The following is a 72089-nucleotide window of genomic DNA, read 5'->3' as shown; positions in this document are numbered from 1 at the left end:
TCACAAACCGCAGACCAGCCTCAGAAGCACTTGTGGTCCCCCAGAGCAGGGGCGATTCTGTTAGAACATGTACCTGGCCAGGGAAGCCTCCACGAGATTGAAACTCCCTTTTGCACTGGAAATACAAGAGGGGGTGTGTAGAACCAGCAGGAGGGACTCAACCATACAGGCAGAGCACATGGAAAATCTTTGTTTTCAAGCACCTAAAAGTTCCTGCCTCTGTCCACAAACACTGAGCAGCTAGGAGGCACTAGGAGGGGAGATCCTGCACCAACAAGTCTGGCCCAAGAAGCCCCTTTTTCCCTAAATACCCTGAACTGCCTTGTTTCATCTAGAGAAACCCAATGGCCTAGACTGGGGAAACCCATTTTTCTTCCTCAGACACATCCAAGCAGCATTAGATTAGTTAAACGAATCAAAATAACATGGCAAAGGCTTAAAAAAAAAAAAAAGTTTATAGAAACAGACCCCTCAAACTAAGTCTGGAAAGCCACAATAAACCTAAACAGGATGACTTTCTGATAAAACAAGATTTAAATAGGATCCCAGATTCATCTAATATAGGACAAAATATCAAAGCAAAAACTGAAAGTGACTTGTCATATCAAGAATCAAGAAACTGAAAACTGGACTGAGAAAAGACAACCAACCAACATCAACACTGAAATTAATCAGATATAATTATCTGATAAAAGTCTTAAAGCAGTTATCATTAATACACACAAGATAAATTACAAATTCTCTTCAAATAATGAGAAAAAATCTTATCAAAGAAACAGAAGTTATATAAAAGAATCAAATGAAAATTACATACATAAAAGTTACAATATTGGACTTTGTGGGAGAGGGAGTGGGGGACGATTTGGAAGAATGGCACTGAAACATGTATACTATCATGTAAGAAACTAATTGCTAGTCTAGGTTCGATACAGGATACAGGATGCTTGAGGCTGGTGCACTGGGATGACCCAGAGAGATGATATGGGGAGGGTGGTGGGAGGGGGGTTCAGGGTTGGGAACTCATGTACATCTGTGGTGGATTCATGTCAATGTATGGCAAAACCAATACAGTATTGTAAAGTAAAAAAAATAAAATTTAAATTAAAAAAAATAAATTCCATATACATGTGTTAAAAAAAAAATTTGCAGAATGGGGATGACAAAAGGTAAGAATCACTGAATTTCAGGATAGATTAATAGAATTCATATAATCTGAATAATAAATAGAATACAGATTGAAAAAAAAAAAAGAATAGAACCCTAGTGACCTGTCAGTTCAGTCACTCAGTCGTGTCCGACTCTTTGTGAGCCCATGGACAGCAGCATGCCAGGCCTCCCTGTCCATCACCAACTCCTGGAGTTTACTCAAACTCATATCCATTGAGTCGGTGATGCCATCCAACCATCTCATCCTCTGTCGTCCCCTTCTCCTCCTGCCCTTAATCTTTCCCAACATCAGGGTCTTTTCCAATGAGGCAGCAATGAGGCAGCTCTTCCCATCAGGTGGCCAAAGTATTGGAGTTGCATTTCAACATCAGTCCTTCCAATAAATATTCAGGACTCATTTCCTTTAGGATAGACTGGTTAGATCTCCTTGCAGTCCAAGGACTCTCAAGAGTCCTCAATTCTTCAGCGCTCAGCTTTCTTTATAGTCCAACGCTCACATCCATACGTGACTACCGGAAAAACTACACCTTGACTAGATGGACTTTGGTTGGCAAAGTAATGTCTCTGCTTTTTAATATGCTGACTAGGTTGGTCATAACTTTCCTTCCAAGGAGTAAGCATCTTTAAAATAGTGATCTGTCAGATAACAATAAAAAATCCAAAACTCATCTCATAACATTCCCAGAATAAAAAAAAAATTGAAAGAAAGCAGGTCTGAAGATTACAAAAAGAAATAATGGCTGAAAACATTCTTAATGTGGAAAAGATACAAACATGCAGATTTAAAAAGCACAGCAACTCAAAATAGGATAAACCCAAAGGAACCCACACCAAGGCACATCCTAATTATATTTCAGAAAATCAAAGACAAAGGAAAAATCTTGAAAGCAGCCAGGGAGAAATTATGTATTACCTGTAGGGAAACATCAACTCCTATATCAGTGAATGTCTCTTATGAACTCTGGATGCCTTATGAAAGTCATGTCCTTAAAGAAAAGAACTGTCCATTACAAGTTCTTTACATGGCTAAATTATCCATTAGGAATGAAGGAGAAATAAAAGCATTCTCAAATAAAGGAAAAAACTAAAAGAATTTGTCACTAGTATCTCTACCCTTAAAAGTGGCTAAAGAAAGTATTCACAGAGAAAGGGAAAAGCAAAAGAAAGACTCTCAGAACACTGGGAGAAGAGAACAATGGAAAGAACTGAGTATATACAATAGACTGCCCTTTTCCTCATATTTGTTAATCATACTTAAGGACTGCAGCAAAAATCATATCATCTGTAACTCACAAGAATGGTATTTAAAAGTAAGGAAGGCCCTAAATGGAAGGAAGTCTCCATTCCTCATCAAGGAATGTAAAATACTGATACCAACAGGCTATGATAAATCATAGATATGACTGAAAGATTGACAGACAAATAGACCTGTAGAACAGAGAGACACTCAAAAGCACAGAAATAAATTAAAATCTTAAAAAGGGTTCAAGTAACACAAAAACTGAATAAAATATAAACAGAGAAACAAGAACCAGAAGAACAAACAAAACCAAATAATAAAATGTCAGACTTAAGCAATAATATATCATTAATCACCTAACATATGAATGGTCTAAACATACTGATCAAAAGATAGAGTTGGCAGAGTGAACAAAAGAAGAACATGAGGCCCTGCATACTGTTTCAAAGAAACTCACTAATGACATGGATATGCTGAAAATAAAAGGATAAAAAGGATAGATTAATATCAGATAAAGTAGACTTCAAAGCAAAGACAATTCCTAGAGACAAAGAGGAACACAAAGGAATTACGTAAGGATAAAAGACTCAATCCAACAGGCATACATAATAATCCTATGTATGCATCAAACAACACAGTCTTAAAATAAATGAGCAAATATGGATAGAACTCCAGAGAGAAATAAGTAAATCTGTAATTATAACTCAGAACATCAACATTCCTCTCAGAAACTAAGAGAATAGAGAACTACTAAACAGAAAATCAGCAAAGATATTGAAGATCTGAAGGTCACAAGGAAACAGGACCTAAATGACACATACATGTATATATAAACATGAACACACACACATACATACAATGCTCTCCCCAACATTGGCAAATACATGCTTTTACTCAAGAAACATTCGCCAAGATAGACCATATTCTGAGCCACAAAACAAAGCTCAACAGATTTAAAAGTGTTGAAATAAAACAATGCATTCTAAGTATGATATGGGAAAAAATCAATAATGTAAGGACAATAAGAAAATCTCTAAACGTGTAAATTAAACAACAGATTTCTAAAAATCCACTGGTCAAAAAGAAAATATCAATAGAATTCAGGAATACACAGAGCTTTAATGAAAACAAAAACACAACATATCAACATATGTGAAATGTAGCTAAAGCAGCACTGAGAAATTTTTTTGCACTAAATGGTTACATCCATAAGAAATCGGGGTTTGAAATTAATAATAAAATTTCACACCTCAAGAAACTAAAAAAGAAGAGTTAAATAAACCCAACACAATCGCAAAGAGTTGGACATGACTGAGCGACTGAACTGAACTGAACTGAACACAATCACGAAGAAGGAAATAACAAAAAGTGAAAATTAACGAAACTGAAAACAGGAAAACAAAAAAAAAAAGTCAATAAAACAAAAAGCTGCTTCTTTGAAAAAACGAAATTAATAAAATTCTAGCACAACTGACAAAAAGAAAGACTACATGAACAGCTAATATTAGGAATGAAATAGGGGATATCATATAGATCTTACAAATATTAAGAATTTTAGCAAGAGAATATTATAAATAATTTTATATTCATGGGGGTGACAACTTAGAAGAAATGAACAGTTCCTCAAAATTCATAAATTATCACAACCCATCCAAGTAGATCATCTGAATAGTCCTATAACCTTTAATGACATTGAAACTGTAATATAAAAAATTTCAAAAAAGAAATCTTTAATCCAAGATGGTTTTACTGGAGAATTCTAACAAGCATTTTAAAAATTAAGACCAAGCTGACATAATCTGTTAGAGAAAACAAAAGGGAGGAAACCCTTCTAAAATAATTCCGTGGGGCCAGTATTGCCCTGCACCAAAACAAGACAAAGGCAGCATGAAAACAGAAAATTACAGATCAGTAACTCACAAACTTGGACTTAAAAGTCCTCACTCTCACACATGTAAGTTAGCCAAATGAAGCCAACAGTGTATAAAAACACATCTTGATAGCTTCTAGTCCCTTCCTAAGTCAGGTTACACTACCTATTTTTTCAAAGGGTTTAAGTAAATCAGCATTACAGTCAGTTGGGGTCCCAGTAACAGCGTTATGTTAACAGCACTATAGTGGCAAATGTCCAAATCTAGGTCAGATCAGAAACTGACTGTTAAAGTTAACAGTTGAGTTAACCCTTAAAGTTAACGGTTATTAACCCTTAAGTTAATAATGCCAAGAGCCATTCTAAATGTCTATGAAGAATAACTACAACTACATTTATAGGATAAAGAAAACATTTATACCATGTAGAAATGATGGGTACATTGGATACTCGTTATATGCCCCTCTAGAACCACCCTTGATCCTTTTCATTCATGTTATGAACCTTTGGAGATTGACCAGACCAGACTGCATCCCTCTGGCTTTCCTGGGCTCTGACTTCACCTTGAGTTTGGCCAAGGAGAGACACTAGCAAGAGACTGGAGGATCAGTGGAGAAAGAGATTAGTTATTTGATTGTTTCCTCTGATTCCTTTTCTGCTGGGAGGTGACCAAGTTTCTTCACCGAAGCCCAGAGCTCTGGTCAGAGGCTCTCGCCTTCCGCTGCAGCTATATACAAGTCTCTCTAGAGGTTGCAAGGTCCACTCTCTTCCTTTGCCCTGTGGGCATAAATGTGTTTATCGCTCCCTGTTCTTGCGAGTTTTTGCTATTCCTTTTCAGTTATCCTTAACTCTGATACAACTTCCAATAACTGCTTAAGTTCACTAAGCTCTCTTTATTTTCCTTACCTGTGTAAATCATCTTGTTTTCAGACAATGATACAAGTGATTATGGAGTTGCTAGATAAAGATGGTTCCTTAAGGACCTATCACTAAAGTGTTTACAACAGCAAGGGGATATCCTTTTTCCTGAATTCAAAACCATAAACACAAGAATATGTCTCAGATCACATAAAAATAAATGCTAAAAAATCAATGAGAAAGGAAAGAATTTAGTAAAAGAGTACAAACTTTAACCTCTAAGATGAAAAAGGTCTGAGGATCTAGTGTATAACATAGTGACTATGGTTTGTAATATATTATTGACATTTGTTAAGAGAGTAAAGGGCTTTCCAGGTTGTGCTATGGGTAAAGAACCCATCTGCCAATGCAGGACACATAAAAGAAATGTGTTTGATCCATGAGTTTGGAAGATCCCCTGGAGGAGGGCATGGCAACCCACTCCAGTATTCTTGCCTGGAGAATTTCCATGGACAGAGGTGACTTAGCAGGCATGCAAGAAAGTAAAAGTTTAATGTTCTCACCAAGAAAGATCTCAAAAAGGTAAATATGTGAGGTGATATTAATAGATGTGTAATTAACCTGATGGGGAAATTCTTTAATAATATATACATGCTTAAATCATCATGTATACTTTAAATATCCTGCAAGTTTGTTCATTATATTTCAATGAAACTGAAAAAAGAAAAAAAAAAATCAATGATTTCAATACTTTTTTATGTAATTTCTTTTTTTAGCTACATCAGTCATTACTCTTGGCAGGTAAAAGGAGCTTTTATTCCAGATAATTGCCCAGTGGGATTAACTGGATATTCAGAAAACGAAAAACCTTGGAAATCAACTAGACAATCCTCCCATTTTAGAGATATATAAATAAAGCCAAGAATGATTAAGTCACTTTTCTAAACTCATAAAACTCAATGGCAAAAGCAGAAACCAAGTTGCCTAAGTTTAACTGAATCTCTACCAAATTCCCAGACAAATGGAATATCTCCTATGCTCTGAAAAATTTCATTCTTATCTCTTTCACAGCACTGACCATATTCCACCTTGTATTCGTTGTCTAGTTATCCTAAGTTTTACCAAGTAGACTAAATTACTTGAAGGTTCAATTCTCATGTGTCTTTTCTTCTCACTCTATATTTTCACATATGGCTAAAGCTCTTTATAAATACCCTTTCCTCTACTTGGAAGACCCTCTGTCTTTGACCTGACTACTTCCCCGACATCTTTCAGATCTCAGTAAAAACCACTTCTACAAAGCAGCCTTTCCTTTCCTGACTCCAACACAGCTCAGGTCTCCTAGTTATGTGAACATATGGCATTCTGTGTTTCTCCCAATTGCGGTGCAACATTGAACTTTGAAGTTTATCTCATGTCTGCTTTTCTATTAAAATTTAAGTCCTGAGTTACAGTGCCCACATGTGTACTCTTCACTGCTGTCCATTCTTCGCATGCAGCAGACCTTCATTAGACGCTTGTTGAATGAATCCATTTTATTCCTTCGGAGTAAAATTTCCATGAATTTTTAGATGCTGCCTCCCATACCTTACAGTTAACCAAAATCATTGAGTTTTTTTTTTTTTTTCCCCACCCAAACCATTAAGCCTGATCATTTGGACATAATTACAGAACTGTGGATGCACTTGTTTTTTTAATTGTCACCTTATTAAATGGAAACCATTGGATTTGCAGTCTCTTATTCCACATACCTGGTGGCTCTGATGGTAAAGGATTTGCCTGCATGAAGGAGACCTGGGATCAAATCCCTGGGACAGGAAGATTCCCTGGAAAAGGGAATGGCTACTCACTCTGGTACTCTTGCCTGGAGAATCCCATGGACAGAGGAACCTGGCGGACTACAGTCCATGGGGTCGCAAAGAGTCGGACATGACTGAGCAACTAACACTCTCACTTTCACATTTCATATTCACTAGATTTCCCACTTCCACATCCTAAGATAATGTGATAATCGAGTCACTGTCAAAAAGGCTGAATAGGACAGAATAGAGACAGTGCTCTGCACCTGCCACTTGAATCTACTTTTTACCATAGGATTCTTATACTTTACCACAGGACTTCAATTTCTTAGCTGTACTCTCAGATCATGACTGATAAAAATACTTTAATGAGAGCCTACAAATCAAATATTCCTACACTGCACACAAACACCTAACCTCTCTTCCACGGTCCAAAAGAAATTCACCTCCTTGATGAACTGTTATCTGCTTTTCCTAGATGAAAAGTACCATCCCTCCTTATGGCTTCCTAATTCCATTCTCATCATTTTTATCTCACTGACCACATTCTGGCTTATATCACAGTTAATGATCTGAACAACACCTATTCCCACTACTTTAGTTCAGTTCCCTTAGGGCTACAAAGGCCACACCAGCTGTACTGAAATTACTATTTACTGAGTATCTCAACCATGCCAGAAACTGGTATTTTTCACAGACCAGCTTATTTAGTTCTTTCTGAAGTAAATATTATAACTAAAAGCACTTCAGAGATGAGGAATCTGAATCTCAAAGAAGTCATAATTCTTTATATTCCTCTGTAACATGAGCATTTCAATGGAGCATGTATCAAATGAATGATGGCCAAACTGATGTTAGGGAAAATTTATGTGGGAATTTCACCTTCCTAGGGATGATGGTCCCACAGTGAGATTTATATTTTGGATTAGATGACAACTGGACAAAATCTTAACTACTATTCCAGATAAAAGTTCCTTTTTTAATCAATTTTCCCTTTCAAAAAGCATATGTACTCTATATAACTTCAGGCAAATAAGAAAAGGACAGATATGTTATTTGGGGAAAAGAACACTGTTGCAAGAAACAAAACTATGCAAATCATACCTCTTCTGTATACACCAAGACCCATTTTTAAACTAGTAAACTTCAAGTTGACATGCTGACATTTTCAACCAATTTCTCTCACTGCTGCTGCTGCTGCTGCTAAGTCGCTTCAGTCGTGTCCAACTCTGTGCGACCCCAGAGACGGCAGCCCACTAGGCTCCCTCGTCCCTGGAATTCTCCAGGCAAGAACACTGGACTGGGCTGGCATTTCCTTCTCCAATGCATGAAAGTGAAAGTGAAGTCGCTCAGTCGTGTCCGACCCTCAGCAACCCCATGGACTGCAGCCTTCCAGGCTCCTCCGTCCCTGAGATTCTCCAGGCAAGAGTACTGGAGTGGGGTGCCATTTCTCTCACTAGAGTGCATTAATTACAACTCATGCTTTTCATGGAAGACCAAAGAGATAAAAATAGTATTCCATAACAATCAAGTTATTATTTCTATCAAGGGAATTTTCTTAAAGCTAAGCTAGAGAAATACGCTATGAGATAGAGCACATAATAAGGAGTGTAAGAGTTCTTAACAGGGAAGCTGCACTAGAAATAATTTTCTTTTCGAGAGAGGCACAAATAAATCTTCAGCTTGGGATCATGTTTTATACAGATATTTGCATAATCTTTGGAAATGTAAAGGATTTTCCAATCTAATTTCCTGTGTAGCTGAGAAAACTTAGGCCTAGAGAAGTAAAAATAAGTTTTTAAAATCAAGAGCAGTTCTGTTAGGACTTAGATGAGAGCCCAGTGACAGGCCTTAGTGTCTAGTTGCTCCATCTCTGTGGACTAGGCTGGAGATTTGGGTACCAGTTAATGGTACGCTCTTGAGGCTGAGTTGCTTTTATTTTGGGAAACCTCAATCTTTGTTCTTAAGGCCCACAACTGATTGCATAAAGCCCACCCACATTATAGAAGGTGATTTGTTTTATTCACAATCTTTTGGTTTAAATGTCAATTACATCTAAGAAAATGCCTTCCCAAGTGAGCATGTCACAGGACTACAAAAGGAAATTTACAGCTCTGTGGAGTATGTTAGCATGTGCCACTTTATCTGGAATTGACTATCCATGCTACCTCTTCCACTTTCACTACTATGGAAGAGAAAACAAGCTTGACAATTTTTTTTTCCCCCATTTAATCATGTCTAGTGTCTTAGTCCATTTTGGCTGCTTTTACAAAATACCAAAGGCTGGGGGGAGTTATAAACAATGTTATTTATCACAGTTCTGGAGGCTAGAAGTCCAAGATCAGGGTGCCAGCATGGTTAAGTGAGAGCCTCTTCGAGGACACAGACATTTTTTCCACCCCTGGACAGAAGGGATGAGTGAGTATCTCAGGCCTCTTTCAAAAGAATGCTAATCTCATTCATGGGGGCTCTACTCTCATAACCTAATCATTTTCCAGTGATTCCGCCTCCTAAAACCATCACCTTGGGCATTAGGTTTTCAACGTAAGAATTTTCAGAGAACACAAGAACTCAACCCATAGCACCCAATGAGGAAACTAATTCATCTAAGGTAACCCAAAGCCTCATCCATACTGAATGCTATCTAACTACAACCTAAATAATAATTGTGAGTCTAGTCATGACTTTTCCTGTCTCCCGCCCAAGAATCATGGATCTTCTGTTTTGAATGATGGTAGGAAGCAATAGAGTTGCCCCATATGTAGTAGCATGAAGATCACTCATTTCTATACTCAAGAGGAAATATCCTGAGAAAACCTGTCTACAGTGGCTGTCAGAAAAATAATGATAAGTGAATAACTTCATTGTTCTAGTTATGTTTCATGATCAATTCACACATCTGCTTTGCTCTGTCTCTTCATTGTCAGATTTCCACAACATGCATATTTGCTTCAAAAACAAAGTTGTCTATTACAGGGAGCACTCATGTGACTATCCCTATGAGTAAAATCATTTGGTCCACCAAACAAATTAAGAATACTAAAAATGCCACTGCAGTAGAAACACAGTGGAAGTTTGTTCCAGGCAATCGGAATTCACAGCTTAGAATTTTCACCTCCCCCCCAAAAATATATATATATATTTCACATTTTTGAGAACTGATTTGTGAAACATACTGAAAGTGTTTGTAAAGAGTATCCCATCCAACATCGTTACTTATTTGAAAATAAACTAACTCTTCACTGCTTAGTGAAAATGCCACTTTCAGTGGGTTTTTCCCTCTAAAGAATATTCCTCCTAGATCTAAAACTGCAAAATACATGAATTAATGAAAGAAATTACAGAATCTCATTGAGTACCGCAAAGGTTTAAAATTCCATTGCTGATACTCAAAACCAAGTTCATCTTTCAAGAAAATGTTCTTCTACATTTGTGAGTCATTTGAAACACTGCAGCATTTCTCAAATGTCTAGTTCTGCAGTCTTTACCTAAGAAATTCTTTCTTAAGAGTTAGCGAGAGATTGAAGAAAGCTCTAAGCTCACATACGGTTACAAATCCAATCATAACTGGTCAGTTTTATGAGCAAAGAGCAGTAGCACTGGGATGAATTTTTTCACTATCAAAAATCAAACAATGCAAAGACTGTCACTGCTACTGTTGCACAATAAACACCACAAATTCTACATCAAGGATGATGAAATTAATTTGGAAACCATACAGTGTCCAAAGGAAAGTTACAAAATATATGCAGGTTAACAGGAAAAAAACAATTCCACTAATATTCCAGTTGTATTTGAAAGAAGATCTCCACAGCTATTGTTTTTCAAACTTTCACTGATGAGAAAGCTAGGTTCATGGGATTTCAAAAAGCCACTCTGTCCCCAACCTCCCTCCAGAGTAGAACTGGCACCAAACAGAAGCAGGTAAGTGCCAGGCAGCACATATCAAAAGTCAATGACTCCTGAAAATTTAAAGCAAACAAATACCTACTCTCCCCCCATGAGCCAGCCTTAGATGTTTGCTTCTATGTCTTCAGGAAATTCTCATCTTATTAGAGATGCCTGAAAAAATAAAGTCTGGAGGAGAAATGAAGGGATGTGTGCACATCCCCCACATTCTTTGGTTTCAAGAAATCTGTAATCTGTAAATTGCTAACGACTGGATCTTCCCTCATAGCTCAGTTGGTAAAGAATCTGCCTGCAATGCGGGAGACCCCAGTTTGATTCCTGGGTCGGGAAGATCCGCTGGAGAAGGGATAGGCTACCCACTCCAGTATTCTGGCCTGGAGAATTCCATGGACTATATAGTTCATCCGGTCACAAAGAGTTGGACACGACTGAGCGACTTTCACTTTCAAAGAAGTATTTATAAATATCAGCAGAAATAAGCTAAACAAAACCAGAGCCAAGGTTTGCACTGCTATTTCTCACCATTGTTTGGACTTGGAATTAATAAATTTCACAGATCACTCAAACCAGGAACTAGACTTACCTGCCACATGCCAAAGGCTTGTCAACAAATGAATTTCTCCCCTCATCAACAAAAACAAATACTGTTATATGGCAACAGCTTACCTCTCTCCACTTGGTATTCCACATGCAAAAGGAAATACCCAAGTAATATTATGATTTATAAGCAATATTTCAGGAAAAACTGTACTTAAGAAAGATTGTGCTGTGCTGGGTTGAGTTGCTCAGTCATGTCTGACTCTGTGACCCCATGGACTGTAGCCCACCAGGCTCCTCTGTCCATCAGGATTCTCCAGGCAAGAATACTGGAGTGGGTTGCCATGCCCTCCTCCAGGAGATCTTCCCAACCAGGGATAGAACTCAGGTCTTCTTCATTGCAGGTGGATTCTTTCACATCTGAGCCACCAAGGAAGCCCTGAGAAGATGATTAAAAAAAAAACAACTTACTTTAAATTTTAACATAAAATTCAAGATGAAAATTAAAAGTAGTTAATAATAGATTTCACAAGAAGGTTTTAGATTATATAACTTTCTAAAACATGTAGGAATATCACTAAGCAGGCATCTATAATTTTCAAAATACTATTTTAAAGTATACATTCTATTATCACAAAGATCTTAGAACCTTCCATTATATAAAACTGGATTCAAAATACTGTTCCAAGGGCAGAAAACAGGAAACAGTATAAATGAACCTTTCCAGTCACACCAGCCCTTCCACGAGGTAGCAGTCAAATGGAGAAAAGCTGGACTCTCTTGATAAACACACATGGGTTCTAATCCAGGTAAGGCCAGAGGTATAACTTCTATGACTCAGGGCAGGAGATTCAACCTCTCCAGTCTTCTGTTTTCTTAAAAAATCTTTATGTACTTGACAACTGTTTACTGAATGCTTCCCCAGCACTAGATTCTACATTACAGAAAGAAAATACTTTGATAAATGGGACAGATGAGGTCACTGATTTCATTAAGATTATATTCGAGTGGAAAAGACAGGTATTTGAACAAGTAATCACAAACATGAAGAGATGGGGAAACAGGAAGGATTCACACTGTGGGAACAAAGAGCAAGGGAACTCGGCTCCTAGTCTAATGGGTTAGGAGTCACTGTCCAAGGAACTGAAGCAGAAGCTAACAATCTAAAAGATACATGGGAGGAAGCTGAACAAACTATAGGAAAAAACGTTCTTGGCAGAGCAAATCAAGGCAAGGAAGATAGTGCAGGACCATGGTATGTTCAGGGAACTGGTCAGGTGTAGTGTAGCTGGACTGGAGAGAGGAGAGGACGGGACAGAAGGGGAGCTGAAGCCCAGGCAAGGGCCAGATCCAGGAGAGACCCAGAAACAGCGGGAAGAAAAGTAGGCTCTCTCTAGGGAAAAGAGTTGCCATCCAAGGGTTTAGGGAGCAGAGACACAATTATACTTCTATGTTTAAAACAAAGTCCCACTGAAGAACAGAGCCAGTATTAGAGGAAGCAGAAGGGGATTCCAGGGATATTAATTCGGGGACTGGGGCTCACCCAGGAGATTGATTGAGCAGTTTGTGGTAGAAGGTCTGGAAGGAAAAAGAAGAAATCTTTAAAAGATTTAAGAAAAAGAATGCTTAGAACTTACAACAAAGTCTAATATATAGGAGGGATAAGGAAAGCAAGAGAGAAAGAAGTTCTCTAGCTATAAGATAACTAGAGAATCACCCCTGCCATGTATGCTCATGTGAATAAAAATACAAATGTGACAATGTAGACTACATTTAGCATCTCTCAGACTGCCTAGTGCATAGCAGAAACTCAAAAAAATGAAAATGGCTACCTTTAGCGTGAAATAACAATTCACACTTCTTACAAGTGATGTGAGGTTGAATTTTTTTCTGGGTCCAATCCCTTCTCTTTGCACTCTACCATCGGGTGCAAAGACTGCAGTTCACCAATGCAAATAGAAATGAACGTGGCAGGGAGCTGTGTATGTGGAAAGAGTCTACACTGTGATCTCCAGATTATGAATGCTCCCCCTTTACATGCTGGCAGCCAACAAAAAATGTTATTTGAGAATATATATCAATCAGTTTGGTGAGATTTTTCTCTTAAATTTATGAAGATGTTCAAGACCATGATCTTGATCACGGTTTGTGTTCTTTTCCAGGGAGTCTGTTTTTATTCTTATGGGTTATATCTTTCTGATGAAGCTCTTTGGGATGGAATAAAATCTTGAGACTCTGCAGTTTGCACCTCCAGTGGCCAAGACAAAGTTCCGGGGGTGCTATAGAGCTGCAGTTGACACACAGACAAGGTACGGATAGATGGAGAAGGCCTTGGTAGGCAAGGCACAGGAGAACCATCCCACAACAGAAGCAGCCTGTTGTACTTCCCTGACTATAGACACAGACCATCACTATCACCAAGGAGGAGGGTGGTGTTTCTGTATTATAAGTTAACATGCATACATTTAGATTTCGTATCTACAAGGATGCAGTTCTAACAAAAGAACGGGAGTTGAATGGGCTTTTTTCTAAATTTGTAAGACCTCCATATCTGTATACAAAATTATTCTCTCTGAATATTCTGAAAGACAGGGGAGTCTGCATGCTTTAGTCTGTAGAGTCGCAAATAGTTGGACACAATTTAGGATGAAACAACTCTAAATATTCTATTGTGCCATTACAATGGAGCTCTATGTTATTCAGGAATTAAATAAGTGGGGAAGATTTGTATGGAGAAAAACTTACTCTTGAACATTCTTTAAATCACACACAAAGAATGGTATCTGTGGTTTTATACGTACTTTGTGGTCTTGCAATAAGCCTAACATGGTCAGGCTTTCTGAAGCATTTAGACAAATTCCTACCTCTTTAGTGGAGAAACCAGATGAAACACTAGGCCTCCATTTAGTGGTGATTTTTTAAAGATAAATTTTTGTATGTCTTCTGCTTTAAATATATATATATACACACAATGTTTAAAGGTTGCTATTTATATTTACTACAAAATGTTGGCTACATTACTCATGTTGCACAAAACATCCTTCAGCCTTATATCCAATAGTTTGTCACCCCCCCATCCCTAAAAAACCCCCCACCTACTACTAACCACTAGTTTGTTCTCCACATCTGTGAGTCTACTTTTTCTGATTTTTTTTTCAAGCACATGTTAAAGATATGCAACTCTACTACATACAAAAGAAAAGTCCTTTTCTAAATCTATTTTCAAAATCAACAAAGTCCTATTCTAATTTTTAAAATCAACTTTCAAGAATAATTTCAATTAATTTATTATCTAATTTAACTAAAAAATTACCTAGCTCTTTTGCCATGTCATTGAAACAGTAAAACATCATTGGCCTAATTAGTCATGCTTTTAATGAACTGGAATAATAAATGTGCAGAAAAAAAGGGGGGGGGGGTGTAAGATTTCCCTCCTCTTTTCTCACTCATATGTGTACATTAATTCAAACGAATCCCAGTCTCATGTCCTTCTAGATTTTTATTCATCCTCATTTAATTTTAGAACTGAAAGATAAGTCCAAGATTATCTGCCATGCCAGATACCTTCTTTTTGCCCTTCTGGATATACTTTCTTCCTTCTCCACCATAGTTATGGCCTCTGTGGGATGGCCTAGGGACCACATCAACAGGCCCCCTCACTTTCTGTCTTCCTGTTGGGATCAACAAATGGGAGCCCTGGCAGGAGATGGATGGAAGGAAACAGAATAAGATCCATGAACTTATTCCCCTGGCTCCCTCCTCTTAAATTTTCCCAGATACAATCACAGTTTCTTCAAGGTGTCCTCCTCTGCAGGACTCTGCTTAAGTTCCACGGATGTCCCCTTCTCCCATTTCTCTGGATCTAGGCTGATAACAACTCATTTTATAGCACCCAACTCCTATAACTTGATAACACTCCTGAAATATTTTCACTTCTGTATACTGTTTATTTGATTTCTAAATGCTTCAATTTATTTTTACACATGAAAACACTGAAGCTGAGGAAACATGGCTGCCAAGTTCCACGTAACACAAACACTAGGCAGCCAGTGAATGACGGTGGGAAGAAACCAGAACATTCCATTGACAGGAACAGAAGCTTCTCTGAAGCAAATTAAACAGACAAAAAGATGGAGATGTTCTCCGGACCACAGAGCAGGGAGTTCAGTGGGACTGACTTGGAGAATGGGAGGAGGCAGAGTCCAACCTTTATTATCAGGAATGTGTCTCTTTTCTCCACCCTCTCCTTAGCTCCCGATTGACAGGCAGGCTGTCCCCACAGAATAGAAAATGCAACTACTAGAAGCTGTATCTTTACTCATCCCAAAAGTTCTAGCAAAGTCCCAGAGGCATGTATAGTTAAGTTAGCACTACTCACAAGCCCACCACGAACAAATTAAGTGAATCCTGAGCGGTCAGATCAAAACAGCTGGCCATCCCTGGAGTGAGGAAATAGGGTCAGCCCCACCTCTAAAACATAGACTCAGGTGGGGAATAGATTATTTCTAAGAGAAAGAGACAGAAAGAGAGCAGAAGAAAGAAACATTCCCCAGAAATAGGGGCAGAAGGACTGTAGAACCAACAGACAACTGGTTTAACAAAGCAAGAACAGAATCAGTTATCTGAACCTAATTCAATTTATGTTTCACTATGACACATACAGAAACCAAATAATCTGACCTAACCTAATTCTTATTCCATGGAACCTAAAGAAAATAATGAAACTGTACATACCAATGATCAACATCAGTCTGGTAGTTACAAGTCACAGAGAATTATCACATACATTATCTCATTTAATTCAGTTATTCTGGATTCCGAATTCCATATAATTTGCCTGTGGCCTTTTTCAAGGTCAGACAAATGTTTGTGAACTTTGAGAATCCAAAGAATATTTATAAATGCTTCAATGATGTTCACATGTGGTTAAGAAACTACAGTATAAACATTTCAGAAAAACTCATGGTTGTCAGTTTTATTGTGCTAAGAATCACTATGGAAATTCAGCCAGAGACCCATTAGGATATATTTCTGGGTCAAAGGCCAAAGTTCTTGGAATGGTCATGTCTTCTTTTCTGCAATCTGCATTTTACCCAGGCCCCAGGGGTCACTCTAATACTAAAAATATAGCTTCCCCACTCCCTGTGAAAACCACTGACCACGGCTTTTACCATAATATTGCAGGAAAGCATGGATATATGTGTCTACTTACCCAGAAATGCGTGGTTAGTATAAAAATCTCAAACAAAGGATCAAGAGGCCAAGGAGGGCAGACTCTCATGATAGTTTTGAGGCAAACTATGGGTTTGCTCTGGTGAAATTTAGAGGTCAGAAAATACATGAAGATGACCCTATGATGAAGTATTTAATAAGCTGAGGGAGAAAACAAACTTGGTGTGGATTCCACTCAATTTAGAGTGAAAACTATAACTTGATTCAGAAGGTTAAGAGGAAAGACCAAACACAATAACATCAAAGACTGAATTTGTTTTGCCCTTTCTTGATAAAGGTAAGAAGTATTTAATACAAAAAAACTTTGCAATTTATATATATATATATATTATATATATATATATATATATATATATTTATATGCATCAGTTCAGTTCAGATGCTCAATCATGTCTGACTCTTTGCAACCCCATGGACTGCAGCACACCAGGCCTCCCTGTCCATCACCAACTCCTGGAGTTTATCCAAACTCATATCCATTGAGTTGGTGATGCCATCCAACCATCTCATCCTGTGTCACCATCCCCTTCTCCTCCTGCCTTCAATCTTTCCCAGAATCAGGGTCTTTTCAAATCAGTCAGTTCTTCGCATCAGGTGGCCAAAGTATTGGAGTTTCAGCTTCAACATCAGTCCTCCCAATGAACACTCAGGACTGATCTTTAGGATGGACTGTTTGGGTCTCCTTGCAGTCCAAGGAACCTTCAAGAGTCTTCCCTAACACCACAGTTCAAAAGCATCAATTCTTCAGCACTCAGCTTTCTTTAAAGTCCAACTCTCACATCCATATATGTTTAAGTTTATATTTATAAATTATACCTATATGTAAAACAGTACATAAAATTGCATATATACAGTTTCAAACATTTTCTAAATTTCTCAGTTATGACAACAGATGGATTCTGAAGACTCCCAAAACTTTGCAATTGAAACTCACATCATGTGATATATTCAACTATACTTTTCTAAATGGTGATGGCAACCATGGATCAACCCCAGTTGTCAAACATGAGGTTAGTAATCTCCAGGTCAGAATGTATTTGGTGCTGCTAGTTAGAAAAAGTGAAGTTGATATGTCTGTCAAAGCTCAAAACTATTTTCAGTGCATTTTGCATCAGAGGCAGGTGGAAACGCCCACTCTCTGGAGAAACTGTCTGAGAAAACTGATGACAGATACGATATGAGGACAGGAAAGGAGAAGTGAGTAAGCAAAAGGTGACTCTAAAATCTTGAGCCTCTAGCTGCGTATTCACTCAACTATGCTTACAGAGCCCTTTGCTTTTCTACTGACTACAAAACAGTAGGAAAGAAAACAGCCCAAGTCAGCCTGCTTTCTTACACCAATCAGTCACTGAGCAATACAAGGAGGAACCATTTTAGGGGATGCAATTTCATTCTGCAAAGTGTTGGGAGGTTCCCCTTAGTCTATAAACTGTGTCTAAGGGGTAACTAAAAGTAAATTCAAAAGAACCTAATCAAAATCTCCGACGCACTTTTGGAGTTTAAGTAGAAATGAAATGCAGGTCTGGTAACCAAGATTCAGTCACAGATGAGTCAGATCCAGAACCAGTTTAGACGAATGTCTGTGTATCATATCTGCTCAATCTGGAGTCTCCCCATTTTCCAAACAAATGACTGTGTAGTATCATTTAAGATCCACAATTCAGTTTTCATCTCAGTCTACATATGAACTTTGACATGTTAGCATTGTGTTGGAAAGAGGATGCAAGCAAGTAGATTTATCAGAGTTTGAGAAGCAAAATAAGAGCTACTGTTGTGGAAGGAAAAATGTTGCCTTGCCTAACTGCTGACATAATGTCTAACGGGTTAAGCAAAGTAAAGGAACAGATCAGACCTCAAGATTCAATCTCTGAGGCTCATGTTTTGAGCTTTACATTCTGAACATAGACTTCCACAATATTGTAGTTCATCATAATCATTTCAGAAAAGAATACGGGGAAAGAAAGAGTTGTCAGGAGAGTTAATTTTCATCACAATATGGTTAATATTTAGTTTCTAGCAAATTAGATAGTGTATGTAAGATACATATGTCAAGTAAGCACCAATATAATATGTTAAATCATTTGCATGCATAGATGCACACATAAGACTTTTTCTAATGTTATCATAGAGCATGTTGAACATGCAAAGAAAAAAATAAAGAGCCCTATCCCTAAAATGTATAATCTAAAGATACAATTATATTGTACCTAGGAGAATGACAGACACCCATAAAATGGGTACTCAACAAATACTATAACAACAACAGAAAAAAACATCCTATGAATACAACTAATTTTCTGGGACTAAAGGTATTTAAAGGGCTAATCCACATGATCTCTGTTTCTCATTTTATATTCTTCCCTAAAATGCTATTCCTTTAATAAAGTGTAACTAATTTGCATTCCAAAAGTGTGAGGTGGATCAAAGTTTGTCACCCTTGTAATCTAAGTGTACAAGATTATCACAGGTACAGGCAATTAATAAGCAGATTGCCCTACACCCAGAGTCCTTCGGGACTTGTCACTAGCAGTAAAGGGATAGTTGAGATTTCACTGCAGTTACAAACAGAATTAGGCACAGAAAACTTAAACACCCTGTTCTCATTTTCTCCATTTTCTTTTGAAATTGAGAACACACTTGAGTCACTTTGAAGCGATATTATTGACTTGCATAACATTTTTTCTTTTGGCTCTGCAATGTGAATGTGCATTTTTCAAATATCAAGCCTTTGATCTGACTTGCTCCACCAGAACACTGTAGAGGCTGAAAACCATTTCTATATAAGGGTTTCCTATCCTGAGGGGAAGATTGCTCTAGCTTGGAAGAGGTTGGAAATATCCCATCTGAAAGCTCTTTTCAGTCCTCTTCAACCTAAACACTTTACTGAGAGGGGTCAAAGGTCATCAACTGCCAAAACAAAACCCAAATTACGCAGTGCTCCCACAAGGAAGCTAAGCTAAGTGGAAACTCAGAGTTCACCAACTGGACTCCTTTAATGCAGCAAGGGACAAACAGTAAAAATGCCCTTAAAAAGCAACAGGTACATTCTCCTAAATCCTACTGATTTTTACAAGTTGTCCAATAAGTTTAAAAGACTAGCTTCTTAGGTATCATTGTAGAAACGAAATTGAACTAATCAGGAAGGAGGAGGGAGTGGTAACAATAGTGGTGTGGTCAGTCCAAACTTTGAACTCTCAAAGCAACCAGCCTGCAAACTACAAAGCACCAGATGGTTTTATAAATCTGAAGGTCCATAAATCTTTCCTTACAGTTTCCAATTTCAAAAAAAAAAAGGTTGCTTTCTTTGTGGGATTGGGGTAAATGTTTGCCATTGGGTATCTGACCCTCCCAAACCCTAATAGCTTTTTAAGTTTTCTTGCTCTGCATGCAGGAGACGAGCAGAACAGAGGCCAAGAGAACAAGCTCACAGCACAGCGTCATCTGGCAGCTGTCTTGCTGGGGAGAGAAGGCTGAGCTTTTATTTCTCAACCTTGACTGTCTCACTGTAGTCATCACAACTTAATGAAGTTCTAAGATTTTAAACATTCATGGACTGAGTTAACGGATTCCTCCTTCAATTGGAAAATTAATATATATTTCTGATTTTCAATTATAACTCCAAATCTCCAGTTTTTAAATCATATTCAGCAGTGATCAGAAGGAGGAAATGATGGGGAAAAGACTTCCCTGATTTTGCTATTTAGTCACTAATTTGTGTCTGATTCTTTTGCAACCCCATGGACCGTAACCAACCAGGTTCCTCTGTCCGTGGGATTTCCCTGGCATGAATACTGGAGTGGGTTGCCATTTCCTTCTCCAGGGGATCTTCACCACTCAGGAAATTGAACCCGGGTCCCCTGCATTGGCAGGTGGGTTCTTTACGGCTGAACCAGCAGTATAACTTTAATTTGTAATGGAGTCAACTTTATCCCCACAACTTTTAATGTGTGTGTTGGAGCTACCCATTTCCCACATCCTACCCAGTAGAACATGCAGGAAGAGTACAGAAAATGGAGGAAAAGAGGGGCAGACCAAAGAGCGACTGGTAGCCACAATGCAAATCGGCTCATTTCACTTGTCAAGGTCTGTGTACAACCTGTGTGCGGAGGTGTGTGCCAACTTTGTCAGGATGGGATTCAATCAGGCAAGAGTCTGCAAAAAATATGAGGCTTTGATTTTGCTACAAAAATTAGTGAATCAGAAAAGGGCAACTATTCTTGGCAGACCCATCTATCTTACATAGTTTGGCCACTGAAATACGAAAGCATCCCATTATTTCATGTTCTTACATCCATTTCCTGCTCTATTCAACCCTTCATTACACATCACCTTAACTTCCTTCCTTACTTCCCAGGTTTCCTTCTTCCCTAAGTGCATGAAACCCTTGTCTCCTTGTTTATCACAATGAGACTAAGACCAGCATGGATATAAAAATTGCTTTGTAAATTAAGAAGCTTTGAAATAATTTCAATCATGATTATTTATTCATATGCTGAAATATACAAAAGACAGAGTGGAAAGGAAGACATGAGAAATGCTAAATGCTTAAGATGGCTTACCTTTAGAAAATTATGTTCAAGATCATTTAATAATCACATTAAAGTGTATTAGGAATTATTAGACTCAAGAGGTTTCAAATTCCATGGATAATGGAAAAAAAAAAAAAAACAAGGAATGACTTCAAGCTTCAGGGTATATATAATAAGAAATTTCAACAATCTGGGTTGTTGAGTCCTGGGGTGGATGAATCATTAAAGGAGACTGTGGACTTACTTCCCAGGAATTGTATAAGGAGCAGAATGATCACTGTCTGATGTAGTTCACACTCTGTAACCAAGCAAAAGGACTGAGAGAAATCAGGTCACCCCAATCCTATTTTCCAGTTACAAAATTTGATCAAAGCATTAATTTTTAAAAACTCTTATGCAAAGTCCCTATAACTTTAATACAAACACTGACATTTTAAAATGTAAAACTTCCTACAGAAAGGAAAAGTAGTCAAAAATTCCAGCCATTATGGTAACAAATAATAAAAATATCTTTTCAAATGTAACACATGGACATTTTAACAGCAGCCATTTCAGATGAGACTTCTGTTGATAAGACACCCCCAGAGGTTCAAAAATCAGAGGTGGTGATAGCAAAACAAGAGCAAATTTCTCAGTTTTTGCTGTAGCCCGACAAAGGCTTTATGATCTGCAGTGTCCAAAAGGAAAACCATATTCAGCCCCATGAAAAATGTCAAACCTTTCAGTGACTGGTCATCATAACACTGTCAGAGAGGTACCTTCCACACCAAAGTTACTGACATCCTGGTTAGAAGATCCTTCAGCTACCCTGTATGTATATCTGTATGAATATCTTGATGTCTATATATTTATATTTGTTGAATATTTTTAAGAAAATGAAGGAGGAAAGTTAAAATTCTCTTCTGATTTAAAGGTTTTGTGTGGGATTTTCACTTTTTTCATTCACATTTTACTCTGAAAAGAAGACAATTAGGGCAACAAAATAAGTCTAAATTTTTTATCTTCAGTCACTGGAAAACGGGAACCTAACTTTCCTCTGCATGCCAGTCATTTATTGTGTGGGGTGTGTTGTGTGTGGGGTGTGTGTGTGTGTGTGTGTGTGTGTGTGTGTATGATGGGCATATGTATGCAAGCATAAGACAGCCACTGCTGCTCAAGCAGCCTGAAAAATTTCACACACCCCCTGATCTAGTCCTAACAAGAGGATCCAGCTTGGAAAACAAAACCTCCCCCTCAGTGCTACCCTCAGCCTCTTGGATCTCCTTAAAAACATGAATGATATGGGAGAGGCTTTTATTTCACACAGGCAGGTTCAAGTGATAAGGGACTTTGTCACCTTTGGGGACTAAGCCCCCAGTTATAACATTTGTATGGAAGCTGACTTGTTAAATTTGCCCTCAAAGATAAGGAACCTACCAAAGCACTAGAAAGAGGAGAAGAGGGTCCAGTTAAAAGCGAGGCCAGAGGCTGAGGGGCTATTCGTCCACTGATAACTACTTAATTATTAATCCTTTTGCTTAAGTGATATTTAAGCATCAAAAAAGTCTCCATTTTGCCTTTCTCAGCAGATACTGCAAAGTTTTTGTTTTTCCTATGTAGACACTGACACATATAAATCAAATGTCATGAATAGTGACTAGCAAGCAGAGTATTTTTTGAGACAGAATTGGCAAATAAAACTGTAAGATATTTAAAGTACATAACATGATAATTTGATATATGTATATATTATTTTTTAAATTTACTTTTAATTGGAGTATAATTGCTTTACAATGTGTTGGTTTGTGCTGTACAATGATGTGAATAGCCATAAGTATACATGTATCCCCTCCCTCTTGAATCTCCCCACTGCGCACCCCATCCCACTTCTCTGGGTTGTCACAGAGCACTGGGTAAGCTTCCTGTGTCACACAGCCACTTCCCACTAGCTATCTATTAATATTTTACATATGGTAATATACTACGTGTCAATGCTACTCTCTCAGTTCAACTTGCCCTCTCCTTCCCCCATTGTATCCACAAATCTCTTCTCTGTCTATGTCTCTCTTTCACTGGTTAATAGGTTAACCAGTGCCATTTTTCCAGATTCCATATATACGCATTAATATACAATATTTGGTTTTCTCTTTCTGACTTACTTCACTCTGTATAACAGGCAGTAGGTTCATCCACCTCAGCTTAAGTGACCCAAATTCGCTCCTTTTTAACATTAATTAAAATTCCCGTGTACAGATGTACCACAACTTCTTTATCCATTCCTCTCTCAATGCACATCTAGATTGCTTCCATGTCCTGGCTATTGTAAACACTGTTGCAATGAATTTTGGGTACACGTGTCTTTATGGATTATGGTTTTCTCAGGGTATATGCCCAATAGTAGAATTTCTAGGACATATGGTAGTTTTGTTTGGACTTCCCTGATGGCTCAGCAGCTAAAGAATCTGCCTGCAATGCAGGAGACACGGGAGATGGTTCAATCCCTAGGTCGGGAAGCTCCTTGGGGGAGGAAATGGCAACCCACTCCAGTATACTTGCCATTTCCACCTACCCCTCGCCCATAGTGCTGACCCTCATTTATGTATGTATTAGAAAAGAATTTACCTTTCTATTAACTCAAGTTGGAGAAGGAAATGGCAACCCACTCCAGTACTCTTGCCTGGAAAATCCCATGGATGGAGAAGCGTGGTGGGCTACAGTCCATGGGGTCGCAAAGAGTCGGACACGACTGAGCAACTTCACTTGTCACTTGTGTTTAACTTAAGTAACATAGCTATCATTTGACATGTTTACCTTTTATTTTTTGAAGAGAATACAGGTAAGTTCCACTCTCTTGCTGCTGCTGCTGCTGCTAAATCGATTCAGTCGTGTCCAATTCTATGCAACCCCATAGACGGCAGCCCACCAGGCTCTCCCATCCCTGGGATTCTCCAGGCAAGAACACTGGAGTGGCTTGCCATTTCCTTCTCCAATGCATGAAAGTGAAAAATGAACGTGAAGTCACTCAGTCATGTCCGACTCTTAGCGACCCCATGGACCACTGTCCATGGGATTTTCCAGGCAAGAGTACTGGAGTGGGGTGCCATTGCCTTCTCTGTCCAGTCTCTTAGACAGCATCAATTATACAAGACAATTTTATCAGTTATAGTCATCATGCTATACATTGGATCCTCAGACCTTATAATTTTCATATGTTAAAATGTATAACCTTTTACAAACCTCTCCCTATTTTCCCCACCCTCCAGGCCTTGGCAATCACTTTCCTATCTGTTTCTGAGTACCACATTTTTTTAGATTCCTTACAATTGAGATCATACAGTGTATTTCTCTAACTTATTTCACTTAGCATAAGGCCCTCCATGCTGCCACAAACAGAAGAATTTGTTTCTGTTTGTAATGGCTAAGTAAAATTCACATGTATTGTTTTAATCTCTTCACCTGTTGACAGATACTTGTTCCTATAATAGGTTGTTTCTAGGCTACTATGAATATTGCGACAATGAACATGGGAGTACAGATTTCCTTTGAGATCATTATTTCATTTCCTTTGAATACATATTCAGAAGTGAATATATATCCAGAAGTGGGAATTAATGGCCACATAACAGTTCTTTTTTAAATTTCATGAGAAACTTCCAGAAGGTATTCCAAGGTAGTTGCACCAATATACATACCTACTAATAATCCAGTAAGACCTCCATTTTCTACACATCCTCAACAACACTTATTTCTTACTTTTTGGTAAAAGCCATTTAAACAGGAATGAGGTGACATTTGTTGTACTATTGATTTGCACTTCGCTGATACTGATGTTGAGCATCTTGTCATATACTTCTTGAGCATTCTGTATTTGGGGAAAAATTGTCTATTCTATAAAAAATAGCATGCATTCTGTATACTGTATTTGAATATATAAAACTCAGTTACTTATCCATACACCAACAACAAATTATAGAAATAGAAATAATCCCATTTATAATTGCATCAAAAAAAATACTTAGAAATAAGTTTAAGCAAAGTGTTGAAATGTCTTTGTATGAAAACATTCAAGATACTCATGAAAGAAATTTTTAAAAGACACAAAAGGAAACATATTTTATATTTACTGACTGGAAGAATTAATATTGTTCATACATCTATACTACCCAAAGCTATCTTACATATTCACTGCAGTCTCTTTCAAAATTCCAAGGTGTTTTTCACAAAACAGAAAAAAAAAATTCTACAACTTGTATAAAACTGTTGTTTTGTTCAGTTGACAAGTCATGTCCGACACTTTGTGATCCCATGACTGCAGCACACCAGCCTTCCCTGTCCTTGACCATTTCCTAGAATTTGCCCAAGTTCATGCCCATTGAATTGGTGATGCCATCCAACCATCTCATCCTCTGTCACCCTCTTTTTCTTCTGCCTTCAATCTTTCCAGGCATCAGGGTCTTTTCCAGTGAGTCAGCTATTCACATTAGGTGCCCAAAGTATTGGAGATTCAGCTTCAGCATCAGTCCTTCTGAAGAGTATATGGGGTTGATTTCCTTTAAGGTTGACTGGATCGATCTCCTTGGTGCCCAGGGACTCTCAAGAGTCTTCTACAGCACCACAGTTCAAAACATCAGTTCTTCAGCACTCTGCCTTCTTTATTGTCTGTCCAGCTCATACATGCATACATGACTACTGGAAAGAGCATAGCCTTGACTATACAGACCTCTGTCAGCAAAGTGATGTTTTTGCTTTTAACACACTGTCTAGGTTTGTCACAGCTTTCCTGCCAAGAAGCAGTCGTCTTCTAATTTCATGGCTGCAGTCACCATCCACAGTGATTTTAGAGTCCAAGAAGAGGAAGTCTGTCACTGCTTCCACCTTTTCCCCTTCTATTTGCATGTAAGTGACAGGACCAGCTGCCATGATCTTAGCTTTTTTGATACTGAGTTTTAAGCCAGCTTTTTCACTCTCTTTTTTCACCCTCATCAAGAGGCTCTTTAGTTCCTCTTTGCTCTCTGCCATTAGAGTGGTATCATTCACATATCTGAGGTTGTTGATATTTCTCCCAGTAATCTTGATTTCTGCTTTTAGGACTCATCCAGTCCAGCATTTCGCATGACATCCTCTGCATATAAGTTAAATCAGCAGGGTGACAATATTCAGCCTTGACAGACTCCTTCACCAATTCTGAACCAGTTTATTGTTCCTTGTCTGCTTCTAACTGTTGTTCTTTGAACTGTGTACAGGTTTCTCAGAAGACAGGTAAGGTTGGTCTGGTATGCCCATCTCCTCAAGAATTTTCCACTTTGTTGTGATCCACACAGTTTGGTGAGATCAATGAAGCAGATGTTTTTCTGGAATTCCCTTGCTTTCTCTATGTTCCAGCAAATGTTGGCAATTTGATCTTTAGTTTCTCTGCCTTTTCTAAACCTAGCTTGAACATCTGGAAGTTCTGGGTTCACATAATGCTGAAGCCTAGCCTGAAGGATTTTGATCATAACCTTACTAGCATGGGAGATGAGTTCAGCTATTCAGTGGCTTAAACATTCATTAGTACTGCTCTTCTTGGGAATTGGGAGAAGGTTGACCTCTTCCTGTCCTCTGGCCACTCACTGCTGGCTTTTCCAAATTTTCTGACACATTGAATGGAGCACTTTAAATGCATCATCTTTTAGGATTTTAAATAGCTCTGCTGGAATTCCATCACCTCCACTAGCTTTACTGGCAGCAGGGCTTCCTAAGGACCACTTGACTTCACATTCTAGAATGTCTGGCTCTGAGTGAGAAACTACACCATTGTGATTATCTGGGTCATTAAGATATTTTTTTGTATGGTTCTTCTGTGTACTTTTTCCATCTCTTCTTGGTCTATTCTGCTTTATTAAATCACAAAATACCAAAGAGTCAAAGTGATCTTGAGAAAGAAGAATAAAGTTCAAGACTAGGGTTGCTGATTTCAAATTGTGTTAGAAAGCTATAGTAATCAAAACAGAATGATTTGCTTCTGGCACGAAAACAGACACAGATCAACAGAGCAGAACAGAGAAGCCAGAAAGAAACACACACCCATATATTGTCGGTTAGCTTATGAAAAAGGAGCCAAGACGATCCAGTGGGGAAAGGACAAGCTTGTCAAAAATGGCACTGGGAAAACTGGATAGTCCTATGAAAAAAATGAAACTGTACCCCTGTCTTTTACCATACACAAAAATCAACTAAAAATGGATTAAAAGTTGAACATAAGACTTTAAGCAATTAAACTCCCAGGACATCAAGGTAATCTTCCTTGACACCAGTCTTTGCAATGAGTTTTTGGGTTTCACACCAAAAGCAAAGGCAATAGCTGCAAAAATAAACAAGTGGGACCACATCAAACTCAAACAAAGGAACATCAACAAAATCAAATGGCAACCTATGGATTGAGAGAAAATATTTCCAAATCACATATCTGATAAGGGCTTAACATTCAAAAATACATGATACTCATACAACTCAAGGGCAAAAAAAAAAAAAACAGAAATAATCCAAATTTTTAATGGAGTATAAGAAAGAGTTTCGATAAATCTGAAGATTAGACTGTAGATGAAAGACACAGCAAGGTTCTCCTTCCAGAACAACAACAGCCTGTGCCTTCCTGGCATTACTTTCTTCATCTCCACGACAATTACAGTTCACAGTGTACATTCTTCAATTCATAGCAATCACCGCACAGTGAGCTATGATATGTGCTAAGAATAGTCCTACTTGGGGAAAAAAAAAAAAACACTAATATTTGCATCCTTACTATTTAGGCATATAAAAAGGAAGGTAATGTTCAGAGTTTACCATTTCATTATTTTCTATATTTCATTTCAAAATTGAGCCATCTAGTAAAGAAAAATGAGTTAAGAGACCTCAATAATATACACACAGAAAATCATTTTTAAATGGGAGCTTTAATGGATTATAATTTGGAGGTAATTTATTATTACTATTGTAACTGTATTCTTTTTGATTCTCTGCTGCATCAGGTTAGTAATTTATTACAAATATTAATACCAACATAAGGACAAATACTACTAAAGTTATTGTGAATAGAGAAAGACATAGATTATATTAGGCAAGAAATCAAAGTATGGGAAGTCAGCAATGGTATTAAAATAAAGGGCAGTATTGCCTTGAGACAAAGTAAGGTTCTCAAAGTTTCTTGAAACACCAAGAACAAGTCAGGTGTGAGAAATTAGCTTAATTTGTATACCAGAAACTCTACCTGAAGAAATTTATGTTCATAAAAACATTATGATACTAAAAACCAAAATTTGGCCAGAGAATAGGGTAGGGGTGGGTATATAGACATTCACAATTCTCCATTGCTTAGTGCATCAGGCTCTCAAGGACCACCCTCACTGAAGTCTTTCTCTATTGCTCAACCTGCAGGTACCAGCATCGAGAAAGAGACAGCTCTACTCCACAGGCAGTTGAACCCTACTTTTATTGCCTCGTGGCTTTCCTTAAGAAGCATCCCATGCAGCAGATTTCCTCCATCCCATCCCATCCCGCTGACTCCCCATGGTCAACAGGAGTCCTCACCCTGGGATCATTCCTCAATCCCCATGGCTCCAGCTCCCAGCTTCCATGGACACCAGTGGACTTACAACCCTGTCCGAGGTATGAAAGGCTGCAGCATGGCTTGTCTATGAGGTTCTCACTCCGTTCAGACTGTCACAGATTAGTGAGTTCACTCCCCAACTGTTTCAAATGCCTCCCCCATCCCAGTGGACGGCCATGGACACAGGGATCTCTCCCCTGCACTTCAGATCCCTCACCCCCAGTTACAGGCTGGTCCCACTTGCTCTCCTCCTTTCCCCTTCCTCCTTGTCCCTTCTTTCCTTTGTCCTACTGAGTTCTGTATGGATCCGGATATTCCTGGTCTTCTGTGAGAACTGCTGCATCTTTAGACGTTCTTGATGCATCCGTGGAGAAAGGTGAACCCCACTTCCACCTACCTCTCCGTCATCTTGTCCACCCCCATTTGTGCATGTATTAGAAACGAGTTTCCCTGTCTATTAAGTAACACTGCCATCACCACACATGTTTAACTTTTGCTTTTTGAGAACACAAGTTCCTCTCTCTTTAGTTCAGTTCAGTCGCTCCGTCATGTCTAACTCTTTGCGACCCCCTGGACTGCAGCATGCCAGGCTTCCCTGTCCATCACTGATTCCCAGAGCTTACTCAAACTCATGTCCATCAAGTCCAGTGATGCCATTCGATGATGTCCACTCTCTTAGAAAATTTCAAATATACAACACAATTTTATTAGTAACAGTAACCATGCTATACATTAGATCCTCGGTTCAGTTGCTCAATCATGTCCCACTCTTCGTGACCCCGTGGACTGCAGCAAGACAGGCTTCCTGTCCATCACCAACTCCCAAAGCTTGCTCAAACTCATGATTAGATCTCATGATTAGATCATGAGCCTCAAACACTAGATCCTCAGAGCTTACTAATTTTTTAGACATGAAAATGTGTAACCTCTAAAAATCTCTTATTTCCCCCACCCTCCAGGCTCTGGCAATCATTTTTCTACTCTGAGTTCCGTGGTTTTTTTTTTTCCTTGAGATTTCTTATAATTGACATCATATGGTATTTGTCTTTCTCTGACTTAGTTCACTTAGCATAATGCCCTCCAGTTTCATCCATGTTGCCAAAAATGGAAGGATTTCTTTCTTTTTCTGATGGCTAAATAGTATTTACCAATATATGTCACACGGAGAAGGCAATGGCACCCCACTCCAGTACTCTTGCCTGGAAAATCCCATGGACGGAGGAGCCTGGAAGGCTGCAGTCCATGGGGTCGCTGAAGGTTGGACATGACTGAGCGACTTCACTTTCACTTTTCACTTTCATGCATTGGAGAAGGAAATGGCAACCCACTCCACTGTTCTTGCCTGGAGAATCCCAGAGATGGGGGAGCTTGGTGGGCTGCCACCTGTGGGGTCGCACAGAGTCGGACAAGACTGAAGCGACTTAGCAGCATATATGTCACGTCACATTGTTTTAATCCATTCACCTGTTGAAAGATACTCAGGTTCTGCCTACACCAAGGCTCCTGTGAATAATGCTGCAGTGAACATGAGAATACAGATCTCTCTCTGAGACAATGATTTCATTTCCTTTGACTATATATCCAGAAGTAGGATAATGGATCACATAACAGTTCTCTTTCAAATTTCTTGAGGAACCTCCACAGTACTTTTCCATGGGAGTTGCACCAATATGCATCCCTACCTACCAACAGTGCATAAGCACTTCTTTTTCTCCACATCCTCAATAACATCTATCATTTCATACATTTTTAGTACCAGCCATTCAAACACATATGAGTTGATATCTCTTCTGCTTTTGTTCTGCATTTCCTTGATTATTAGTGATGCTGAGCATCTTGTCATATACCTGTTGATCATCTATATGTCTTATTAGCAGAAAAATTTCTATACTTTAAAGATGTAGCATACATTTTGTTTACTATATTCCAATATATGAAACTCAGTTGCCTACCTATATATCAACAATGAACTATCAGAAAATGGAATAAAAAGAACGATCCCATTTACTATCAAAAAAACATAAAACACTTAGAAGTAAACTTAAGCAACGTGTTGAAAGATTTATACAAAACCTTTAAGACATTGATAAGAGAAATTTTTAAAAAGATAAATATATGTAAAGTTAGGTTGTCTATTCAATGTGTTTCTTGTTTCTTGAAGTAGGATTTGTATTGCTATACTTTGCCAACTAAGGTCCGTCTAGTCAAGGCTATGCTTTTTCCTGTGGTCATGTATGGATGTGAGAGTTGGACTGTGAAGAAGGCAGAGCGCCGAAGAATTGATGCTTTTGAACTGTGGTGTTGGAGAAGACTCTTGAAAGTCCCTTGGACTGCAAGGAGATCCAACCAGTCCATTCTACAGGAGATCAGCGCTGGGATTTCTTTGGAAGGAATGATGCTAAAGCTGAAACTCCAGTACTTTGGCCACCTCATGCAAAGAGCTGACTCATTGGAAAAGGCTCTGATGCTGGGAAGGATTGGGGGCAGGAGGAGAAGGGGACACCCGAGGATGAGATGGCTGGATGGCATCAGGGACTCGATGGACATGAGCCTGAGTGAACCCCGGGAGATGGTGATGGACAGGGAGGCCTGGCATGCTGCGATTCATGGGGTCGCAAAGAGTCGGACACGACTGAGCGACTGAACTGAAACTTCCGTCTTAGAACTGTTTTTGTTGCATCCTATAAGTTTAGATCATGTTTTCATTGTTCTTTGTTTCTAGGAATTTTTCTATTTCCCTTATTTCTTCAGTAACCTGTTCATTATTCAGAAATGTGTTGTTTAATCCCCATGTGTTTGTGTACTTTAAAGTTTTTTTTTCTCTAATTGATATCTACTCTCACAGTGTTGTGGTCAGAGAAAATGCTTGATATAATTACAATTTTCTTAAATTTATTGAGGTTTGATTTGTGACCCAAGATGAGGAAAGCATTCCATGTGCACTTAAGAAGAAAGTGTATTCTTCTGCATTTGGATGGAATGTGCTGAAGATATCAATTAGGTCCATTTGGTCTAATATTTCCCTTTAGGCTTATGTTTCCTTATTAATTTTCTGTTTTATTGATCTGTCCACTGGTATAGGTGTGGTGTTAACTTGTCCTACTATTATTGTGTTACTGTCAATTTCCTCTTTTATGTCAGTTAGTGTTTACCTTATGTATTGAAGTGTTCATGCTGGGTACGTAAATATTTACAATTGCTATGTCTTTTTCTTGGACTGATCCCTTGATCATTTGGTAGTTTCCTTCTTCATCTCTTATAATAGTTTTGATTTCAAGGTCTATTTTTTCTGATACAAGAATTGCCAATCCGAATTTCTTTTGATTTCCTTTTGCATGGAATATCTTTTTCCATCCTCTCACTTTCAGTCTGTATGTGTCTCTAGGACTGAAGTGGGTCTCTTGTAGACAGCATATATATGGGTTTCGTCATTGTATCCATTCAGCCAGTCTGTGTCTTTGGTAAAAATGGAAGATAATAGCAAGTAAAGCAACTGATAAAGGATTGCTTTCCAAAATATACAAGTAGTTCATACAACTCAATCATCAAAAGCAAAGGCAAGAGCTGCAAAAATAAACTAGTGGGACCACATCAAACTCAAAACCTTCTGCATAGTAAAAGAAGCCATCAATAAAATGAAATGGCAACCTATGGAATGAAAAAAAATACTTGCAAATCACATATTTTGCTGAGGTCCAGCCCCAGTGGATCCAGGGAATTCAAAGCGGGGATGGAGTCAGTGAGGGAAAACTTTTTTATTTAGAAATATAAAGAGAGATTAGGGAAGAATAGTGTAGTAAGATAATTAGTGGAGAAAAGAGGCTGAATAACTTGGTTTACGTGGAAAACCAATAAAGTTCCAAGACAAGGAACTTGCACCATCTATGTAGGCCACTGGCGCCCGCTTGAATAGCAGAGGGTGCCCCACCTTGGGCTCCCTCTTGCCCGGGTCTTAGAAGCCAGGGCAAATAAGTAGACTCGGTGAGCCTCCACACTCCAGATGGGAATTCATCCAGAAAAGGGAGAAAAGAACGACATGGGGGAGACAAGCATCAGTGCCAGATCCACAACTTTATTTTCAAAAGCAGCTTATATACCCCAAGTTGTACATAAAGAAATAATGGAATATGCAGAGTTATGCAGGGGCAGCAGTCCTGACCCTTATGGAGACCAGACTTTATTTTTGCATACCTTCCTGTATACAAAAGGTCTCAGGTGGTTTACATTATCTTCTGGCCAGGGGGCCTGTAAACATTTTTATGGCTCTTTTCCTAGATAAATGTCTATCAACCAGAAAACTCATTTTCCCCTGAAGTGTTTTTTCTTTAATCTGCATCACCCTCAAAGTACTAAATAAAGTTACATTCCTGTAGAACCAAGGTGCAGTGGGTTATAACAAAGAAAGTACTTAACTCAAAGATCTAATGTTGCTAATGCCAGGGCTACTACCTGTTTTTTCTATATACCAACTATATCTACAAATAAAAGATATGAAAACTTGGCAGCAAGTATTGCCTCAACAAATGAAACCCTTAATCAGTCCTATTCTAATGATTTTGATTCCTCGGAAGCCCCTACATTCCTAGGATGTTTTAAGCTTCCTGTGCCTCTCGCAGTGGGGAGGCCGCAAACAATCACATGTGCAGCTGTAAGAGTCTGGCAGGCAGGCTAGAAAGCCATCAGAGGGGTTTTTGGATTGAAACACTTATTATGCCCAGGAGACTTATTATCTAAAAGCTCTAAATTAACTTTTTCCAGAAAAAGGTGGTGGGGGGACAGCCCCCTGTTAATGTCAGAAGAGTAGGTGGAAAGCATAACACAGTAAAGCAGGCAGACTCTGGTTTTGGGGCAGATGCACAAGCAGACCCAGTGAGGCTCCCTTAAGGCCCAACTCGCCTTTGCCTGTTGGACCCCTTAACCTCATGACCTTTGCCATGGGCGGGACTCCTCGTGCTGGCTCCCGGCAATATTTGGTAAGGGCTTCATATCCATGTACATATAAGAGACTCATGCAACTCAGTAGGAATAAAAAAGTAAATAACCCAAATTATTAAATGAGCAAAGGAAGAGTAAATATTTTGAAAAATCTGAAGATTAGACTGCCGATGACAGACACTGTAAGATTTTCCTTCTAGAACAAATGCCTGTGTCTTCCTGGCATTGCTTCCTTTATTTCCAATCACCTGTTTGGTGATTACAGTTCACAGTATACATCCTTCACTCAATAACAAGCACCCTACACTGAGCTATACATGCTAAGAATAGCCCTACTAACTATAAAAAACTAATAATTACATACTTAATCTTGAGGAATCTAAAATACAAGGTGATTTTCAGAATTTTCCACTCCATTGTTTTCTACATTCTATGTCAAAATTGAAATATCTAGTAAGGAAAAATGAGTTAGGGGACCTCAACAACACATGGATAGAAAGTCATTTAAAACTGGGAGCATTACTGGATTATAATTCAGGGGAATGTATTATTACTAATAGTACTGTAATTTTATTCCCTTTAATTCTCTGCTATACTAGGTTGATATTTATTTAAAATATTAATACCAACACAGAGACACACAGTACTCAAGTAACAGTAGACTGAGAAAGACAAAGCTTATGAGGCAGGAACTGAAATTACAGAAAGTTAGCAATGGTATCAAAACCAGGGGCAGTATTTCCTAGAAAGAAAGCAGAGTTCTCTAATTTTTGAAACAACACAAGCAAGCCAGATGTGAGCCAACCAGCTTAAGCTGTATATCAGAAACCTCACCAGAAGGAAAATGAAGTTCATAAAAGTATGACAATGCTAAAAGCCAAAATCCAGACAGTAGAATAGGGTAGTGTATATGTAGATACTGAAAATCACGAACAGAGGTAGACATGGAAGGAAATAAAATAATGAGCAAAGACTAACAGAGTTTTGCCAAGAAAATGCACTGGTCATAGCAGACACCCTCTTCCAACAACACAAGAGAAGACTCTACACATGGACATCACCAGACGGTCAACACCAAAATCAGACTGATTATATTCTTTGCAGCCAAAGATGGAGAAGCTCTATACAGTCAACAAAAACAAGACCAGGAGCTGACTGTGGCTCAGATCATGAACTCCTTATTACCACATTCAGACTCAAATTGAAGAAAGTAGGGAAAACCACGAGACCATTCAGGTATGACGTAAGTCAAATCCCTATGATTCTACAGTGGAAGTGAGAAATAGATTTAAGGGCCTAGATCTGATAGATAGAGTGCCTGATGAACTATGGACTGAGGTTCGTGACATTGTACAGGAGACAGGGATCAAGACCATCCCCAAGGAAAAGAAATGCAAAAAAGCGAAATGGCTGTCTGGGGAGGCCTTACAAATAGCTCTGAAAAGAAGAGAGGCGAAAAGCCAAGGAGAAAAGGAAAGATATAAGCATCTGAATGCAGAGTTCCAAAGAAAAGCAAGAAGAGATAAGAAAGCCTTCCTCAGCGATCATTGCAAAGAAATAGAGAAAAAAAAAAAAAAAAAAAAACAGAATGGGAAAGACTAGAGATCTCTTCAAGAAAATTAGAGATACCAAGGGAACATTTCATGCAAAGATGGGCTCGATAAAGGACAGAAATGGTATGAACCTAACAGACACAGACGATGTTAAGAAGAGGTGGCAAGAATACACAGAAAAACTGTACAAAAAAGATCTTCATGACCCAGATAATCATGATGGTGTGATCACTAAACTAGAGCCAGACATTCTGGAATGTGAAGTCAAGTGGGCCTTAGAAAGCATCACTACCAACAAAGCTAGTAGAGGTGATGGAATTCCAGTTGAGCTGTTTCAAATCCTGAAAGATGATGCTGTGAAAGTGCTGCATTCAATAGGAGAAGGGGACGACCGAGGATGAGATGGCTGGATGGCATCACGGACTCGATGGACTTGAGTCTGAGTGAACTCCGAGAGTTGGTGATGGACAGGGAGGCCTGGCGTGCTGCAATTCATGGGGTCGCAAAGAGTCGGACACGACTGAGCAACTGAGTTGAACTGAATGAGCATCAGGAAAATCAAAGCACAAAAGGGTCTAAAAAATAAATTGTAAAGGGACTTGGTCATCTGATAAAAAGAATAAGAAAATCAAATTAGAAAACCAAAATATAAAGACTTATGCACATGATAGACCCAGAGAATGCTCAACAGAGAAAATTTCGGCCTTAGTGACCAGCGAACAGAAGCCTCCAGCATCAGTAACAAAAACCCTGGGCAGGACTCACGACTGCACTTCTGGGAACAGCCTCAGTTTCAAAGTTTGGGCACTATACCACCTAAAAGTAAACACAGACAAGGATTATAGCTTGCTATGACACTGAATCAAGACCATAGTATTTGTTATTTTATTCTTCTCAATAAATTATAAAGTTAATGAATCACTAACCATCAGTTTCCAGTCAGATCCTCTTTAGCCATATGTTGGATATCTGAACCTGTTATATGATCCCCAATAACATTTTTAATAATTAAATTTATGGATGTTTAATTGAAGGGGACTTGCTTTACAATACTGCACTGCTTTCGGCCAAACATCAACATGAATCAGCCATAGGTGTACCTGTGTCCCCTGCTCTTGAACCTCCTTCCCATCTTCCTTCCTACCTTCCTTCCCATCCCACCCCTTGAAGCTGTTACAGAAATATATGGAAGGCTTCACAAATTTGTGTGTCATCCTTGGGCAGGGGCCATGCTAACCTTCTCTGTATTATTGCAGTTTTTTTATATATGTGCTACCAAAGCGAACATAGAAATAACATTTCAATAGAAAAAAAATCATATAGTTAGTCATCTACCAATAAATAATATATTACATTAGGAATTAGGGTATTCTGCTATATTTACTGCCTCTTATAAAATCTAATTTTGATAAGGCCCAAAGTTCCATGTCGGAATTAAGCATATATTTATGCATAATACATGTATGCACAGAAATATATGCACACAAATATGTCTATGTTATACAAGCTATTACTCTCCTTGTCTGTCACAATAAGCTATTTAGTTGATGAGACAGATAGTCCTAAATTTCTCCAACTTATTTGTCTTGTTTTTGAGAAACACTTCTTTTATTTTCATCACCTAATTTTCTTTTTTTTTTCTTTTTTTAATTTATTTTTTATTTTACTTTACAATACTGCATTGGTTTTGCCATACATTGATATGAATCTACCATGGGTGTACATGAGCCCCCAAACCTGAACCGCCCCCACCTCCCCATATCATCTCTCTGGGTCATACCAGTACACCAGCCCCAAGCATCCTGTATCCTATATCAAACCTAGACTGGCGATAATGTTTCTTACATGATAGTATACATGTTTCAATGCCATTCTCCCAAATCATCCCACCCTCTCCCTCTCCCTCACAGTCCAAAAATCTGCTCTACACATCTGTGTCTCTTTTGCTGTCTCGCATACAGTGTCATCATTACCATCTTTCTAAATTCCATATATATGTGTTAGTATACTGTATTGGTGTTTTTCTTTCTGGCTTACTTCACTCTGTATAATTGGCTCCAGTTTCATCCACCTCATTAGAACGGATTCAAATGTATTCCTTTTAATGGCTGAGTAATACTCCATTGTGTATATGTAGCACAGCTTTCTTATCCATTCATCTGCTGATGGACATCTAGGTTGCTTCCATGTCCTGGCTATTATAAACAGTGCTGCGATGAACATTGGGGTACACGTGTCTCTTTTTCAATTCTGGTTTCCTCAGTGTGAATGCCCAGCAGTGGGATTGCTGGGTCATAAGGCAGTTCAATTTCCAGTTTTTTAAGGAACTGCCACACTGTTCTCCATAGTGGCTGTACTAGTTTGCATTCCCACCAACAGTGTAAGAGGGTTCCCTTTTCTCCACACCCTCTCCAGCATTTATTGCTTGTAGACTTTTGGATCATAGCCATTCTGACTGGTGTGAAATGGTATCTCACTGTGGTCTTGATTTGCATTTCTCTGATAATGAGTCATCACCTAATTTTAAATAACCATTTTATTCTTAGATACCATGCCCCTCTGAAATAAGAGCAGAGAAAATCTAGTAAATGCTGATATCTTATCCTTAATTAAATTATCACTCTTCAAGTAAATTAGAAGAAGAATCATGTTCAGATCTCATTCAGGAGGGTAAAATCTCTATTTTATCAGTTCTCTTGTCCAAACTAAATTCTTGCTTACTTCATTCTTAAATTCTGCTTCCTTAAAAAGGATGGACAGGAAACATAATATTAAAATCATGCTTGCAAGAGTCTATGATTTTATGCTTCAGTTGGCCAAAGGTAGGGCAAGGAATAATTTCTGAAATATTACAATACATCACAGAAGCATGAAGGTCTAGTTCTACTGTCAAAGAGAAGATGCTTGGAGATGGTTCAAAACCTAAGCCCTCTGGGTTGTCAGGATGTACTCCCAACCAGACAAATAAATTTTGTGTAAAAAAAGTCAAAGTCAGGAAAGGGCAGGCCTTGTTTGTAGAGCCAATGACACTGTCTTGGTTGCTGACCAGGTAATATTCTTATATTACCATCTGGAGATTTATTTGCTATTTTCTCAAAGAAACAAACTTAACGAGAAGATTAAAGATGCATAAAAGTAGAAGAGCCGCCAAGGCGCCTAGAAGAAAGGCTAGCCAGGAGAACCAGGCCCCCACACTGATAATTGTCAGAGACTGTAACAGTGAGTGTTTTATAGACAGAGCAGCAAGTGGATAAAACCAATGTTCTAGGGTCACTTTGTTTTGCAGTCAAAGACAAAATATTTTTCTCTTTAAGCAGATTCATCACAGCTCCGGATGTGGTCCTGGTTACACACATGCAGAGGGCCACAGGCATGTGTGATGTGACATCAGGAAGTGAACAGATGAGTGTATTGGTGCCCAGTCACCTGCATCTGCTAATAATGGGACCTGGGGAAAATCACTTGCCCTCTCCAAGTCATCACATCTTCATTAACATAACTTGGTGATCATAGTGAAGATTAAGGCTGTCTCACAGGGTTACTGTGAAACACAAATTTTAAAATGTTTTAAAGCTTTCGGGAAAGTATCAAAGACATGCATGGGGTCACTAAGGTGAGTGAGCAGATCCAAGGTACAGTATCCTTTTTCTCTTAGTATTCTCTTTGTACTTAATAGTAGCGATCAGTCAGTCATGTGTTTACTCTTACCCCAGCGTGATGGTAAACCACACAGATCAACTGGACTTTTCTTGTCATTTCAGTGTCTAAAATGCAAGCATTAGTCTATGTAGAGTGAAAAAATTACAAACTCCTAGAGGGCCTCACTGCTCAGAGTCTGCAGAGTCCCAACATTAAATGGTCTTAAAAGAATGGCCTAAACACTCTGGCTCAGAATTAAGTTCCAAATGTTTGCAGAGCACAGAAGCACTTCTGGGAGCAATACAAAAATGCAGGTAGTAACCTACTTCTCCAACTATCTATCTGTGCAAATATCATCATCCATCTAAATTTACACAGAAGGCGCTGCTTCTTCCCCACCCGCGCTACTACAGCACCAATTTCTGCTCAGAGCAACAGGGAAACAGAAGGCGTCCCTCCACAGGATGGATTTGATAACCGCAAGTGACTAGATAATCTCAGAATGGCTTATGTTTTTATTTAAGCAAGGTCCCGCCTGCTCCTGCTGCTGGTCATGTCAAATCTGCTCTTGTGCCAAGGCAACTTCTGCACATTCCTCTGTCCTCATGGTGATGACCTCTGCTTGAACTCCCTTAAAGACCTGTTTAACCGTGCCACCAACCTGTCCCATGACATCTATAACCTCTTCTCGAAACTGTTCAATGAGTTTGTAAGTACTGTGGTGGTGGTGGTTTAGTTGCTAAGTTGTGTCCGACTTTTGTGACCCCAAGGACTGTAGCCTGCCAGACTCCCAGAAGGAAGCTTCGCGTTAGTGACTGAATTATCCTTTAAACAAGAAGGCTGCATCAGCCAAACTTCAAATAACATACTCTCTAGGTCAAAGAAGCCGTCAGCTCATAAGATGTGGAAATCGAAGAAAGGATCAATTTCGTGAAATCTCAGTTTCCTAAGAAGTGCAATAGCTTTTTCTATTTCCTTTCATTCATTTTCTTTTTTAAATTTCCAAAATAAATGATTTTGTATTCGTCAGCTAGGAATACCATAAAAGAATACAATAGACTCAGTGGAATAAACAACAGAAATTAAGATTTGCAGGGAATAATTTAGAGCTACAATAGAAGGGGGGTTACAACTATAAACAATTATTCTCTTCCTGATGATGGTATTGGAAAGTTATATGTTAATTCTTTTAGGTCAATCAAGGAGCACACAGTAGAGCAGACAACTAATTTAAAAAAAAAGGCGCTAAAGGTTTCTATTAAATTCATGTAGTTCTTTTTCAGTTCACTTCAGTTCAGTCACTCAGTCATGTCTGACTCTTTGTGACCCCATGACTGCAGCACGCCAGGCCTCCCTGTCCATCACCAACTCCTGGAGTTTAGTCAAACTCATATCCATTGAGTTGGTGATGCCATCCAACCATCTCATCCTCTGTCGTTCCCTTCTCCTCCTGCCCTCAATCTTTCCCAGCATCAGGGTCTTTTCAAATGAGTCAACTCTTCACATCAGGTGGCCAAAGTATTGGAGTTTCAGCTTCAACATCAGTCCTTCCAATGAACACCCAGGACTGATCTCCTTTAGGATGGACTGGTTGGACCTCCTTGCAGTCCAAGGGACTCTCAAGAGTATTCTCCAACACCACAGTTCAAAACCATCAATTCTTCGGCACTCAGCTTTCTTTACAGTCCAACTCTCACATCCGTACATGACCACTGGAAAAACCATAGCCTTGACTAGATGGACCTTTACTGGTAATGTCATGTCTCTGCTTTTTAATATGCTGTCTAGGTTGGTCATAACTTTTCTTCCAAGGAGTAAGCGTCTTTTAATTTCATGGCTGCTTTATGCGCTAGTTTTTGTTTCATCCTCCATTTTTGACTGTCCATGTTTTTTCCAACTCTTCCAAGTAATCTTTTTAAATGTTCATAACTTCCGCTAAAGATTAGTTTTTCTCTATCAATGTGTTAGCTAGATTTTTCTACTCTTATTCTCAGTCGATGCTTAGTGTTTCCTACAACTTTACACCATCTTTTTCTGACGTACCATTTTGTCACCATAAACAACATTGTATTCTGCATGTGGGATAAACACTAAGTTTTTTGTTGTGTGGATTCAGAGATAAGTCAGAGTTATAATTGTATAACTCCTTATAAGGGAATATATTGGCTTCAACCCACAGTAAACAAGAGATTAAATGGTTAAATATAGGTGTGTGCATGTGTTCTAAGTCACTTCAGTTGTGTCCGACTCTTTTCAACACTACTGACTATAGCCCAACAGGTTATTCTGTCCATAGACAGGCAAGAATCCTGGAGTATGCTGCTATACCATCTTGCAGGGGATTCTCCTCACCTAGGGATCAAACCTGAGTCTTCTTCTATCTCTTGCATTGGCAGGAATGTTCTTTACCACTACCATCACCTGAGAAGCACCAAATATTGGTACATATGTACTATGAACTGAAGTCGCTCAGTTGTGTCCAACTCTTTGTGACCCCATGGACTGTAGCCTACCAGGCTACATTCATGGGATTTTCCAGGCAAGAATACTGGAGTGGGTTGCCATTTCCTTCTCCAGAGGATCTTCCTGACCCAGGGCTTGAACCCGGGTCTGCCGCATTGCAGGCAGACACTTTACCATCTGAGCCACCAGGGAAGTGAAGTCGCTCAGTCATGTCCGACTCTTCGTGATCCCATGGACTGTAGCCTACCAGGCTACATTCATGGGATTTTCCAGGCAAGAATACTGGAGTGGGTTGCCATTTCCTTCTCCAGAGGATCTTCCCGACCCAGGGCTTGAACCCGGGTCTGCCGCATTGCAGGTCACCAGGGAAGCCCTACATATGTACTATAATTGGGTCAAATACTAAATTTTTAAAAAAAGATAATAAAACAGAGGCTGAACTTAGGAAAGTTAGATGTAAAATCATTTTTTATAGAGACAATGTAGAGAAAAAGTAGGAAAAAAATGACTTTCAAATTTTGTGACCCCACCCATTAAAAAAAATTACACATCTATCAAACATGTTAATGTTCTGGTAATGGGTTCATCTAGTGAATGCCCAACAACCCTAACTAATTACCTGATCACTTTTAGGATGAACAGTATGCCCAGGGCAGATAGTACTACATCAATACCACCAACAGCTGCCACACCACTTCCCTCCATGCTCCTGAAGAAAAAGAACAAGTCCAACACACGCACATGAGTCTTTTACCCCTGGGTTTTTCACCGGATCAAATGAGACACTATACAGATGTTACCAAGAACCAGATTATTAGAGGCAATGGTAACTGTACATGCAGAGAAAGGTGGAAGAACCATCAGCAATTGAAGAGAAATTATATTATGCAGTTGATGAAGCATGAGTGAAATCAAGGGATGACTAAACATTTGTAGTAGCAAAATAAATAACAGATCTATAAATTGTCCATGCAGACAACTTTAGTTCAACCAATGCATTAGACACAGGATCGCAGCTATTATACTGTATCAAAACATGAAATGAACGAACTTCCATGGGTAAAATATAAGATTGCAAAATTCATGAATATGTAAGAAACACACCCTAGTTTTGCGTACTCCCTGTTACTAGTGAGTTCTATGTGGGAATCCTATACTGCACCACCAGAGCCCCCGCATCTGCCTCTCAAGGCTCTCCTGATTCTGCTTCTACTTCTCTGACACCTTCATTCGTCATTCTCAATGACTCCTCTGTCGCCTTTTATTCTTAATTTGTAAGTCTCCCCACAATGGCCTATAAAACATTGTTTTGCTTCTCATGTCCGCAACGATTGCCTCTGTTCTGAGGACAACACAGTTTACATATCAAGCCTCAATCATTTATGGCAGCTCCAAACTCATCGTTATAATCTCTCCTTTCTGATTTCCTGCATTATCCTTCCTCCTAACATTATTTAAAATATTTTCACATGCATCTCCCCTTAAAATACTATCTTCTCTCTCTACAACTTTCTTAACGATACCAGCATTCTTTTCCTCTGTTAACCTCATTAATAATGAGGATGATCAAGTAAAGGAAAAAGGTCAAAGACAAAGAGGAGGAGGGATTTGTCAATAAGCTTAAATTTAAAGTTTATTGAGAGTTACTACATGGCTTCACATTTTACTCAGCACTTTATGTGCATTACTATATTTAATCTATTCAGTTTTCTGTTCTTTACCAGTAAAACAGTTCATGGCTGTAAAGAAATCAAGCATATTAAGTAGATATCTTCAGCCCTCAGGATTTTCATGCTCAATTCTGCTAGTAGTAGTGAACTAGGGGGGAAACCCTCCATTGTGAATCCCACTGATGCTGTTACTAAAGACAACGCTGTACCATTTTCTGCCCGGAGACATGTCAACAAAACAGACTCTTCTGATGTCAGCAGGGGGCTGGTGTTGGGATCAGCTGAGGAGAGAAGCCTGTTTAGGAATGTCATGTCTTCTTCCTTGTCTCTTTGTTGTAATATCATAAAATAAATTACCAATCAAAAATCAATACGAAGGACTCATCTGATTCATTAACACAAATGAATCACTGGGTGACAGTGATGTGGGCACAGATGGAATCCCTCTTTCCTGGGTCAGGCACTGTAGGCACGTACTGACTTGCCATAAAATACTTAGATGCTCTCACGCAAATATACAAACGTAAAAGAACTCACTGAGTGGTGGTAGAATTTCAGAGGAAAAAAGAAAATTCTTCATGTTATAAATTAGAACATATCAGAATCAGTTCCTAAAATAACCTAGATTTTTAATAATTCAGCAAAGTGTGAACTAATAGGTTACATTTTATACTTCTGCAACTTTTACTACCTTCAAAAATCTCTGCCATACACATAGGAATAACCAAGAGTTCTCTAGGTCAACTGCTCTGAGCAAAGATCACATGTTACCAAAACCACTGAATTATGATTATTTTAATGAGACTGTTTCTTATGGTTGCTTAGAATGAAGTTCTTAGCAAGTGGATACTCATGTTACTGTACTCCTGGAATGAACCTCTGTACCATCTAGTCACGAACCTGCGGAGTATGAAAGAAGTTTCAGATGCTATCCTATCAAGCCCCAGAGAGAATGTGAAAAAAGTAAAAGAACTTCAAGCACTCATAGAGAGGGTGTTCAGCCAGGTAAGCATGCTGCAGAGGGCTTTCTTGCTTTGCTCATGAATAAAAGAGGTGACCTCTGTAATGCGGAAGGAGTTTTGAAATATCTCATTTTGTAAGAAAAAGATTCATGACTTCTATATTCTAGACTGCTACTACATAAAGCAGGAACCTAGTCATTCATAGTGATAGATTCTACTGTGAAGGAATCCGAATTTCACTGCAGTTTTTGACATGGGCAGCCTTCCCTGCATTGCACACAATTTCACCAAAAGTTTGCCTCTTCCTGGGCACCGGTGGTTGAAATGTTTTCAAGAGTAAGAGAACTAGAGAACGGAATTTCCAAGATCAGCATTTTCTTCAAAGTAACCCAGGACATCTGCTATTGAAGTTCCACTTGTCTTCTTTCTCTGTTCTCCTCAGATCAAAGGATGAGAGTGGGAAGGAAGAAAAGAGAAAGTTAAAACTAAACTTGAGTTATGTTTCTACATTTTAGATTCCTAATAGGCTTCTTATAGGCTGGCTCCAAAATCCATATCTAGAGAGTTTTATATTCGTGTGTCTTCCCCAAATCTTAATTTGATAATCAGAAGGAACAAAGATAAGCAAATACTAATAAAACACATAAGAGGTCATTATGTTTTGGGTATTCAGGTTATTCTCACAGTCAAGAGGAAGATGGCCTAAGCTAACACTGTCTGGTGAGGACTCTCATCCCTGCTGTCAAGCAATGAAGACAGGCGTCATTCTGCATTTTTTAACCTGTTCCACTGCCTGCGTAGGGATTCAGGAAAAATTGACATTTACACCAAACTCCTGGCATGCCGACTCCTCCATGACAAGTGCTAAATCCACATCCATCCCATCCAGCTCTGAGATGGTTGTAATGATCTATACCATAGCAAGTTTCTTTGACCTTTATAGCTTTTTAATGCATGCTCTGTGAAATGGGTTTCCTCTTAAAAAAATAAACACAGACTCTCTAGAGATGTCAAAATCTAAGAAGGCAATTTGTCAACATTTCTTATCTTCATTTAATAGAAAATCAAAAGAAAATCCACTCCTACAATTGAGAGAATGAAGCTCCTATTAAAACTAGTCACAAATAGCAGAAGCTGGCATTACAAAGAAGACCATTAAGAGATTACTTAAGAATCACAGCCAGTTATTCTGGTCAAGTTATTAGAATCAAAGAATTAGACAACTGTTCATCATTCTGGTCATGCCACCAAGAAGACAGAATTCTCAAGATTCTTTATGAAAGCCAGCCACGAACTGTCAGCCAACTATCACAGTGTTACACCAGACAAGATAAGTTCTTCACACCTTTGTATAAAGCATGAGGTTTACTGAACTGTCTAAAGATTGTTAGGCCGCTGTCTTGGTCCTTCTGGGTTGCTATAACAAAACATCACAGACTTAAAAACAATGGAAATGTATTTCCACAGCGTGGTCATGCAGGGCCCTTTCTGGTCACACATTTCTTTCTGTATCCTCACACGAAGGGAGGGCTCGGGAGCTCTGTGTGTCTCTTATATATAAAAGCACTCATCTCATTGAAGAGGCTCCATCCTTGTAACTCCATCACCTCACAAAGGCCCCACCTAGGGTTACCATAACCATGGGAATCCGGGTTTCATCATATGAAACTTCTGGGGGACACAAAGGCTGAGACCACAGCAGATACAAAGGTGATCTGGCTCATCCTCCTCCAGGGGCTGTCGTCACCCACACTCCACTGCATCCTCATCTCTTGCATCACCTTGCAGCCATTCCATACATTCCATCACTCTGGGTTTCCCAAGTCCAGGTCAGTCAAGTGTCGGCTCCATCTCATATTCAGCCTATTCAGTGTTTCCCTCTCCCCTGCTGAGGCCCAGGGGACCTACCAGGAAGTGCAGATGTGTCCATTTCTGCAAGGTTCCTTCTCTCTCCCTCTCTGGATTGTCATTCCTGGGGCCATGTTGGAACAGGGTAGATGGTAATGAGATGAGAAAGTTCTGACATCACTGACTTACATGGTGCTGTAGTAGCCCTTTGGTGGTCAAGAGGGACTGACCTGGGATTCCCCCTGACTGACAAATGTCCCTCTTATGGGGCACCCTTGTGATTTTCCCGGACATTCACAGGTTGGAGATATCGGACTTCATATGTTCTTTTTTAATCAGGGGAAATGTGCTGGTACCCACAGCTCCCCACCTGCAGTAGTCACCACAGCCTCTCTGTTTCCCCCGCTCTGTAAGAACCTTCTGGAGAAAATTAATTAGCCTGAAGTCAGCTACCCACTAGCTGACCTGCAGGAAACCCATGTATCATAAACACTCCAAACAACTGAATGGTAGAAATACTAGTGTGCATCTGACCCCTTTCCTGAGGTCTCTGGACAATTCTCTGTCTGGTCACATAGACAGAGAGTAGATCAGAAAGTTGGATCCATAAACATACATTTATCTGAGGAGTGAGATACCATTCTTTCCTCCTTGTATAGTAACTATCTTTGTAAATAATTATTTGGCTTTACAAACATCCCCTATAGGTCCCTGAATTACAAAACCCTCCAAACATACTTAAGTCTCTATAGAGACTAAAAAGACGTGACTAAATCAGGGTTGCTCACCTTATTCAACTGCCTCCAGAAAAACTGTGATGAGGGCCCATCTCTTGGCTAGCTCTCCTGAGAAGTCCGTAGTGTTGCTGGGCTGGTTTTGCAGTATCGTTATGGCTTTAGCAGGAATTTCTAGTAAACAAGACAATGGGAAATAAAAAGGTAGAAGGGAAAGGGGAATGAAGAGGAAGGAAAGAGAAAGACAGGACGGAAAAGCAGAAGAGGGAAAATGAATAAAAGATTTGGGTTTTGAAGAGTTAAACACTATTAATACTAGAATAGTGTATTTGGTAAAGACCCATATATATATATTGGAGAAGGAAATGGCAACCCACTCCAGTACTCTTGCCTGGAGAACCCTAGGGACAGAGGAGCCTGGTTGGCTGCCATCTATGGGGTCACACAGAGTCGGACATGACTGAAGTGACTTAGCAGCAGCAGCACCAGCATATATATATATATATGATTTAACTTTTATACCCCAAGAGTAAATATCATCTCAAATTCTCCTTTTACCTCCACTTTCTCTTTTCTCCTCTTTTTCTGAAACTTTCCTTTGTATTAGGAGTATTCTTTTGTTGCTACTAATTGAGCTGACATAGTTCTAGGGATGAACAAAATTGGTTACCTCTTCAGCACAGAATCTAGGGAAATTTCCTACCGTCATAAATACACACCCTTCACGCATATACAGGAACACTGTCCAGCAAAACCAATCTCTTCCCTCAAAGCCAGGGTTATCTTTGCCTGAGTCCTGCTCCTGCCACTAGCTGTGATGACCCAAACCTTTCAGAACATGAGAGAATACTCTGCCTCAAAAAAAATCTATTAATCTCTCCTTTTGCTCCTGCATGCATGCAAAATGCCATCTTTCTTGCAGAAGATCACGGGAAAGACCTGTATGCACTTTCCAAATCATTTATTGCTGGAAATATCTAATTTCACTGTGTGACCCTCTGAAGTTTCTTTCCTTCAATGTCTAGGTATCTCTAGCAAAGAAGATGGTATTTATTAGAGGAGAAATTTGGCAATAAAGGGGAACAAAGCAATTGTAGGAGACATACACTCACCAATAGCCCACACGTCTTCATGTATTCGTCTCTTATAAAGCTTATTCCAAGTATAAATTTAAGACTCTGGATCAACAACACAGGTGGTGATATTGAAAGGTGTCTCCCTGCTTGACCATGACATGTAAACAGAATACTAGAGATTTCAGACAATACTGAGCAGAGTCATAGGTGTTCTGTAGAGACACCAAGGAGTAGCTGAAAAGAGGATATTGGGGGTGGATCTAACAATCATTCCCCTGCTATACAGAGTGCATCAATTTTTCCCTTTTACAGATTTAAAGTAAGATTGCACTTGAAGAAATGGTCCTGCTATAGCAAGAACAGTAGCAGTGGTTATTGAACGGAAAGAAAAAATGAAAAACCCTAAAGTTCAGTGACCAATTAGATTAGTAAATCACGTGTCATGGAGACAACAAGGACTTAACTGAGCTTTTAAAAAAATCTCTATTTTCCAGAAGATGGCTCTCAAGTTGTGCAGAAAGAAAGAATAACATAAACACAAAAATTACTATATTATATGGCAGACCACAGGACTGGAAAAGGTCAGTTTTCATTCCAATCCCAAAGAAAGGCAGTGCCGAAGAATGCTCAGACTACCACAAAATTGCACTCATCTCACACGCTAGCAAAGTAATGCTCAAAATTCTCCACGCCAGGCTTCAACAGTACATGAAGCAAGAACTTCCAGATGCTCAAACTGGATTTAGAAAGGGCAGAGAAACCCAGAGATCAAATTGCCAACATCCACTGGATCATGGAAAAAGCAAGGAAATTCCAGAAAAACATCACTTCTGCTTCACTGACTCTGCTAAAGCCTTTGATTGTGTGGACAACAACAAACTGTGGGAAATTCTTAAAGAGATGGGAATACCAGACCACCTTATCTGCCTCCTGAGAAATCTTATACAGGTCAAGAAGCAACAGTTAGAACCAAACAAAGGACTGTTTCCAAATTGGGAAAGGAGTATGTCAAGGTTTTGTACTGTCACCTTGCTTATTTAACTTATATGCAGAGTACATCATACTAAATGCTGGGCAGGATGAAGCACAAGCTGGAATCAAGATTGCCGGGAGAAATATCAATAACCTCAGATATGCAGATGACCCCACCCTTATGGCTGAAAGTGAAGAGGAACTAAAGAGCCTCTTGATGAAAGTGAAAAAAGAGAGTGAAAAAGCTAGCTTAATACTCAACATTCAAAAAATGAAGACCATGACATCTGTTCCCGTCACTTCATGGCAAATAGATGGAAACAGTGGCAGACTTTATTTGGGGGGGGGGGGGGGCTTCTAAAACACTGCAGGTGGTGACTGTAGCCATGAAATTAAAAGACACTTGCTCCTTGGAAGAAAAAGTATGGCCAACCTAGACAGCATATTAAAAAGCAGAGACATTACTTTGCCAGCAAAGGTCTGTCTAATCAAAGCTATGGTTTTTCTAGTAGTCATGTATGGATGTGAGAGTTGGACCATAAAGAAAGCTGAGTACTGAAGAACTGATGCTTTTGAACTGTGGTGTTGGAGGAGACTCTAGAGCGTCCCTTGGACAGCAAGGAAATCAAACCAGTCAATCCTAAAGGAAATCAGTCCTGAATATTCATTGGAAGGACTGCTGCTGAAGCTGAAACTCCAATACTTTGGCCACCTGATGTGAAGAACTGACTCACTGGAAAAGACCCTGATGCTGGGAAAGATTGAAGACAGGAGGAGAAGGGGATGACAGAAGATGGGATGGCTGGATGGCATCACCAACTTGATGGATATGAGTTTGAGCGAGCTCCAGGAGTTGGTGATGGACAGGGAAGCCTGGCATGCTGCAGTCCATGTGGTCACAAAGAGTCAGACACGACTGAGCGACTGAACTGAACTGATGGCAGAGCAAAGTAAGGATAAGAAGTGACGTCAAACAAGGTGTTCCAATGGATTGAAGCCCAGCTAGGAGCCATTTTGATGTGAGAACAAGGAGTTTTTGGAGTAACACCACTGTAATAACTGTATGATGGAGTTTTGAGAGACTGATGGGATATTAATATGCTAAAATAGGAAGAGTACCTGTCAATTCATTTAGGATCATCTTATGATGTACATATCTACTACATCAGGGAGCAAAGGAGCTGAGATATTAATATAGATAGCACATGCAAAGAGTTGACTCATTGGAGAAGACTTTGATGCTGGGAGGGATTGGGGGCAGGAGGAGAGGGGGACGACTGAGGATGAGATGGCTGGATGGCGTCACTGACTCGATGGACGCGACTCTGAGTGAACTCCGGAAGTTGGTGATGGACAGGGAGGCCTGGAGTGCTGCGATTCATGGGGGTCGCAAAGAGTCGGACACGACTGAGCAACTGAACTGAACCGAACTGATAAGGTATCAGTGATAATCAAGTCTGACAAAAACACAAGAAACATTCATTTTTTTAACACACATACATCTCTCATTATTATGCTGCCATGATGTGCTACATACATTATTGTAGGGTTACACTGGAGAAAATCCCATAAGGATTGTTTATGCATTAGGGAGGATCATTTATGCCAAATTGGAGAGTCTGTGATTATTTTGCAAGGCAACAGGAAACCAGGACATTTTAGTGCAAGAGAGCAGTATGTCCAGAATTGACAAAAAGAAACATTAACCGGTACTGACAGGTTGTGGGTGTTGAGACTCATAGAGAAAAAGCAGCAGCCCAGAAACAGCTGGGGATATTATGACACTAAAGGAAAATCAAAGAGGGCTCTGCCAAGCTGAAAGAAGCAAAGGATAGGAAAGACACAGGAAAAGAAATAGGCCTTAACCACACAGACAGAATGAGGCAGACATTAAGAGTCAAAAGGCATCCAAGAACATGGGACTAGATGAGGAAATAAATGGCTGGAAAGTCAGAGACAAGGGAGGAGATAAACTAAGGCTTTGTCCAAAAGCATCTGAACTTTATTTTCCTTTCTTTCATTCACTTTGTACCAGAAATCATCAAAAAATGTTAAGTCACTGCAGCAAATCACAGAAGTAAGTACACTTAAGTCTCTGCTGCTGCTGCTGCTGCTAAGTCACTTCAGTCGTGTCCGACTCTGTGCGACCCCGTAGACGGCAGCCCACCAGGCTCCTCTGTCCCTGGGGTTCTCCAGGCAAGAACACTGGAGTGGGTTGCCATTTCCTTCTCCAATGCATGAAAGTGAAAAGTGAAAGTGAAGTCGCTCAGTCATGTCTGACTCTTAGCAATCCCATGGACTACAGCCTACCAGGCTCCTCCGCCCAGGGGATTTTCCAGGCAAGAGTACTGGAGTGGGGTGCATTGCCTTCTCCACAAGTCTCTGCTAGACTCTGTCAAATACAAGAACCAAAGCACGACTACCCAGTGATAACAAGCAGTAAGTCACTGGACCCTTTCAACGCTTAAATAAGACATACACTGTAAGCATACAGGATGAATGGAAATAAAATGAAAACAACCCATTCCTTTACAGAGCCAAACTGACCCAAATCCTAAACAAAACGTAAGTAATGCCCTCCTTAAACATGTGTCTACTTCCTCCAAGAGTTTCTCATTCCTTTCACCTGAATCCACCCTTGTTTACTATCCCTTCATTGTCTTACTTTCAGCAGGTCAGCTAATCACTAATCAAATAATTTAAAGTGTTCAGTCCTAAGATAATATTCACATTGATGGACTCTTGAAAGTGAAAATCTTTCTAATCTCCTGAAAGTAAAACTCTAATATTGGAAGAACTCCCTCTGAGCCTCTTTCCAAAATGCCCGGTAGGCAGCAGATGAAACTCTACCTACTTAGACGTCTTCTGCCATAATTATAACCTATTTTGATAATAAACACAAGGAAGACAGATGAGGCAATGAAAGATGTTGAGGCAGAAATGCATGGACAAGTGGAAAAGAAACATATGCTTTAAAGACAGATCTCTGCCTACACACCATACCAAGTGTGACGGGAGCCAGGTGGGCCTAATCAGGGGTGGATTTTTCAAGAAAGCTCAATATGAATTAGAACTGAGAAATCTTATTCCGTTCAACTATTTAAACATGATTCTTTGATGCTAAGACTCGGAATGACTTGTCCCACTTAATTGCACTAAATTGAAAAATGAATATACTTATTGCATTTTTGAATGTTGCTAAGAGATCTTAAAATTCTCATCACAAGAAAAAATCTTTTTACTATATTGTGACAGATGTTAACCAGACTTACTGTGGTGATCATTCTGCGATATATACACATATCAAATAATTACACTGTACACCTGAAACTAATATAACTTTATATATGTTATAGATGTATGATGATCATACAATCACTATGTTTTATATCTAAAACATATATTGGTTTATATACATATATGTATAAACAAATGTACACACACCTATATACGGAAACTTTTCTTAAAGGAATATACTTATTTTTCGATAAAGCAAGCACCTCTACTGACATTGTTTGTTTTTTTTTCAAAGGTACATTCTAGCTAGCATATTGTGTCTAAAACCTTGTCTCCAAATGTACTTTATGTTTATGCTGATAAAGAAAACAGAAACGTGCCTTAACCTTGCATCATTAACTGCAGAACAGTTTCGTTACAATAGCTAATAAAAAGCTCTAAATTCTGAAACTACTATTGCTGTTCAGTCACTAAAGTACTCTGCTGTGCTACGTGGTACTTAGTCGCTCAGTCATGTCCAACTCTTTGCAACCCCATGGACTGTAGCTCTCCAGGTTCCTCTGCTCCTGGGGATTCTCCAGGCAAGAATACTGGAGTAGTTGCCACGCCCTCCTCCAAGGGAACTTCCCAAGCCAAGGATCAAACCCAGGTCTTCCGCATTGCAGGTGGATTCTTTACCGTCTGAGTCACCAGGGAAGCCCAAAGTACTCAGCCATTGGTTATGTAACAAATATTTTCTTAATTCCCACTTGACTCAAGCACGCTTACAGGTGCTTGGTTTACGTCAGTAAATAAGGCAGGCAGACATTGGTCCTCATGGAACTTATATTCTAGCTGGGGAAGACAGATAACCCACAAAAAACATGGATCCAGTACACTGTATAGTATGCTAACAGGCAATCTGTATCTGCACTACGGAAAAAGAAATAGTAAAGCAGAGAAGTGATTTAGGGAGTAAAGGTAAGAAAAGGAGGTGATTTAAAAAAACAAGGAGGAACCCACTGAGGGCAGCAAACTTGCTCTCTTACATTCCAGATTCAAGGTTTACCCTGTACAATCCAATCTCTTGCTCTTCCGCCCAACTTCAAAAATATTTCCATCTCTGAGGCTTTATGCAAACTCATGCATACATGATTAATTTGAACATTTTCCCTCTCTTCAGTTGAAGTGATTTCATAAACAATTTGGGGGTAAATTGGGCTCTACCGGTGGCTCACATGATACAGAGTTTGCCTGCAATACAGGAGACCCGGGTTTGATCCCTGGGTTGGGAAGATCCCCTGGAGAAGGGAATGGCTACCCACTACAGTATTTTTGCCTGAAGAATTCCATGGACAGAGGAGGCTGGCAGGCGACAGTCCATGAGATATCAAAGAGTCAGACATGACTGAGCAACTAACAAACTACTTTCTAAACTACACTACTCCCAAATTAAGTAACATTTTATGCAGCAAATTTTGATGATTTTCTATTTCCAAAAGAATTAATTTCCAAATTATTTTCATTTTTCAACACATTGTCAGTGACTCAAATTGTATAATACAAAAATATTATATATGCATTGCTATTCTAATATATTGTGATATTTTAAAAATATACACAAAGTATAAATTAAATGAGTGAGATAAAGAGTCACAGAAATGCTATTATTCTCTTCTCAAAGGGATGAGGACATGCAATTTTACGGCCCCTGGACTAATGGATTCAGTATGCCCACACATAATTATAACAACCACAGTTGTTTAACTGTCATAATAAAATAATTTCTTTTACATATAATTTAAACCAAAGCTCTCAGAATACCACAAGGGGCTGAGAATAAAATTATATGTGAATATCTCTCTTCATATGCATATATAAAATTTTGTAAGTTCAAATAAGTAATCATCATTAGTCATTTTATTATTCCATCAATTCAGATACTGCAATATAATTCAAACTCTACAACAGATCTGTTTTTTTCAAGGGTTTAAATCTCAGGTCCTAACAAAAGCAGAGCAATGGCCTATAAGAATAAGTAAAATATAGTATAGGTATCATTATATACATCTATTTGTAACGAGAAAAAATGAAGAGATACAAGACTTACAGTTTGTTGAAACAGAAAGCATACTCATTCAGAACGGAATGTGCATGTAATCTGAACTAAATCCAACAATATATAAAAATACATTGTGATACGTTTCTAGTCCCTTCCTTCCTAAGTCTGGTCACATACCTATCTCTTCAAAGGGTGTAAGTAAATAAGCAATACAGTCAGTTGGGGTCCCAGTAATAATATTATCACAACACCAATATAGTGACAAATACCCAAGTCAAAGCCAAAGAAATTGACCTTTCCCATTAAAGTTAATCATGACAAGGGTCATTCTAAAGGCCTATCAAAATCAAGTATAACTACATTTACAGGATAAAGAAAACATTTCTAGCATGTAGAAATGATGAGTTATCTGATATTCTTTTTTTATGCCTCTAGAACCACTCTTGAGCATTTTCTTTCATGTTATGAACCTTTGGAGATTGACCAGACCAGACTACATCCCTCTGGCTCCCCGGCCTCTGACTTCTCCTGGAGTTTGGCCAATGGGAGACATAGCAAGAGACTGGCGGAGAAGGCGATGTCACCCCACTCCAGTACTCTCGCCTGGGAAATCCCATGGGCGGAGGAGCCTGGTGGGCTGCAGTCCATGGGGTCACTAAGAGTCGGACACGACTGACCGACTTCACTTTCCCTTTTCACTTTCCTGCATTGGAGAAGGAAATGGCAACCCACTCCAGTGTTCTTGCCTGGAGAATCCCAGGGACGGGGGAGCCTGGTGGGCTGCCGTCTATGGGGTCGCACAGAGTCGGACACGACTGAAGCGACTTAGCAGCAGCAGCAGCAGCAGCAGCAAGAGACTGGAGTCAGTGGAGAAAGAGATTAGTAGATTTGATTCTTTCCTGATTCCTCTTCTGCTGAGATGTGGCCAAGTTTCTTCACTGAAGACCAAAGCCCTGGTCAGAGGCCCCCACCTTCAGCTGCAGCTATATACAAGTCTCTCCAGAGATTGCAATGTCCACTCTCTTCCTTTATCCTGTGGACCTAAATGTGCTCATCACTCCCCGTTCTTGCCTGTCTCCAACAGGTTTTGCTATTCCTTTTCAGTCATCCTTTACTCTAGTACAACTTCCAATAACTGCTTAAGTTCATTAAGCTCTCTTTATTTTCCTTACCTGTGTAAATCATCTTGCTTTTGGACAATGATACAGGTGGTTATGATACAGCTGCTAGATAAAGATGGTTCCTCAAGGACCTATCACTAAAGTGTTTACAACAGGAGGGGGACATCTTTTTTCCTGAATTCAAAACCATAAATGTAAGACTATGTCTCAGATCGCATAAAAATAAATGCTAAAAAAATCAATGACAAAAGGAAGAATTTAGTAAAAGAGTACAAACTTTAACCTCTAAGATGAATAAGGTCTGAGGATCTAATGTATAACATAGTGATGATGGTTTGTAATGTATTACTGACATTTGTCAAAAGAGTGTAAAACAAATGTTCTCACCAAAAAAGATTTTTAAGTAGTAAATAGGTGAGGTGATAAATGCGTTAACTAACTTGATAGGAAGAATCCTTTCATAATGTATAGCTATTTAAATCATCATGTACATTTTAAATATCTTGCAATTTTATTTTCTAATTATATTTCCATAACACTAAAAAAAGAAACAGATCATTGATTTAGATACTTTTTATATAATTTCATAGATTTTGCAGCCATTACTCTTGGCATGGAAAATGGGTTTTTTTATTCCAGGATTTTTGATCCCAGTGGGAATCATTTGATAGTCAGAAAAGGGAGAAACCTTGGACATCAACTGGACTCTCCTCCCATTTTCAGTTCAGTTCAGTTGTTCAGCCATATCTGACTTTTTGTGACCCCATGGACTGCAGCACACCAGGCATCCCTGTCCATCACCAACTCCCAGAGCTTACTCAAATTCATGTCCACTGAGTCAGTGATACCATCCAACCATCTCATCCTCTGTCATTCCCTTCTCCTCCCACCTTCAATCATTCCCAGCATCAGGGTCTTTTCAAATGAGTCAGTTCTTCACATCAGGTGGCCAAAATATTGGACTTTCAGCTTTAGCATCAGTCCTTCCAATGAATATCCAGGACTGATTTCCTTTGGGATGGACTGGTTGGATCTCTTTGCAGTCCAAGGGACTCTAAAGAGTCTTCTCCAACACCACAGTTCAATAGCATCAATTCTTCAGCACTCAGCTTTCTTTATAGTTCAACTCTGACATCCATACATGACTACTGGATAAACCAAAGCTTTGAGTAGACAGACCTTTGTTGGCATAGTCATGTCTCTGCTTTTTAATATTTTAGATATATATATATATATCTTTCTATTTTAGATATATATATGTAGTATTTTAGAGATATATAAATAAATCCAAGAATGGTTACGTCACTTATCTAAACTCATAAAACTCCATGGCAAAAGTAGAAACCAAGTTTCCTAAGTTTAACTAAATATACATTCCAAAAAACTATACTATCTCTTTGACACTTTACTTTTCAAGTACATACAGGTTTGAGCATGAACTGTTGCAATCCTTGCTGTCTCTCATAAATCTATTGGTTGTATAACTTTAAATATGCTACAAGCATATATGACTTGTGCTTTAGAGGCAAAACTGCAATGGACAAATGCGTGCCATACCCTAAACAGCCTGAAAGGCAGAATTCAACAGTAGATATTGACAAAGGGCACATTTCTGCTGTGGTTCCTGAAGACCTAGCAAATAGCAGATTTTGGAGTTTGCAAAAACAGAAACTAAATAGTTCAGCTATTTCTAAAAAGTCTCATTAATTTTATTTCTATTCTGTATAAGTTACACTCCTTCAATCACCAAATAAATTCTCCTACATGACCATTAAGTTTCCACAGATCCTTGAATGTCTGTGTTTCTGACAATCAGTCTCTTCCTAGGTTATACAATTACCAGCAAACTTCTTCAGGCAGGCCCATATATCATCCACGAACTCAGCCAAATATCCCATACCATATGTCAATATTTCTGCTTAGATGTCCTAAATGTATTTTCAAACAATTTTTATTTGGAAGCTAAAGTGACTCTCAGACAACATTTCGAAAATATCTCCTTTCCTCTGGGCTCTATGCCTGTGTTTATAGATGTCCCTCCATAATTGAACATAGAGGGGAAAATGTACTTTTTATGGGGGTAATTTTTTCTCTTTCCTCCCAATTTATTCATCTGGGAAGAGGAAATGAAAAAATATGAGCCATGAAGTTGAACATACTATGAACTACATCTATTTTTGGCAGGCAACAGACCTATGCACTGTCCTTAGAGTCGAGCAGGAAACACTCACCACTTCCGTTTGGTTTCTGCTTCGGCAAGGATTCCATGTAGTCTATTTCTCTAAGTTGACAGGAAAGGGCACAAAGGCAATATAGAAAACAAAGCAGATGCCAACAGCAGGGCGGACCCAAACTAATCGAATAATACTGCTATAATTTGTCAGCCTTTCCTTACAGGACTAAGCTTGCCTTCAGTGAAATCTCTTAAATTTTCAAATCCTATATACCATCTCATGGCTTCCCCGGTGGCTCAGTGGTAAAGAATCCACCTGCAATGTAGGAGATGCAAGTTCAATAACCTGGGTCAGGAGGATCCTCAAGAAAATGGCAACTCACTCCAATATTCTTGCTGGGAAATTCCATGGACACAGGAGCCTGGCAGGCCACAGTCCACAGCGTTGCCAGTGCTAGTCGGACGCAACCTAGCGACTAAACAACAACAAACACACCATCTCAAAGCAAAAAACAAGGACATTCTGTGAACATCTGAGGATGTGTGAACTGCAGCTCTAACTGAATGGAGAGTGCTGTTAGGGAGCAAAAGGAGATAGCATTGAGAATATAAGTTCTTAGCTCCTAAAAACAGGTATCTGAACAAACGTTAAAAGAAATCATTTCAACAGTGTGAAATATATGCTTGGTATTTTGAAAATCAAATACTCATTTTGTGTACCCCACTATCGATTTTGTATGACTCCAAATGAAATGGAAAACAGAGTAAGGAACATGTATTCTTACTGGGAAAAAAATCCTTTTAATTTTATAAGAGCCTAAAGAGAAGGGTGCCATAGGAGGCAGGAGTGCAGAAAGGAAGTGAGTAAAGTGCAAAGGGGAGAGCTTCTCAGCTTTAAGGAATGGACTAGGTCCAAGGTCCAAGCTCAGAGAAGGAGAAAAGTATGTCTCTCCCCTGTTTACTTCCAAACCAAACTGGGTCAGAACTCACGGAAGCATCATAACTACAGACACTCAGCTTCAAAAATGAGGAATAAATTTCTGTGAACTGGCACTTGAAACTAGCCACCATGTTAAGCCTGCTTCTATAACAAATGAGTTCAAAATGGTTTACAAATGAACTTTCAGAACAAAATCTTTCCCAGGTAATGGATCTCCTATAAAAAGGCAAGCAAAGGGAGAAAAAAATGTCCCCAAAACTAATTTTCCTATGACTAGGAAAACTTATAAAGTTGTAAAAAGAGACAAGTTAAAATTTAAAATCATTCTAAGCCACCAAATCATACATTTTGGGTAAAATAAATGTAGCCCTATAAATTGATGCTTTAACAAAGACTATGCTACATATTAATTTAAATGCCACTGTTCAATAATACCATGTACATAACGACGTTTGAATTTACATAAACCATTCATCTGTTTACTGGTAAGAAGTGCTCAAAAAAAAATTTTTTTTAATGGGTTTAAAGTGTGATTAGGTTTTCCAGTTTTAGTGACAAAATTCTTATCTATCATAATAACAAATCACTGACTACTTGATTTCCTCATTTTAAAGTATCTTGGGGACTTCTCTGAAATTGCCTTTTTAGTCATGTGTTAGTTTATTCATGTGTTTATTATTTGCTTCTTTAAGTACAGATTCCATGAGGGCAGGTACTTTGTATTGGGTATAGGCACAGAGGAGTTACTGAGATGAATGAATGAAATGAAACTATTTTCCTAGATTCATCTTACTCAAAAAAGTGTAAATGCTAAAGCTACAAATGGAATATTTAAATCTGCAGCTAATTTGTTAGAATCATTTGAAATTTGAATTATTTCCAAATATCTTTCAATTATCAGTAAGTCATTAACTTATAAATTCAGGGAATTATCTTGATCTCTATACAAAGAAAGTCAGGTTTAATTATACATTTCTAAATATAAACCTATAAGGCAAATACTAAGGAAAACAATTCTATGCCCGTTAGGTTGATAACTAAAGGCCAACACAATCTAACAGAGAAAGCTCTTGGCTTGAGAGTCAAGAGACCAAGATTCTCGTCTAAACATTTACTCACTAGTTGTGGGAGTTTGCGTGTCCATTTGACCTCTTTGAGCTAAAGTATGATCTGTAAAACACCAAGACTGGATATGATTACTAAGACCTACACTTGCTTTAAAAGCCTATCAGGACAATAAATTGTTAGCTAGAGGAAAACTGTACCATGCACATACGCATAAGAATAGTAGACAACACAGATAGTTCTTACCAAGTGCCAGGCATTCTCCTGAGCATTTACCAGCGATTAACACACAAAATCTTCACAAACAAGCCTATGAAGGAGCTTTAATCCTCCCCATTTGCTTCTGGAAACTAAGACAGGACAACTAGACATGAACAGTTAACAACCCCAAGTGACCCACTACCTGCCTGCCCCTCATCCTCCTGGTCTACCACATTCGGCTCAAAGCACACTGGCCTTCTCCCTGGACCCAGAGCATGCAACCCTTTTCTCATCTCAGATCCTTTGCACTAGCTGTTCTCTTTGCTTGGAGGATTCTTTCCCTGATCTTTGTGTGGCTGATTCCCTCTAAACGTTCGGGTCTCCTATCAAAGGTCATTGTCCTGTCCTGATTCCTCTAACTAAAGTCATCACCACACTTAGTCACTTCTTTTTCTTCATAGTATCCAAAACCATCCAAGATTATCTCATTTGGTTGTTTATGAATTTATTAGTGTGTTTATTATCTGTCTCCCCTAGCTATTAACAGAATATAAGTTCTACAAGGGCAGGGATTTTTAATTTTCTTCATGTATCTTCAATACTGAGAATAGTGTAGGGTACAGAGTAGTTACTAACAACAGGAATAAGTGGACGAGTGAATGAATGATAACATAATCAAAAAGATTTTCCTACATTCCTCTTAGTTATTCAAAAAGTGTGAATGGTAAAGTGAATCACAGGATATACTGAATGTCTGCTGTGCCATTTAAGTATTTTCAGACAATGGAGGAATGAGTTTACTGACAATATTTACTAGCATTTCTCAGAATTTCTGCTTTACTCTCAACTCCTATCAAGATAATTATGTAAACATTTCTTTTTTTTAATTGAGCGTGTTCATTTCAGAGAAGAGTTCAGATATTTTATTAAATCACCCAAGAAACTGAGCGACCATATGAGTCATCAAAAACATTGAGCTCACCAAATTCAATACTTCCAAGAAGCATTAAAATTTATATGACAATTTATATGCATAAAGAACGTAGCACACGTGACATTCCACACGAACCATGTTTCATGTCCTCCATGGGGAAAGTGGTATAATATCATTTTATTGATAGGAAAAAACCCTATAGAGGGAACAGTGAGCAAATCTGGAGTGCAGCATGACTACACAGAGGGTCAGCTTGAGGAACACAGGAATCGCTGGACTCAAAAGGACACAGAAGAATGAAAGGTTCAGGCTTTAACTGTTCTGCAAACTCTCACCCTCACTTCCAGAAATTTAAGGTAGCTTGCAAAGTCTATATATTAAGAAAAAATAAAATCTCGACTAAGAGGATAAAGAAATGAAACCAAGAGAAAACAATACTAGAAGAAATTAGTGGATACCAGGACTGAAACGAATACATAAGCTTCCTATGGATCTGGACCTTCACTAGAAGAAGGCCATATGTTGACCCTAGCTTTTCTAGAATCCAGTGCCAGGGCAGGCCTTGGGGGACAGAGCCAGGAAGTTCAGGATTCAGAAGCAGCCCTGTCAAGTACCTTATTAACAACATGGATGAAGAGGGCACATGTGGTGAGGGCAGGCATTCCTAGTTTAGAAATCCAAGAAACTCTTCTCCCATGGGTCCTCATAAAGATGGCACTGGGTGATGAAACAAACTCAACATTCTTACACTAGATATAGCATTAAGTTTCATAAGACTGTTTCCTTATAAAATTACTCACTGTAGGCTGGGGCATTGCACTAGAGAAGTAACTCAATAAAAGCAATTATATGAGGGGCCACAGCTGTAAAGAAGTCAATTAATGTAGTTCTCAGCTGGACCACATACTCTTACAGTGATGTGTGTGTGTTTACAAATATACTTCTGTTCAAGTGAGTTTTTCATAAAATTGGTGCAGCAGGGACCTTAAGGTGATATTCCTTAACATGGACCTGAGGCACAAGTGTCTGATGCTTTGTTTTAGCTTGGAATCTTATACCTAAATTGGGATGGACTTTTAGAAAAGTTGGGCTTCCCTGATAGCTCAGTTGGTAAAGAATCCACCTCCAATGCAGGAGACCCTGGTTTGATTCCGGGATAGTGAAGATCCGCTGGAGAAGGCAAAAGCTACCCACTCCAGTATTCTGGCCTGGAGAGGGTCGCAAAGAGTCGAACACAACTGAGCAACTTTCACTTTCACTTTAGAAGAGCTGTGTGCCTGCCCAACAATATGGAGGGTGCACAGAAAGGCTTTTTCTTCCTCTGAGAAGATGTAAGACATTCCTAGGGATGTAATTTTGTATATGCAGATGAAGGGACCAAAAGTTCCCCAAAGTTCTGCACCGGAAGGTTGTGAGTGTATGCTCAGCAGTGTCCAACTCTTTGCAACCCCATGGACTATAGCCTCCTAGGCCCCTCTGTCCACAGGATTACCCGGGCAAGAATGAAAGAGTAGATGGTTGCAGAAAGAGTTAGCCTGAAAATGAAGGTTGTTGTTGTTCAATTGCTAAGCCGTGTCTGACTCTTTGCAACCCCATGGACTACAGCATGCCAGGTATCCCTGTCCCTCAATATCTCTAAGCGTTTGCCCAAGTTCATGTCCATTGAATCAGTGACGCCATCCAACCATCTCATCCTCTGTCACCATCTTCTCCTTCTGCCTGCAATCTTTCCCAGTATCACACCTACTCCTTGGTCGTATTTATTTTTTTAAGTATCAGGAAAGTACCCTTAGAGTAGTTAATCTTGAATAGCAGGCTGTTCTGTAGAGCACTGTTTACAAAATACATGCCAGGAGAACTAAATGAGCTAACTTACCACATAAGATCATAAATTATAAGGCAGTTGAATGGATAGCTTGGGCTTCCCAGGTGGCTCAGCAGTAAATAATCCGCCTGCCAATGCAGAAGCCACAAGAAATGTAGGTTCCATCCCTGGGCCACAAAGATTCACTGCAGGAGGAACTGGCAACCCATTCCAGTACTCTTGCCTGGAAAATTTCATGGACAGAGGAGCCTGGTGGGCTGCAGTCCATGGGGTCACAAAGCATCGGATACTACTGAATGACTGAGCACGTATGCACGCATCTGGATAACTTGCCAAGTTATTGACTTTTGTTTTGGAGTGGTACACCTAAACCTTCTGCCTGGCAACAAACTGCATGGCTAGGTGTCTCCTATGGAGAAGGTAATGGCACCCCACTCCAGAACTCTTGCCTGGAAAATCCCATGGATGGAGGAGCCTGGTAGGCTGCAGTCCACTGGGTCACTAGGAGTCGGACACGACTGAGCGACTTCACTTTCACTTTTCACTTTCATGCATTAGAGAAGGAAATGGCAACCTACTCCAGTGTTCCTGCCTGGAGAATCCCAGGAATGGGGGAGCCTGGTGGGCTGCCGTCTCTGGGGTCGCACAGAGTCGGACACGACTGAAGCGACTTAGCAGCAGCAGCAGGTGTCTACCAAGGCCACTGCTGGTTCATGGTACTTATACTGTACACTCTTATAGAAAATAAGGTTACCTCTCTGCTTTGTTATAATACTCTAAGAGAATATTACATGTATTTAATATATTTACATGATTATCATATTTATATATAACAGATTAATTAAATATATTATAATAAATATTCAATATTTAGCATATAATTCTTAAAAAAATAGAACTTCTGAACTCTTCTCTAGGAATATCATGCAGGACATTGCTTACATTATCCTCTTAATGAGAAACCTTGCAAGAAATTTCTTTTGGGGATTAGTATACAAAATAATTGTACCTCTTAAACAATTGGTCTATTTTTAAAACACATGAACTCTGTGAACTAGAATTTTTCAGGTTACAATTTTTCAGTCAATTGTTGAAAAGTTTAGTGCTGATTTTTGGTTGATTAATACTTAAGGCAGTGTACAGATTTCTATAACACTCATTTAATAACCTTATCATTGTTTGTCTTTAACTTTTAAAGTTTAAATTATTTTTAATTTATTCTGACTGTTATGTTTTATTTTCTTGTTGTGTTTAAAGTCTCATCTAAATCTACAGTAGTATAATGGACTTGTCAAAACCTGTTTTGTCTTCAGGAAAAATACGGGATTGAATACCTGTTTTATTGAAAAAAAAAACAAATCTGGTGTACATTTTTAATCAGATGACTAAACCATATTTAACCATATTATTAGTCTAACATTTGGAGGAGGAGAAAATAAATAAACCATGTGCTTAGTTGCTCAGTCATGTCCGACTGTTTGCAACCCCATGAACTGCAGCCCACCAGGCTCCTCTCTCCATGAGGATTCTCCAGGCAAGAATACTGAAGTGGGTTGCTATGCCCTACTCCAGGGAACCCTCCCAACCCAAGGATCAAACCCAGGTGTCCCACATTGCAAGGAGATTATTCACTGTCTGAGCTATCAGGGAAGCCCAAGAGTACTGGCGTGGGGAGCCTATCACTTCTCAAGGGATCTTCCCAATCCAGGAATCAACCTGGGGTCTCCTGCATTGCAGGTGGATTCTTTACCAGCTGAGCTACCAGAGAAGCCCCAAAATGGACTTCTGTATTACTAGTTTGGAACAGAGTTAGTGATGTGGGCATCATTCCCAAATATCCTTAGAAGTTTAAAAATAAAATTAAATTGATTTCTTTTAAGGTGTTGAGAGTTTTGAGGGAGAAGGAGGGGCTGCTGCTACTGTTGTTTTATCTAAAACTATTTGTGAAAAGTCTAATTGTGAGTTGGAACCAAATTCAAAAATGTTAGTACATATATAAATTAGTCTCATGTTATGGGACTTCCTAAATCATTTTTAATAGAATTTGAATCATTTGTGAAAGTATTTACTTTTAATATCTTCATTATTTTGCACTATATCATGCAGAAATAATTTTCTTCAACTATTACATTTCGAAATGCTCCTCAATAGATTTGTCATAATCTTACTAAATGTTCTGCCAGTCACCGGAACACGGTAGGATGAATTTAACAAAAATATGAATATGCTGATTTTCTTAAAAGTCTTGCAATATTTGGGAACTCAAGTACTCCAATTTACTCACAGTTTGAACAGGAAGAATGTGAATAGAAGATTTCACAAAAGTTTAACAGGAATAGTTCAAATAAAAATATTCAAACAAATTCCTTAAATTTCAATCCCCAAATTTCCAATATAGTCATATTTTTAAGTGTTGATAGCAGCATCAATTTTCTATTTCAATGTTTTTATAACAAATATTGAATAACATGTAATGGTTTTGTCTAGTTACATATGCTCTATCACTTTAAGATTTTATTTCTTACTTCCATCAAACACTTGGTATAACATTTTCTTTACTGTCAAATACAGTTTTCAAGTATGTTGAATGACATATGCAGATATGTAGATATTTTCAGTTCAGAAGATGAGGTAATAAGAGAAAAAAAAATTGGGTGAAATTGTCCTTCAAATTAAAAATGTGCTGAATAATCACTATACAAACATTTTGGAAAAGACATAAATTGGTAGAGAATAAAAAGCAAAACCAATACAATATTGTAAAGTAAATAATAATAATAATAGTAAAGTAAAAAATAAAATAAAAAGCAAATGCATATGAACAGAATTAAATTGTTTAACTAAATATGCTTGAACTTCTAAGAAGCAACTATGGGGTCTCTTTAGGCCTTCTAACAGCCAAGAGGTGGCATAGAAATATTTTCATTAGTAAAACCAAGCTTTAGGCAGCAAAATATTCTTTGCTTTCTTTCATGGTAACAAGAACAGCCAGGTATGAATTTAAGATGAGAGACTAATTTCACAATCATATATAAAAAATCAGGTGCATTGCCTTCTATCTTCTATTTTATCTAGTACACAAAAATTTGATTTGTGCTCTAGTTTAGGACATTGACACAGAAGTTTTCTACATTTTCCTCATCGCTTGTTTGTGTTAAATCCTAAGCTTATGCAAGAACAACATGGTTTTAAAAAATCAAGACTTTTTCGGATAGTCCTAGGATAACTTGAACACAAGCAGTAAATTTGGTCTTTGTGATCCCAGTAGTCAGTAGAATGAACCTTATGCAAACACAGGCCTGAAAAAGTGAAATTATCAACCACATACAAAGGAAGGGACACCTTGAATGTCATTTGAGATACAGGCACTCTAAGTATACAGCTTAAAAGCCCTTTATTTATTTTTTTTAATTTTATTTTATTTTATTATTTTTTTAATTTTAAAATATTTAATTCTTACATGTGTTCCCAAATATGAACCCCCCTCCCACCTCCCTCCCCATATCATCTCTGTGGGTCATCCCCATGCACCAGCCCTTTTAAAAATAAAATTTATTGTCATATTTTACTGTAATCACTGTCAGCAAAATTGGCAAGTGGTGTTAACATAATGGACTTGCTCCAGTGCCTTTAATATAACTTTCAGTATAAACAGCAACTGAATTTTCCCATCATCTCAAAAACTATGCACCTTTTGCTTAGCACCTAAATTAATTACTTGAAGACTGTTAGATATAGTACATATGTTATTAACCTTTAGCAAAAAGCTATGCAACAATACAAGGACCACCTTTACAAATAAAGAATAAAAAACTTAAAATAAATATTAAAAATTAAAAAACTGTCTTTCAAAAGAGAGCCAAAACTAAAAAATCAAACTCCAGTTTTGTTTTGGTTTTACTCACAGACGATTCATCTTTCAAATTAATTCCATAGTTCTAGGTCTCTAACTAGATAGTTTTATGATCTTAACCAAAAAATTACTTACTTTATCTTATTAGTTCTCATTTTCCTTGACTCTAGGATATTCAAGAAAACAAGTCCAGAGATGGAAAAATGGTAGTTTTCAAAGATTTGTCCTCAGAGAAATGAGATTTAAGAAAGTATTTCCCAAAGAAGGAGGAAAAGAGCAGGTGTTCTAGAAATGAGCAAAATAATTGCATTTAGGAGAGTGGACAAAAATAGTGAAATAAGGAGCAGTCCAGATGACAGAAGAAAACCCAGAATCAAAGCCACAAAAGACACTGTTTCAGGAAGACTCACTGTGATCTAAAACATGAACATCGACAGAGATGTTATAGAGAACGAACACGGAGCAAAGGCCATCATATACGGTTAAAAGAACGTATGAATGGTATTCTAAACAGTCTCCGGGAAGACACAGAATTAATTCGTCATCGAAGGGCTTCCCTTGTAGCTCAGTCGGTAAAGAATCTGCCTGCAGTGCAGGAGACCCGGGTTCGATCCCTGGGTTGGGAAGATCCCCTGGAGAAGGAAATGGCAACCCACTCCAGTATCCTTGCCTGGAAAATCTCATGGACAGAGGAACCTGGTGGATTGCAGTCCATGGGGTCGCAAAGAGTCGGGCACGACTGAGCAACTAACACACACAAGGATACAGAGTAGACATGTAGATGAGAAATGCTGACCATTCATTCTAAAACTGTGGTAGTAAAAGACATAGAAATGTCAGAGCAGCAGCTACACATATGATAATGATAAAAACATATCATTATACTATTTTCAACTCTCCTCAGTTTTAGGAATATTCATCTTTGCCAGATGATCTATCAGTTATTTATTTCAATGACTTTTTTTCACTTAATTCAGTTCGGTTGTTCAGTCATGTCCGACTCTTTGTGACCCCATGAATCACAGCACGCTGGGCCTCCCTGTCCATCACCAACTCCCAGAGTTTAGTCAAACTCATGTCCATCGAGTTGGTGATGCCATCCAGCGATCTCACCCTCTGTCATCCCCTTCTCCTCCTGCCCCCAATCCCTCCCAATATCAGGGTCTTTTCCAATGAGTCAACTCTTCACATCAGGTGGCCAAAGTATTGGAGTTTCGGCTTCAGCATCAGTCCTTCCAATGAACACCCAGGACTGATCTCCTTTAGGGTGGACTGGTTGGATCTCCTTGCAGTCCAAGGGACTCTCAAGAGTCTTCTCCAACACCACAGTTCAAAAGCATCAATTCTTCAGCACTCAGCCTTCTTCACAGTCCAACTCTCACATCCATACATGACCACAGGAAAAACCATAGCCTTGACTAGACAGACCTTTGTTGGCAAAGTAATATCTCTGCTTTTGAATATGCTATCTAGGTTGGTCATAACTTTCCTTCCAAGGAGCAAGCATCTTTTAATTTCATGGCTGCAGTCACCATCTGCAGTGATTTTGGAGCCAAAAAAAATCAAGTCTGACACTGTTTCCACTGTTTCCCCATCTATTTCCCATGAAGTGATGGGACCGGATGCCATGATCTTCGTTTTCTGAATGTTGAGCTTTAAGCCAACTTTTTCACTCTCCACTTTCACTTTCATCAAGAGGCTTCTTAGTTCCTCTTCACTTTCTGCCATAAGGGTGGTGTCATCTGCATATACTACTTAATTACTATTCTTAATATGATATTCTATGTTATTTAAAATCTGCAAAGGGGCCTATTTATATAGATTTAGTGCAAATTCCAAAATAATAGGACACTTTAAAAAGAGGACTTGAGCTACTTTCATTTAAAGGCATTTCAACAATTCTGATATCATGTAACAAATAACTAGTACAGGTATATACTATTTAAATACTTTTCACAATTAATTCCATGATGTTTTATAAAGTATTGTTTACATTCTATTTTTAAAACTCAACTTGAGTTACAAGTACTTCTACTGAATTACTGCAATAAATTCAAATGAGATTAAAAAGTATACTATAAATAAAATCTAAAGAATATTAAAATTCACAAAAGACACTATGCAATATAGTAAATAAGATTCCTTTCTAAATATAATACTACACTTAGAAAAAAGATTAATAAGAAATAGTCCTAAGATATCTCTAAAGTGTCTCCGGCATGCTTATTATGTGATCCTGTGGTTTCTAGTTTCCCCCTGTAGAAATTTTAAGAGAGCCCCAAAGTGGGGTGACTGGTTATTGAATGGCTTTTTCATTCAATTAATAGTCACATTATTACTGTTAGTATACACTGAGATCCAACACTATAAGACAAATATATAATATTCTACATTTGATCATTAGGAAAGAGTAGGGAGAAGGGCATGGTGGGTAGGCAGAAGAAAGCACTGAAAAAGGTAAACTATCAGTTGTTACAGGGAAAGGTAAATTATAGTTGCCCATGACATTTGTTGCTAATTATAACAATCGTCTCCCTAGACCACAGGAGGATAATGATACTCAATCAAGAGCAAATACTCACAATTTCCTCCCCAGGCTCCCCGGCCCCATCTGATTCAGTGTCTCTGTCCTTCTCCAAGTGGGATCGGATTGTTCTTTCTTGAATTAGTTCTAAACCATCTTTTAACCCTTTGTCCTGCCCATTATCAAAGAGCTCTTTGTGTTGAGCAACCTAACTGTGAAAAAAATGACAAACTAAGAAAGGACGGAAAGGCATCGATTCAAACTAGGAAGATACACATGAAGAACAAAAGCAAAATACGTACATCTGAAAACCAACACGTTTGCCACAGAAGTAAATAAAATGTAATAAAAGAATAGTTTTGATTTTCTTCATGCTAAGTTGAATCATTCTTAAGGCATATTACACAAGAGCATTTCTAAACTGTCATTAATTTTCCAGTACAATTTTCATATCCTTTTATTTGCATGTGAAACTTATTTACTTAAAATATACACTCAATTGTCTTTTTTTTTTACAATAAAGGCAATAACTTAAGTATAAAAATAAATACAAATTAGCTGGATACTTACTTGTATAAGGCATTAAACATCATGTTATGTAATATTAGAAATGTATAAACTAGAAAAACTGTGTGCTCTGATTTGGGGTTGATAAATTATTAACAGACACTGACCATCTAAAGAAATAGATGATAAATGCTGACCAAGTGTTCTCATTCTTTAGTAGGATAGATCAAGATGAAGTTTAAACCATAGGTGGTGCAAATTTGAGAATGAAAAAGAAGCTCTGATATGCTGGAAAAATCTGGAAAAGTAGTTAGGGGATTTAGCTCAGTCTATAAGAATAAACGAAACAGCCATTAATTATCACTACCACCTCCATCAATCACTGCCATTGTTGTCACCACCATCATCATCATCAATATTTTCAAAATCCCTAAAGAGTCTCTGTTACCATAAGAAATCTCCATACACTGGGCAATTTATTGACTGTCAGTTCCAAATCCACTCTTCTTTGCCCACTCTCTGAGAATGCAGCTTTAAATATTTCTCCTTAGCAGCAAGCATGATCATTAGCTTTGTGAACAGAAAGTACTGGAAGACATTAGGGAGGAGGGACTTGCTTTTTACTATTTCCTGGTGAGAGTCAGTGTTTTATGTATATTTTCACATGTTTAAGGAAAAACTATGCTGGAGACATAGGCAAATCCGGGTTGTGGGACTCCAAGCATTTTCAGGAGATTCCACTATAAGAAAAAAACCAAATTATGGATATAAAATTGAATATTTATTTGGGATAAAAATAAATGGCAACAGATTTCAACATAGAAAAACTGACATACCACAAACATTATAAACCAAAGGAGAGCAAACATTTCTATTCATAACCTGACAGACCCACCTCTACAATAAGTTATGCCTACATTTTTAGCTTCAACCTCTTTGACTGTCCCTTTCGCAAAGATGCTAGATAACTCTCCTTGAGCATAGTTAACCAAAATCTATTTTCTTTCACTATTGATAGTTTTTCAATGATTTTTAGCTTCTTGATGCATTATTAGCAAATTGAAATAAAAGTTTTGTTGATAACTTGGAAAAACTCTCTCAAGCCTTGTTCATGTGAATTAACAGCCAAAGTTCTAAATCTAAATATTTATTTAATATAAACCTTATTTCTTCTCCATTACCCACATAGTCCATGCTCAGCACCCCAGGATATGTTCATTTGGCCCTGATCCTTCCTATCCAGATGCTAGTGAAAGTAGTTGTCAGCAGAAATAATTCCAGAAACCATTCCTAAACCAGGATGACCAGCAGTGATTTAACTATACATGAAAGTGACCATGAATCCCATAAACTGATCCCAAGGTACCAAAATAATATTTGACATAAAGAAACATCTAGAGGTAACATATACATTGATTATCCTGATAGTTTATTACAGGTATACACATGTATCAAACAGCAAATTGTACAGTTTAAATATGTGCAGTTTATTGTATACTGAATACAAATCAGTTCTCTTAAATAATGTATCAGTCAGAATCTCATCAGGCAACATAAAACACATGATGATTTGAGCGGAGAAGATTTGATGCAAAGAATACTTAACTACTGAGTTTGTGAGTTCTCCCCCCTATAGTGCAAGAGATTGTTGTATGAATGCATGGCATGATACAACTGATTTCATAAGAGTCTTCTATCAGTAAAGTCTGCATTAACTATAAAAAGGAATGTGTGTGTGTGTGTGTGTTGCTCAGTCGTGTCAGACTCTTTGTGACCCCACAGACTGTAGCCTGCCAGGCTCCTCTGTCCGTGGAATTCTCCAGGGAAGAATACTGGAGTCGGTAGCTGTTCCCTTCTCCAGGTGATCTTCCCAATCAAGGGATCGGACCCGGGTCTCCTGCATTGCAGGCCTATTCTTTATGGTCTCAGCCACCAGGACAGCCCATAAAATAATGAACTAGAATGAAGAGTAATAATAAAGATATAAACAAAGCTCTAAAGAATAATATAAACTTGAGGGAGAGAGGAATGTAACTGGAAGGGGTGCCCTTCTCAAGGTTGAATTAAGACCTCAGAAAAGTTGGTCTTGCAGCCCACCACATAACAGGGAAGTTCACTGCATTGGCTAAACCTGAACTGGTCCACAGGTGCAGAGCAAGCAGGAAAAAAAATATATAGGGAAATTAAAAACCTCTCCCAGCTGCAGGTGACACCACACAGCACAGGAGGAGTCAAGGTGACTGGAGCACACTCGCTGTGGTGTGGTATCAGCCGGGAGTAACAGTGTCAATGTCAGGAGGACTGTGAGAAACAATCCGACAGGGTGCGGATGGGTCAGGGCCGTGGGATACTGTGCAGAAGAGGTTGGAGTATGGGGAGCCTGTTGACCGGAAGGACAGAGCAGCACCTGGAGCATGTGGCGTCCGAGTCAGCGGGGCCACAGCGAGTGCAGTGGCCAGGGCGGCGAGCTACCGGAGGGACTGAGCGCTCGGGATGTGTCACTGCCCTGCTGACAGCCGTGCAGCTGGGGCAAAGAAGTGGCAGAACAGCAGCAAACTGGAACTAAGCCTGAAACTGGAAAGATCTGCAATGAGATCCACAAACTAGCGAGTAAGCTTGCCACGGCTATAGATGTAGATACATGTGCGTGCGCATGCGTAAATGCGTGTGCATATGCATGCATAAATGTGCGTGCACATAAAATCTCTCTTTCAGGGAACAGTACTTTCACATACACAGCAGTGTGTGTCCCTTCTTCACGACTCAGTTCTCCCACAGGGGGATGCAGGAGAATGTCACACGTTCTGTTGCCACATGTGGAAATTGTTCCCAATGAGAATAGGGTGTGATGTGGCAGAGCCCATGTACCCTAGGCATAAAAATGAGTTTTGCACCACAGGATGGGCACTCCAACATTATGAAACTCAGAGCTCACAGAGGACTGTTGGCACACCTGCCATGCTCCTCTTTAAAGAAACCTTAGCTCCAGAACATAAGCAAATGCTCTCTAAGGATTCCATCCTCTCCCCTCTACATTACCACCCTGGAATATAAACAAATGTAAACAAATGGGTCTGCAGAGATCAATATGCGTCTCTCTCCAGATGCCAT

The 72089-nt window shown here is 38.8% G+C and overlaps 1 non-coding gene and 1 pseudogene across 1 annotated transcript; one reads left to right on the top strand and one right to left on the bottom strand.

Annotated features, from left to right (window-relative positions):
- Positions 1-28709: 28709 nt before the first annotated feature.
- LOC128056197 (placental prolactin-related protein 4-like) lies at positions 28710-44795 on the top strand (annotated as a pseudogene).
- On the bottom strand, positions 36373-36481 carry LOC128057013 (U6 spliceosomal RNA). Its single transcript, XR_008200211.1, has one exon. It is a non-coding gene; the product is annotated as a U6 spliceosomal RNA (small nuclear RNA).
- Positions 44796-72089: the final 27294 nt, after the last annotated feature.

This window comes from Budorcas taxicolor, chromosome 11 (genome assembly GCF_023091745.1).
Source record: "Budorcas taxicolor isolate Tak-1 chromosome 11, Takin1.1, whole genome shotgun sequence".
Taxonomy (NCBI): domain Eukaryota; kingdom Metazoa; phylum Chordata; class Mammalia; order Artiodactyla; family Bovidae; genus Budorcas; species Budorcas taxicolor.
This window is presented reverse-complemented; position numbering and strand designations above follow the sequence as displayed.